Consider the following 72,089-nt stretch of genomic DNA (forward strand, 5'->3'; position numbering starts at 1 on the left):
TGAACCTGAATATACCACCTGGGTGTTAAGTTGGACTGTTTCATGCTTGTCTGGCGTATAGTAGGGGCTTAATAATTTTTTTTTCAAAATTGAATTCTGCACCTTCTCCTTGTCTCAGAATCATCCCCCTCACATTTAATAGTTGAGTTCAGGTAAGAAAAGTGATTTAAAACAACACAGGTCTGAGTGACATATCTGTGTGAATTTGGATTTGGGAAAACAGAATTCAACTATCTGAGAAATTATCTGGGAGAACTGCAGAGTTCAGATAAACATGGTTGGGAAAGCTGGCTACTTATCATAGAATAAGAAATTTATAGGACTTTTAAGAGACAAGTTCTTTGCCTGAAGGGAAGAAGATATTTTTTAAAGGTAGTATCTCATTCTGGACAACTTAGCTTTATTTCATATGGTGGAGCCCATTAGTAAAAGGGGAACTGAAACTAAGGGAACATTATTTCATTTTCTTCCTCAACATTTTGATTTGGAGCTGAAGATACATAGATGTGTTAGCAACCCCTCTCCAGTGTATGCCCCGAACACAGTCAGCTTATAAAAAGCTGAACATATATAGCTCCTGACTCTGTGAAGGGTCAGTAAAGATGCAGAACAATGTACAATGTTCTAACATGTACTCACATCCCCCTCTACAAAGTCAGCAGCAACATCTGAGGACATGAAGGACAAAAATGCTTTGATTCTTTTTCCCTCTTTTCATTTTCTTATTTACCATGTGATGCTTTCTCCTGATCTTGCTCATTGCCAAGTCTGTCCCTTAGGGAATACGAGATCTGGAGAATGATCAGCCAAACATTCCATAGGATGGACCACACCCCCTCTCCTATGGAGTAAAGAGAGTTAGTATGTCAGCTGGAAGTACAATGGACAAAATTTCTAGTTTTGACTGTAGTTTTAGATAAACAACTAGGTTGAGCAAGAGCAGACTGTTCCACTGATTCCCTTCCTCTGGGTAAGAAACTGGATTCATAAAGGTTGGTGAGTGTTAAAAGGGAATGAATTGTGTTTTTCTAGCCTTGTCCTGATAATGATCTGCACCTTCTTTAGATTTACACAGTCCTAATACATTAGTTCCCCGTTACTCCCGTGAGTGAGTCACCTGTGATTTGTTCTGGTTATATCAGGGTTTATCAGAATATATAGTTCTGCTTAATTGCGTTTTGGTAATATAACATTTTATTTAAATCAAGCATAAAAAAATTAATTAACATGAAAGATAACAATACCTTTCAAGTACACGCCCCTTAGAAGATCATTGCCCCTTTGGATCCCGAAGTGTCTATTTTTTTCCCCATAAGTATGTATTTCGATATTCCTTTCTAAAATTAAATTAAATAAACCTCTGTTGAATTGCCTTATCAGCTACTAGACAAGACAGAATGAAGGAAAGCAAAGGTAAATATCTATTTCATTTTAAACATGATATATCTACATATGAAATCAATAAATAAGGATCTGGTAGTGGGGAGACAAGTGAAAAGAGAGAGAAATTTAATTTGACTCTAATCATCCTACTGTTAATTGCTGATATTTATTTATGGTTTCCCAAAAGTCCAAGTGTGGTGTTAAACTACTTAATAGCAGCTTCTTGAGATACCCCATACGACACTTTAAAGTTTTGTAAAGTATTCAGCATATATTATCTTATCTGAGTCTCAATAACAACCCTGTGAAATGTGTATGACAGGTATTATTTAAAGATGAAAAAACTAGGACTCAGGGGTCCATAGTCCAACAGATAGCAAGTATCAGAGGCAAGGCTTTGACTCAAATATTTCTGACTAAGACTGGTACCCATTATACCATGATATTTCTTTCTGATACCTGCAACCCATTTTCATTCAAGTGAATAGGTCTAATTCCTTGAAGAAGTTCAATGTAATTCAATCCAGTTCAAGTCAACAAACTTTTATTAGATATTTACTACATGCTGAGTACCTAACATACTATCAGTACTATGCCTGGTGCTATCTTAGGCAATGGGTATTACACATTCAAAAAATAAAATTCAATGAATACCTTACATTTTATACTTGGCACTAGCATTTTATAAACTACTGAATCCAGCATTGGGCTCCATAATTGGAGAATCACACAGTAACAGATTGTCGGAGTTGGAATGGATTTCAGTAGTTACTACTTATATCCAAAAAGGAATTCCTTGAGAAGCTTGAGAATTGGTCTTCAAGTTCCTCCTTAAAGACCTACTGAGTCAGCCCTTTTAACTTTTGGATAACTTTTTTGTTTGGAAGGTTTTACTATCATCCAGGCCCAATCTGCCTTGTTGAGATTTCCAAGCATTGCTACTGGTTTTGCCCTCTGGGGCAAAATAGAACAAGTCTGACCCCTCTTCCATGTGACATCCTTTCAAATACTTGAAATATGTGAAGAAAGGAAAGGTTTTAGGGGAGAATTACAAAAATGAAATACTTGCTTAGGGGAAAAATAGCTTTGAGTTGGTCCTTGTTCAGCCTGAATAATCTGAGGGGTGATTAAATAAAAATTTTCAAATATTTGATAGGTTGTTTTTATAAAGGAATGATGACCACCTGTTCTGCAGGTCTGCTGAAGACAGACCACATTATACAGCATTAAGGTTTTAAGTGAGTTCTAAAGAAAGTTTTCAGGACAGTAAAGGAAACTTTCATGCCCACTCAAGGGAGATTAAGGGGGGCTATCCTGAGAATCTTCAAAAAGCATGATAGAGTTCAATATACCTAGACATCAATTCAATTCACAAGCATTTATCAAGCAATGGTTTGACACTGTGCCAGGCCCTGGGGATACAAAGACAAAATAAAACAAACAAAACAAAACAAAAAAAGAAACAGTTCCTCTTCTGAAGGAGCTTATATCCTACCAGCTAGTCACCATCAACAAATGAAAATATTCTCTAACTTATTTTGAGATTTTCATTAGTGAATTATAATTGAGGAGATCAAGAAGATGATGTATCTGTATGAGCTTCTCATGGTAGAAATTCTGTGGCACTAAATACATGGCATAGTTGATACAAATTCTTGTAACAGTATATTTTTTAGCCAATGAAATATAGAAGAATGTTATGAAAATGTCAGTTATTTTAAAGTCTGTGAAGCATTTGCATCAACATTTTTGTAGTCATAGAAGTGGTACTATAGAATGAATCTTGGAAGATTTTATAAATATGGCTTTTATTTTATTGAGTATTTGTACATTTAATTAGACCATCATCTGAAAGTAATAATGAAACCCCTGGAGACACACAATCATAATTCTCCATGTGATTTCCCTTTGGAAAGAGGACAGGCTCTTGGTTCCACATCTCATCCTTGTCATTTTAAGGAGATCATAGATTTTTAGCTGGAAAGTGGTGATCTAGTCTGATATTCATATTTTATAGATGAGGAAGTTGAGGCCCAAAATCATATAAGTAGTAAATGGAAGAGTCAGATTTCAAATCCGGATCTTTAGCCTCCAACTCTTTCTTCTTTACCATGCCACATTGATGAACATTTTAGGACTATTTTAATCTCCTGGATTCCACAGATATGGAGCTCATGAAATTCTTACTTGGATGGCTATCAGAGGAAGTAAGTTTGCAACAACTTTTTTTTTTCTGCAGTAAGTTTTTAATAAATAAATAACAAATGATTTACTCATTAAGCTTGTTCTCCTTTATCTCATCATTTTCAAAGAGAGGCAATAGAAAATATTGGCACTTGCATACTTTCAGTACTAGCAATAGATAGGAAAGATAGTCATCTAGGTGGTTTCTGCCATATAACATCTGTATGGAATATTCCATTATCCTTTAAAATTAAGTAGAAGGCTAGCATTCAACATTTGGGACTAGGACCAGGGAACTATGGCTAAAGGAAATTGATGTGGATATTCAAGCAGGACCTCCTAAAAGCTCAACAACTCAAGAATAGGGGAAGATATAAAGTATTTAGTAGACCAAAGCTATGATGAGAGACAAGCAAAAATTTAGAATCGTAGAATATTAGAAGGAAATTCTACAGGTTCCCTCACTCAATTTCCCTTTTCAATATATGAACCTCCACTACACCCTGGCTCCTATTTTGGCCTTTGTTTTATAGAACATTGGAACCAAAAGGGGCCTCAGAAATCACCTAGTCCAAGGTTTCTTAGCCTTTTTTTTGTGTTGTGAACCCCTTTGGCAATCAGATGAAGTCTATAGACCTTTTTTCAGAATAATGTTTTTAAATGCATAAAATAAATACATAAGATCACAAAGGAAAGCAATTATATTAAAATACAATATAAGTATATTAAAACTAAGTTCACTGTATATATGCATACATATGCATCCACAGAATTGTTTGCATGTTATCTCCCTTATTAGAATGTGAGCTCCTTGAGGAAAAGGACTGTGGTTTTGCATATATAAATATGTGTGTGTATACACACACACATATAAACATATATATATATAATAATTATTATTATTATTAGTCCTAAATCCAATGCCTCACACATAATAAGTGAATAATAAATGACCTTTATTCTAATCCTAATTCTGTTCATAACTTGCTCTCTGATCTTAGTCAAGTCACTGAATCTCTGTGCTAATTAAGGTTTCAGGATTTAGAACTAGAAGGGATTTCTAGTCCAATCTCTTAAACTTCCTCATCTGTAAAATGGGAATCTTTAAAACACAGCTGTAATGCTGAAAGGAATCTCAAAGGCCAATCCAGCCCCATCATTTCAAAGATGAGGAAACTGAGCTCCAGAGAGCAGGGGTTCATTGCTTGCATAAAGTCACATCAGAAATAAATGATAGAGCCAGGATTCAAAATGAGGTGTGTTGACTCCAAATTCAACTTCCAAATCCATTGTTCTTCTGCCTCTGGGAGTAACAGTAGTCTTACCCTAACAAGTAATAAGGCTGTTGTGCCCTTACTAAATGAAATAGTGGATGTGAAAGTAATGTGAAAAAAATAGAATTGTTGGAATATTAGATATAAAGCATCATCATCATTATTACTGCTATTATCTTCATCCATAACAAATTACTAACTCTTATCCCTCAAGGGTGGCTCCTTGGTGGTTGTCATTGATTCCAACTTTTGTTAGTATAGTCCCAAGGCTCTGAAAATTAGTTAAATCACAAGCATCAGTTGACTGAAAAATATATGTCTTCCTAATCAGTCTATGAGAAGTCTGTATCTACAATTATCTTTCTCTATATACTATACTGATGCTTCATGTGTGTGGGAGTGGGTGTGGAGGACAGGTGGCCCTGAGTTCTTGAGGCTTTACCAGTGGAGTATACATCCTAGCAGATCTACCTGTCAAGCTGGAAAATCTCTTTTATTTTGCAGACAGCATGGTCACATAGCTCATTAGTGACATAGCTGACGTTATAACCCACATCTCCCAACTCACAGCCAAATACTCATTGTACTGCCCTTGGCAGAGAAGCCTAGTTTTGTACAGTGGATTTGTCCTGAGGAAAGGTTAAGTGAATCCGAATTTTTCAGATTTTAAAGGCAATGTGTAGGATTTCATGTTATCAGTTTGTGAGTAGCAATATGCTTTTTTAAAAGACATCATGGGCTCAGATTCTTAAAATCTAGCCAAAAGAGGTCACAGATGTTCAGATTCCTTAAGACTCTGGCCAACATGGCAAATCTTTAATAAACCTTATCTTTGGTTGAAAAAAACAAAACAAAACAAAACAAAACAAGGCATCATGCCATCTATTTCTTATCACTAGACAGCCAAGCTTGGGGTAGGGGTGGGTGATGGGAGTGGCACTGAATAATAGACTTTAGGTAGGGCTCTTGAGAGGGTTGTTGTAGTTGTTGTTCAGTCATTTCAGTCATGCCCAACTTTTCTTGACCCCATTTGGGGTTTTCTTGGCAAAGATACTGTGGAATGGTTTGCCATTTCCTTTTCCAGTCCATTTTACAGGTGAAGAAACTGAGGCAAACAGGGTTAAGTGACTTGCCCAGGGTCACACAGCCAGTAAGTGAGGCATGATTTGAACTCATGAAGATGAGTCTTCCTGACTCCAGGCCTGGGACTTTACCCACTCAGCTACCTAGCTGCCTCTTAAGAGGGTAGTGAGTATACAAATCCCTTTCTATTTCACAATTTTGCCTAATCTGACAGAGGCTTTTGTCTTTTGTGTATCCCTAGGTGCCTAGTTTATCATGGATATTGATATAAATAAATTTTAGTCACAAATTAGAAATATACTATCAAAATACATTTTATTTGAAAAAGGGAAAGATAACAGAAAACTAGAGTTAGAATATTTGGGGGGGATTGTAACCACAGTGTAATTCATAGAAATATTGTGGCATAATGGAAAAAGTATTGGAAAATGAGTTGGGAAAACTTGGGTTTTACTTCCAGGAAGGACATTAACTCTAGCTCTGTGGGTTTGGATGAATCACAACCTCAGTGAATCTTGATTTTCTCAATTCACAATTGGGGAGTTGGGTTAAATACTTTTTAATCAACCTTCTGCTGTGGGTTTTGAGAATGAAAAATCTAGGTTTTTTTTTAAGTGATTCTGTTCCACATTCTAATGGGGTTCTGGAGATCTATTATCCATATCTCTATCTATCTATCTCTCCATCTCTCCATCTATCTCTCCATCTATCCATCTATCTATCTATCTATCTATCTATCTATCTATCTATCTATCTATCTATCTATCTATCTATCTATCTCTCCATCTATCCATCTATCTATCTATCTATCTATCTATCTATCTATCTATCTATCTATCTATCTATCTCTCCATCTATCCATCTATCTATCTATCTATCTATCTATCTATCTATCTATCTATCTATCTATCTATCTATCTATCTATCTCTCCATCTCTCCATCTATCTATCTATCTATCTATCTATCTATCTATCTATCTATCTATCTATCTATCTATCTATCTATCTATCTATCTATCTATTTATCTATCCATCCAAAGAGAGGAACGGATGGACAAACAGATTTACAGCTTGGCAAATCCATGGTATAAATTATGCACTACACTGGGAAACTTGAGAATAATACATGCTCTATAGCTCATATTGTGTCCATATTAGTCTTTCCTTTATGGTCAATGTAAAGTCAGATTAATTACTCTGCAAGTTGTACAAACCAGGGGAAAAGGACTTTCCAGCAGAAATAGCCCAGGAAAAGTAATCTGGCAAAAAGATCAACCAGGAATTTAGCTTCCACAAAATTGAACTGGTCTAGTTGAATTTGCAATCGAACTTGCAAAAACTCAAATTCTATTAAAAGCTGTTCAAAACTCCTCAACATATTGATAGAGTAGCTGCCTAATCCTATTAATAAAATGCTTTTCTTTGAGTCAGTCTTCTAACCTGTGGACATACCATTGTGATTTCTGCTTACTTTAATCCTGTTGGTGTTGACATGAATCCAGAATCAGTTTTCTCTATCCACCCCAGGCTTGGGATTTTGCATTTTCCCCAATACCGTGTTTTAGCATGCACTTATACCATGGATTTAAAAAATGTTAAAATATTGAGAAACAAAATCAGGATGTTTAGAAGTAGCCAAATCGCTCCTCTCTCCTCCCCCCACCTTGACTGTAATCTTAATTGTTTATAATTATATGTGGGTGATTCTCATTCGTCTTGGGCTGACCAAACGCCTACTGTAATCCTGTTGGCCAAAAAAAAAAAATGCTTCATTATTGACCACAATGTTTGGGAGGAATGAAGCTGACCCTTAAACTCCCCTCCAGTGTTTTTACAATTTCCTCTGGCTTTGTAGAAAAGCTTACACTTTTGGTAACTAATTTAATAAGGCATTCCAATTTGACCTTTCAGATAAAATGATTATGTTGATTTTTACATAGTTTCAACTCCCCTACCTAGAGTATTATTTAACTGTTCTTTGCTGCAAAAAACCTTTTGTTATAATAAGCCTTCATGATAATAAATCCCTAGCTAGTTTTTAAAACTGTGCCTATTGAGTTATTCGCTTAGTTTAAAACAAAACAAAACAAAAAATTCCCCAAACCAACAACTCTTTATTCTACAGCCAGTACAAAGGGCTCCAGTCATTCCCTAATATGATGAAAGTCAACACCTCGCATGCAGTTTAAGAAATACAGGCAGAATGTTTTCAGTTCTGATCTGGGAAGAGCTTCCCACACTCAATACTCCTCTTCTGCCTTGACACACCCACCACCCTCCTTTGAAACACATATTTCTCCCTACTTTGTAATACTTTTGTAATACTTTGTAATACTTCTCTCTTGGACACATTTAATTCTTAAATGGTATGTTTATCAAATTTCCAGGTGAAACTTGTAGCTTGGAGGGATAGCTAATACATTGGCTAACAGAATCTAGGTCCCCAAAAGTCTCAAAAGACTAAGGTAGCATTGAATCTAATGATATGAAATTTAGGAATAAGTGTGAAGTATGGAATATGTGTTTAAATCAGGCAACTTTACAAGTAAAAGATAGAGTAGACATGTGTAAAGAGTGGTTTGTCTGAAAAAGAGCTGGGGATTTTATTAGACTACAAGTGCAATATCAGGGGCAGCTAATTGGGTGCAGTGGATAGAGTGCTCAACTGGAGTCAGGAACTCATCTTCCTGAGTTCAAATCTGACCTTAGATACTTACTAGCTGTGTGACCCTTGGCATATCACTTTACCCAGTTTGCTTCAATTCCTTTATCTGTAAAATGATCTGGAGAAGGAAATGGGATCTCAAAGAGCCAGATGCAATTGAAATAACTGAACAACAACAGGAAAAGTGTTTTTCTGTTGTGTCCAACTCTTCATGACCCATTTTGGGGATTTCTTGGCAGAGATACTGGAGTGGTTTGCCAAGTCCTTCTCTAGTTCATTTTACAGATGAGGAAACTAAGGAAAGCAGGGTTAAGTGACTTGCCTAGGGTGACCCAGTTAATGTCTCTGAGGCTTAATTTAGACTCAAGAAAATGAGTCTTCCTGACTCCAGGCCTGGAGCTCTATCCACTATGCCACCTAATTGCCACATATACGTGTACTACTGTATTACTAATTATGTACATTACAAAATTTACACAAAACTGCCAGTGAGTGGTGTTTACTGTCCATAAAATTCTCAAAATGTTGGGCTGTTAAGGACATAGTGGATGACATAGCGGATAGGGTGTTGGTCTTTGAGTCAGGAAGACCTGTGTTCAAATATAGCTTTATACTTACTAGTTGTGTGACTCTGGACAAGCCATTTAACCTCTGTCTGCCTCAGTTCTTTCATGTGCAAAATGTAGATAATAACACCTAATCCCCCAGTGTTGTGAAAATAAAATGAGATGTTTGTAAAGCTCTTAGCAAACCTTAAAGTGCTATTTAGATCCTAGATATTAAAAATAGAAATTTTTAAAAGGATGAGATAGAGATGAAATACTGTTTGATTCTACAATCAATAGGGGGTTGATTGAGTAGGCCAGTGACAAGGTCAGACCAGTGCTTTAGGAAACTCAGTTGGGCAGCTATGTAAAGTATACACTAGAGAAAGGAGGAACTAGAAGCAGAGAGGCCGATTAGGTTATTATAATAATCAAATAAAGTGATCTTTACCTGAGCTAGGTCCTCTAATCCCCACTTGGGGGCCTACTACACTAGACAAATTCATCTATGGATGGGGATGGATTTTTAAAAATGATGTATGATACTTGCCAGGTATTTAATGTTACTAGACTACTTCTCCTAGGTAAGTAACATTGTTATTCAGATAGAGTGGCAGACTGTTAGTAAACCTGGGTCATGTGATTTTGATCACTAAGCCTCTTTGGCCCTCCATTTTTTCTGTCTGTGGAGTGAGAGGTTGGAGTTCTATGCTTCCTTCCAGTTTTGAACTTCTCTGTTTCTCCTTTTGAATAGGGGTGTCTGGGCCTACTGTTTGGCTTTACAAAAGCTAACACTGATACCCTATCTCTACAGCTTATTCGTTACTTAAATTGCATAGCACTTATTCTGTCAATATTTGTTACAATGCAATAGTGTAAGTATGTTTATGATACTTATCCAGGGGGTTCATTCTTGGTGATTACCTACAGGTGGTCATTTCTTGCTTGTTCACCTATCTTCTCACTGTGACTCATAACTCCTTTGTATGCCCAGAGTGTTAAACAGAAAGGCGGCAATGGAAATCTAAGTACCATTAGGAAGGAATATTGGCTTCCAAAAAATTCTGCTGTACCCTTAAGAGCCCCCCATTTTGAGAAAACTATAGAAAGCAAAAACCAATTCACTGGCCATTGATGAATGAGATCATATAGAGTACAGTCCAACTCTCCAAGTCCTTGGAATCAGGAAAGACCTAGGTTGGAATCCTGTCTCTGATACTTACTTTGTGACCTCATGTAAATTACTTAATCTCTATGGTCCTGTTTCCTCATTGGTAAAATAAGGAGTTTTGATTTGATGATCATCAATGTCCCTTCCAATTCTAAATCTATAATTCTATTATATACATAATATTATTACTGGATAATTTATATTGACAGCAAAACTAAAACTCTCATTTTAGTTCATTAGTTCCAAACATTAAATTCTATCCTTCCCTATCCCTTGGTGGAGGGGCTGATAAACACTGAAATAACCAAAAGACAGGGAACAAAATGGAGGAAGACTCAAGAGATCTAACTACATCAATTTCCTTACCTGCAAAATGGAGGAATTAAACTAGACAATCTTTTAGGACTCTTCCAACTCTAACACACTATGATTCTTTAATTTACAATCTGAATGATCAACCAGGGAATAAATAATCAAGAGTGTTTTCATCAGTTCATCATAGTAAAATAAATATTATAATAAGAATAAAGATCATAATGTATGTGATGGGATGTCAGAAAACTTGGCAGCACATCCTAAATAATTTTCATCTCTAGTAAAATGATTTGGAGGAAGTTAATACTAACAATTCAGTTCAATTCAGGAAATATTTACTAGGTGCCTGCTATATGCAAAAGTGCTCTGGTAGCAACTGTTTCCTTGGAACCACATTTTAAAAAATCAGTATATAATGAGTGAAAAGTTTTTACAGTAGGGAAAAAATACAACATGTGCTTTTAAACAATTAAAAATAATTTTATTGATAATTTCACTTTGTTTACCTAGCAAATAAGCACTCAGCAACTACAGTAGTTGCCACTTTAAGTGACCACAGAAAGAAAAACATATATTGTTTTATATATATATATATACATATATATATGTATATATATATATGTATATATATATATATATGTAGTTATTTTACATGGTTCTATACAACTTCATAAAGAAAATGTTTGTTTATTTTCAGTTAGCTAGAGTCCCCTTACTAAGCCATGGGTTGCATGCTTTCAGACACACGCAATCTGGCAATGTTCAGCGGGGTATAAGCCTCAAATTAAATAATACTGACATATTAGCAGGACATGACAAAGATTAGAAATATTTAAAATCTGTAAGCTACAATATAAATGCTACTCTTTGGGGCCACTACAATATTACATTGCTCTTGATGCTGGGGAATGAAGTTTTTTAACTTAAACATAATTTGGTCATTATTACATGGTTCAAGTAGCACCTTTCTGAGCTTGGCTTCAGTAATACCAAGAAACCATTGATTTTTTTCCCCAGGCTTTATTATTACTTTAAAAATATTAAACTAGCATTTTCAGAAATTATTGGATATGGTTACATTTTTAAAACAGTGCATATGCATTTTGTGTGTGCAATTTCCAGGTTTTGCAAAATTCTTGTGCAATGGAGTTTAAGTCACAGGGCATGAGAATGTAGCCATGCCCAAGGATGATTGACTTAGCAAGAAATTAGTGTAGAAAAGTGAAAATGGGTTACATAGCAGTGAAACACTACAACTGCAACTTGAATAGAAACAAACAAAAAAGACATAATGAAACTGACCAATAGCTAGTTTAGAATTCACTGTTGCCCCCTTTTAAGGCACTGAATGTATTTTTATGATAATAGGAGTTCAAGGCAGTGGCTGTGAAAGCCAATGGACAGGACCCATTGTATGATTTATAAATAGTATGCACATGGCATGTTAATTACCCACAAGGAGTTATTGTCATTTCTTCTTGGCCACAATGTCAGTTTTTGGTTTAGTTTATCATCAGCTTAGAAGCTGGCAGGAAACTACATTAGTAGTTTATTTCCTACATGTGGTCCTGGTTACCAAAAAAAAAAAAATTCGGTGATATTTTAGGAGTAAAAGGCAAAGCTCTTGGGTCCAATTTGTTCCTGCAGGAGCTCTGAGAATATTACAGTTTTTGCTATGCTGGAACTGAGTTAGAATCTTCTGTAACTGCATCCACAGGACAACGACAACTTCAAACTTTGAGTGGGAAGCTGTACTTTTCAGTTTTCCTCCCATCTCAACTAATTTCCTTACTTTTTCTTTCCTTCTCTCCTTTCCTCTTGCTCCTGTGGATTGTCTAAACTTGTTCATAACTAAGGCATTTTGCAGAGAAGATAAAAAATTTGAGGAAGATAAAAACAGTTGAAACTATAGTTTTTAGAAGTATTTTTATCTGTAGTGATGGTAAAGCATAATATCACTATATATATTTTTTTTTCTGACAGCTGAATTTTGAGGAAAACTGGGAAAATGTATGAAGATCACTAATTACCCCATGGGGAGAAAATTAAAAATTGACTGATTAGAGTTTCAAAGCCATTTTAGAATAATCTTAGTACTTTAATTATATGTCGTATACCTAGGAACTACTTAATTAGAGTATTCAGGGGACTGTGTGGAATACAGGGCCTTCTCACTTGCTATATTTATACTTCTCCAGGCAAACCCCCTTATGGTTGCTACTAGCATCTCTCTCGTTTAAGGGTATAAAGACTGGGACCTGCCCTTAATTAAGTAGTCAACATGTAGTTATACACCATCTAAATATTTACAGAAGCCCAAAGTAATAAAATGTAGCCTTAAACCACAGTTATAAAAGTGTGAGAATCTTCTAAAAACAATCATAATCATCCTGGCAAGAATCTTAGGTAGTTTTTTTTCTGTTTTCTTTAAAGAGAATACTAAGCATGTAAGAGTCTTCAAAGAACTCATTTCAAACAACAGTCCAAATCTTCCCTCTTTCTCTTTGCTACATTTGATTCCATCTGCTCTTTTTAAGGGTTTTGAATGTATTTTAGGCCCATCACTTAGATGGCATTTTCTAAGCCTCCCTTGGGATTATTCAAGTATGCTTTTAATCTTGAACAAAAGAAACCAGCTAAACTTACTTTCACATACTTTCACCTTCAGTATCTAGCAATAATGTGTCTACCCAGTAGTGTAACACTTGTGATAAAAAAAAAACACCCTTTTGCTTCTTTTAAGGATTTTTTTTAAAAGCCCTAATTGAATCACTTCATACATCTGCCCTACTTGGATAAGTCTGTTCTTTTGTATCCTACGTTGGATTCACATCAATTAGAAAACACCCTCTTCACTGAAAACTCTGCTTGAATTCATGCTGAATAGAAATGGCATATTAATCTACAGGAAGTTATTTAGAGCTACACTGAAGTGCTAACTTCAAAGATTTTAAGTGCTATGACAATGAGGTGCTCTTTCTTTTCTCCCTACTTTACTTCATGTACTGTAAACAACTAAGAATACCATGAAGAATTATTAGTGTTAAGAAAACAATCACTTTCTCACCAATTTTTTTTTGTGCAAACACAACACTATTACTCCAAATGACCCATTGTCTTAATCATAACAATTCTGTCCAAAATGAAGGAACTGCAGTTCAGTGACTCCCTTGTTCTTCTTTCATGATGAACTGTATTTATTACTGGAACGGAAGTTGTCATATCCATGATCATTTGCTTTGAACTTTAAGCAGGATTGCTTTTCCTCCAGGGACTGTTTTTCCTCAAAAGATTGGCACCAGCAACACAAGCATGACTGTCCAAAACAAAAATAAATTATTATCATACGCTCATGCTAGTCAAATGTCAGAAAATCTGTGGATACTGCAGGACTCGGATTTCTATCCATGACAGAAAATCCATGGACTGCTTGAATTTTTTTTTCATAGCCAAGAGTTTGTGGCAAACCTTGTAAAGGAATCACAGGGGAAATTCACCATGCCACTCCACCATCATTTTTTATTTTTTGGTTTTATCTCCAAAGTGTTATTTTTCCTCCAAACACATTTTAAATAAGTCTGTGGAAGGACAAGAAGGGCAGAGGTGGGAGGGAAGTGGTGACCACAATTTCTCTGAGTCTCAGTTTTCTCATAAGTAAAGAAAAGGGGGTTGATTACTGAGATCTGTTCCAATACTATCTTTTTATGATTATGCAAAGAAGACATGACCTCATAAACTGACTTTGACTTTATAAAAGTAGAATATTTCATAAAAAGGATGATGTAGATGTAAAGTACACAAGCAGTCATTCTATGTATGTAAAGGTGGGACTTTTCTTATCATTTATGTTGTTTTAGCCTAGAAACTCTTCATTTGGAGAATAAATAATAATAATGAATATCACAGACAAGGTAGGAGATTTATCTCTATCAAATTTCTTTTGGATGCCTTGCCTGAGGTTATTCAAATATTGTGAGTCTATTCAAGGGCAGTATGATTTAATTGAGCTGAAATATTTGCCCTAATCTAGCTAAAGTTCATCTAGTTGGCTAGGCCACATGATAGAAATCTGGAAATAATAGTTTTTGACACTTGTGTATCATTAAGATGTCCCAGAAGAAAAACTAGCTATTGTTATTATATAGTTGTGATTATATAGAAAGAACCAGGGCCTCAATAGAAACAGGACAATATGTAACTGCTTCCTAGTCCTGGTTTATTGGGTCCTAATTCCATTCTGCCAACTCTGTCAGAGTTACATATCCACATGTGAAATCCTTGTTGATGTTAATGGCACTTCTATATAGATAAAGACATTAGTTGGGTTGGAGGGAATAGAAGAGAGTATGATTATCTGATTTTGTAAATAAAAGCCCTGACTGTGTTTTCATAACAAAAACCAGTTCTAATCCAGTAAAGTTCAGAGTTATCTGTAAAAAAAAAAAGGATAAAAAAAAGAATAATGAATTTGGAAGACCTATCTTTTAGGTCAGGATAGATAGTCCCCTTACCTTAAAGCAGTTTTTGAATCTTTTGCTCACCAAATATAGAGCTATTGGATTAATACAGGAATTCAGAGAAGCCATGTTGATACCGATGTAGTCCAGGACCAACAGAAAGCTGCAAACATACCCCCAAAGCATGTTAGTGATAATGCATTACTAACCCACCTATTCAAGAAAGAGATGATAAATATTTTTAGGAAGAAAAGTTTTCTACAGAAACAGTGGTTTCACTTCCTATTGGCCTTTATTCTTCCTCACAGCTCTTATTTCTTACAATGCTTTCCTTTGAAAGTGCTATGACCTCTCTAAGCTAAACGGATTTATGGGAGGTGAAGGAGAATCAAACCTGGTAGATTTAATCTTGTCATTCTTTTAGTTTTATCAATCTCCTGTGTCCCTCCATTCTGGGCATTCCCTCCACTCTCTCTCCTCTCCTTTCAAGTGGAACAGAGGTTGAAAATTGGGATTTTATTTTTTAAGGCTCCTTCACTCAGTAAGGTAGGCAGAAAGGCACTCTCCCTTTCTACCAAAGCAACTCCTCAGCAAGAAGTGGTCTTATAGAGCATTTAATCATGCAGGCTCTTTCTATATAATAGCATTCTTACCTCAGAAGTTCACATCTATTGGGATCACTTTGATCATAGATAGTAAGCTTCAGAATCCTGCTGAGGTGGAGGGGAAGCCAGCACAAAGCAAACACCAGCACCAAGCAAAAGACTGTTTTGGCTACTTCACGTCTCTGAAAGAAAAGGAGAGCCAATCTTTAGATGGGGCCTAGTAGCAGCACCAGAAATGCTTTCCTAAAATAAAATAATTGAGATAAGATATATGCAAAATGAACAAACTCTGGAAGACATTCAGAATGAGGAACTTTAAATCAATCAATCACCTAATCCAAATTAGACTTAAAGGAATAGAATATCAGTTTGGAAACTCAATATTGGTTCTACCCAAGTCCTTTGAGGGTAGGAATTCTACACCTGGGCCCAGGTATTCCTAAGGATTCTGTTGATAGACGCAGGGATTCCAGGAACTTTGATGAGAAAAAGCAGATATCTATTTTCACTAACCTCTCACTGAAATTTAGCATTTGTTTTAATTATTTAAAAGCATTATTGAGTTAAAGGTTTATAACCTTTTTTAGAGTATAAAACACCCTTCAAGATCAGGAGTTCTTAGTCTGGAATCCACAGACTAGTTTTGGATAGATTTAATGGGTTCCATGAACTTGGATGGGAGAAAGAAAAACCACAGAGTTATTTTCACTAACATGTGGTTTCCTTTGTAATCTTATATATTTTAAGTATTTCAAAACATTATTCAGAGTAGCCCATGATACAAAAAAGATCAGGAATCTTTATGCTAGATTCAGTTTCTTTTCAGTCATGTCTGACTCTTTATGTTCCACTCCAAAGATACTGGAGTAGTTTGTTATTTTCTTCTCCAGCTCATTTTAAAGATGAGGAAACTGAGGCAAACAGGGTTGAGTGACTTGCCCAGAGTCACACAGCTAATAAATGTCTGAGGCTGGATTTGAGCTCAGGTCTTCCTGATTCCAAGCCCAGTGCTCTATCTATTGTGCCACTTAGCTGTCCTTGTATTAGCTCAAAACCTGAAGTTTATACTGCACAGATTCATAGATTATAAACACAAAAGCAAAAGTTCTCGGCATATGGAGTATAGGATTGAGCCACTAGCAATCAGCAGTATCACTTTTTTCCTTTGTCATATTTGCCTGCTTACAATATGAAAAGTAATTTAGATCAAAATAAGAATAAGAATTTTGCATCCAGCAGTCAGTTGTTTTTTTTTACTTTCTTACCTGCTTTAAGTGGTCGTTTAAAGCAATTTGCATACCGCTTTTCTTCCTCAACATTTCGCAGGTCATCAGAGTATAGAAAAATGCAGTGATGGCCAAAGGCAAGCAGAAATAAAAGCTAAACAGCCACCAATCCTTAACTGTCTTATAGAACTACAGGGAGAAAAGAAACAGCATTAGGAGAAATAGCAAGTCCTCTTTTTAAGAAATTCTGTTATACAAGCATTTGAAGTTATGGAATCAATAAATTCAAGCAGTGAGTTCTGAGACTATGTTTATCACACAAGATCCTGAGACTTACAGCTGGAAGGGACTTTGACATAATTTAGTCCAACCCTTTCCTTTTTCAGTTGAGGAAACAGACTCAGAGAGATGAAGGTACTTGCTTATGGTCATGCTGCGTCAAGTTTGGGGACTCGGTATCAGCAGAGATCTGAATTTGCATTCTATACTCATTGTGTAACCAAGGAAATCACTTAACCTCTCAGCCTCAGTTTCTTCATCTGTAAAATGGGGCCAATGATATTTGCTACACTTAGCTCACAGATTGTGGTAAGGGAAACACATTTAACCTCAATCAACTCTGCAATCTGTAAATTCAAGCCCCTCACAAAAAAGTCATTCTGTTTTATGACTTTTTCCTCTTGTCCCTTTCTTGAACTATGTTCAAGATTTTTTTTTCTTTAACTAATGCTGCACAAGCATGTGTAGGGGGAGAAAGGAAATAAAGTACCATTTTTTTCTCCATTTATCCATACTTTTACCCTCTGCCAAAGACTAATAATTTCTTTCCTTCAAAGAAATAACAAAAGGGGAATGGTATTATGTCATGATAGTCATTACACCTCATGTCATTACATGTCATTATATCATGACAGTCCCTCATTGAGGGTCAGATTATTACGGACTTGGCGACTGGCTTCTGGAGGTCAGAGTTGTATCTCCTACCAAAATGTTCTTTTAATAAAGAAAAAAAGGTAAATAATTCTATTCAAGTTTAACTTTTACTTTAGCTTTGCGGACAAAAAAAAAAAGAGAAGCTAGGCATATTACCATCCAGAAACCTTCATTATCAAAGCTAGGTTCAGTACTAAAATGTTCTCTTCATCTACTTTCTCAGAACCTGCTTTAATGTTGGGTACACACCATTTCCTTTTTGAAGCCATTTGTCTGAATAGACAAGCTAAGTTCAAACTTAAATTTCAGTTTCATGAGCTTTAGAAGTGGTCAGAGATATGACCAATGCTCTGTTAGTCCCTGGAATTCTCTTGAAAAATCGATTTATGGTCTAAGGACTTGGCTTCCAACCTTCTTACTATCTCTGTAATTTGGGTAAAGCCTTTGTGTACCATGGTTTCCCTTTCTGTAACATGAATTTGGATTCATTAATCTCTACTATCTTGTCCAGCTCTAAATTCTATGAATTATGGGTGTGCTGGGCCACTGGGTGACACATTTTGCTGCAATTCTGAGTTCCAGAGGACCTAGGCTTTTTTGGATCTTAATTCCAATTCAAGCCACAATCTGTTATGAAATAGTAATCTTCCATTGCAAATAAGCGGGTCAGGGAAGAGAGATTGGGAAACAAAATAGCTAAACATCGATGGAAGAAGAACAGTTTTATAAGGCGGGCAACAGTTTATTTACCTGCATAAAGGAAGTTTTCTGAGTAGGATGAAGCAAGCAGATTCGAAGGTACTTTCCTTTGTAGTCCATAGCAATCATATCAAAACCAATAGCTTCAGGGATAGCCAGAACAACCGAAACAACCCAAATTAAAACAATTTCCACTGCAGTCCATTTCGGCACTCCGATTCCTTTAATTCGGCTCCAGGAAGCAACAGCTCGATACCTTAGGATCAACACATGGAACACATTAAAGCTAAAAGAGTCTGATCATATTCAGCAATACAGTCTTTTAAACCTCTATCTCCATTTCAGCCAGTAATTGAGCATTTACAGCACTGTTAGCTTAGATATAAGATCTCACCTGTCAATACTTAGAGCGCATAAGCTGAGTACTGTGATGCCCACAGAGGCCTTCTGAATGAAAGGGACCAGCTTGCACATTTCAACTCCAAAGGGCCAGTCTTCTGCAAGCAGCTGCATTGAGAAAACATAAAGCTAGGTTATGTATAATTTTATAGGGTGTCTTTTGAACTGAATTTGCTTCAATATGTAGCAAAGACTCTTTTCTCAATGTATTTATATGCAAGTGGACATCAGAAACCCAGGTACTTATTTAGTCTTCTCATGGAATAGCCTTTGAAAATCACTGCTGCTCAATATATGGAAAACTGGGAGTGTGGAGAGAAGAATGAAAATTCAGCTTGGTTCCCACTTTGGGGAATTAGTTATGAATATACTCAGTTCGTTTTCAAGATCTATACAATTGAGTATACCTTCTTAAAAGTGGCAAAAATTGACACTGTGCTCACAAGTAATGAAGGTTAAGACAAAGTGATTAAGATAAATATGTGTCAAAATCTCTGTGTGCGTGTGTGGTGTGTGTGTGTGTACATATATAGGGGCAGCTACATGGTTCAACAGATAGAGCCCTGGGCCTGGAGTCAGGAAGACCAGAGTTGAAATCCTGCCTCAGACACTAGCTGTATGATCCTAGGCAAGTTACTTCGTCTCTGTTTGCCTTAATTCACTGGAGAAGGAAGTGACAAACCACTCCAGTATCTTTGCCAAGAAAACACAGGGGACAGTATGGACCACACTATCCATAGGGTCATGAAGGGTCAGACACAACTGAATGACTAAATAACAAAAACAAGCAGAGAAAGAGAAAGATGGAGGGAGGGAAGGAGAGAGAAAGAGAGAGAGGGAGACAGAGAGAGAATGGGAGAAAGGTGGAGAGAGAGAGAGAGGGAGACAGAGAGAGAATGGGAGAAAGGTGGAGAGAGAGAGAGGGAGACAGAGAGAGAATGGGAGAAAGGTGGAGAGAGAGAGAGGGAGGTCGTTGGAATAACAGGAAACCAGGAAAACCTGAATTCAAGCCTGACTTCTCATACATTTGTCCGTAGGCAAGCAATTTTACTTCTTAGTGACCCTAAACTGTAAGTTGTACTAAGCAGGTACTAATGTGTACTGACAGATAACAGGTTTCCTTGCTGACAGTTAGATACCTAAGGGCACATATATTTTTGTTCTAAATATCATCATCATCATCATCATCATCATCATCTCCTTTTCCTCCTCTTCCTCCTTCTCTTTCTCCTTCTTTTCCTTCTTCTCTTTCTGCTCCTCCTCCTCCTCCTCCTTCTTCTCTCTCCCTCCCTGCCATTTTCCTCACTCTCTTTCTTCCTCTTTCTTTCTTTGTTTCTGTGTCTTTCTCCCTTTCCCTTCCACCTCTCAATTACGAGGAAAAGGAAAATTTAAAATACATGGATTTATCATTTTGGAGGCAAACAACAGTTTTCTTTGGGACAATTGGGTATCAGACACTGGTAATTAATCATTTGAGGTGAACATCTGGATAAAATATTCATGGAGTTTTGAATACAAAGGGAAATATACCCAGACTTGGATTTTTTTTAAAGGTTTTTGTAAATAGCTACTCCTTTACCCTCACTGAAGAAAGAAAGGAAAGAAAGAAAATTTTCTTTGGAAATGCTGTGCTTAGGTTTTACTGACTTTTCACCAATGTACCATTTTCTTTTGTGGTTGTTTTAATTTAATTTAAGCTTTTTTTTTTTTCAATTTACAAAAATCTACCTCCCCCCACACATGGAAGAAGCTAGAAAAAGAGAAACCTTGTAACAAATATGCATAGTTAAATAAAATAAATTTCCATAAACCATGCACCAAATTCCCTGAATTTTTCAAGTTGGGTAAATGACACTTTGTTCAATACTTAGCCCAATGCTAGTAAATGAGGCATTTTTAATAATAGTTAAGTGACAATAATTGAGTTAGTTTCACTTCTGGGAAAGGAAGGAAAAAAAAGAAGGAAGCATTTATTACTTACTTATTAGGTGCCAGGTACTATACTAAGGTGCTTTACAAATATGATCTCATTTGATCCTTACCACAAGTTGGGAGGTAGGTGATATTACTCCCATTTTAGAGTTGAGGAAACTGAGGCAGACAGAGGTTAAATAACTTGCCTGGAATCATGAACCTAGTAAGTATTTTAGGCTGGATTTAAACTGGGGTATCTGTAACTCTAGTCCCAGCACTCAATCCACCATCTACCTGCCCTGTTGTACATCTAGGCTGGATGGAACTGGTTTGTTGCTATTAAAATTTGATGTGAGGCAAATACAAGTTCCTTTTCATCTGCTTGTTAAGAGACAACTTAATCAAATATCCCGTGTTTTACTTAGAGGAAATAAAGTTCAAATCACTAGTACAGGATCTGTTAGACCCAATATATCTTAACCCCCCTTCCCCCCCAAAAAATAAGCTCCTTCAGGATGTGGATTGTTTGCTTTGTTCATTTCTATTTCCAGCACCTAGCACAATGCCTTGAACTTTTTCTTTTCTGGAGATATACGGTAGCTAGGGTAGTACAGAGGATAGAGTACTGGCCCTGGAATTAGGGCAGCCTGAGTTCAAATCTGGCCTTAGATACGTATTAACTGTGTGAGCCTGGGCAAATCACTTAACCCTGTTTGCTTCAGTTTCCTCACCTGTAAAATGAACTGGAGAAGGAAAATGGCAAACCATTCCAATGTCTTTGCCAAGAAAATCCCAAATGGGATCATGAAGACTCAGACACAGCTGAACATGAACAAGGAAAAATAAGGTAAAGAAACTCCTTGTATCAATTAATGCAGGTTAGCAATTGTTCTGCAATTTAGAATCTTCGTGAATCATCTGGGGACACTGAGAGCTTTGGTGACTTGCCCTAGGTCAAACAGCTAACGTGGGGACGGGATTTGAACGTGGGCCACTCTGAACCTAAGGTTAGCTTTCTCCACAGGCCCACTCAACTTGTACTACACATATGTTTGACGCCTTTATTGAATTAAATTGGAGTGCACCTGATAAAGATAGGCTCTTCCTTGAAGAAGCAGATACTGTCTTTTACAAAGTTCTCTAACAGAAAAGGTAGGATTAGAGCAAGCTTTAGAAACAAACAAGCTTGTGTCTAGAGGATGCTGAAATCTCCAGATGAAAGTTAGTGGGGTGTGTGTGTGTGTGTGTGTGTGTGTGTGTGTGTGTGTGTGTTTATTCAGTTAATCATCTGAACATTTATCTACAGGACACCAAAACTTTTATTCCCTCTCAAAACAATCTCCAACAAATATGAATGTTGTGGTGATGGGTGTGTGAATACGCCCACTAGAGGATTCAGATCTAAGAGAGATACTGGGTGGGAACAATCCAGTCTCATGAAAAAGGGCCCATTAGCTGAACTGAGATCTTATTTCAAGGTTGAACTGGGCTGGGTTGGTATTCTTTCAGGGATGCTATTTTCTTTGGCTCAGCGAGAAGCTGGATTATTGCTCTTTGTACCAGCTGGAGGTCTGCACCACAACCTCTGACCTGAAGCTATCTTAGTGAAACTGTAAAAGCAAACTGAAAATTTTAACAAACTAACTACAACTCAACTTAGTAACAATAGGTAACCCACATTACAATTCTCTAGTATTCTCTACCTATGGGAAAAGGCCTAAAACCTTTCTAGCTGGTAAACTCTGATCCTGCTCAATTTCAACAGCATCCTCACATCAAAGTTCAAAGGCCCTTCTTGTACTCACTCACTTTACCTTCAAAATTACATATCAAGTAATGCTAGAAGATAAGAATTGAGTGAATACTGCTATACTGTTTTGTTGCTGTTCAGCTGTTTTCAGTCATGTCTGACTCTTTTTGACCCCATTTGGGATTTTCTTGTCAAAGATACTGGATGGTTTGTCATTTCCTCCAGCTCATTTTACAGATGAGGAAATTGATGCAAATAAGGTTAGGTGACTTACCCAGGGTCACACAGCTAGTAGGTGTCTGAAGCAAGATTTGAATTCAGGTACTCCTGACTCCAATGCCAGTGGTCTATCCACTGTACCACCTACCTGCCCCCATCCATTTAGGATGAATTTATTTAATTATGCTGAGACACAGCAAGGCCTAGTTGATAGAAAGCTTGCCTCAGAGCTAGAAAGCCTGGGTTCAAGTCCCTAGACCCTAGGAAAATCACAATCTTTCAGGGTTCCAGGCAACTTCTAAGAATATGAGTTTGGGAGAAGATGTTGACCTTCATTTGTACTGAGAGTCTCTTTACTTGGGAATTCCCTAAATCACAGATCTAGTACATATCTTTATTCCTACCCATCAGTGACAGTCTTGACTTTGATAGGCAGCTCTTTGAACTCCCTGAAAAATTCAATCCATACTTTTGCTTTACGTTGGCTTTGGACTACCTTTGCCAAATCTGGCAGCATAAGATATAACCAATACTCTCTTCAAGTCCTCATGTCTCTCTCTCTCTCTCTTTTTTAATTTTTGGTGAGGCAATTGAGGTCCAGTGACTTGCCCAGGGTCACACAGCTAGTAAGTTTCAGGTATCTGAGGCCAGATTTGAACCCAGGTCCTCCTGACTCCAAGACTGGAACTCTATCCACTGAGCCACCTAGCTGCTCCCCTCACATCTCTTGTTCTAAAGGGCTGGGGCAGCAGAAGCTTTGGGCTATCTCAGTGCTAAGAACAGAGTTAAGAGGCAGATGCCTCCCAAACTGAGCCAAACATCCTTGCAGGGAAAAGCACTGGATGATCTAGGAAGACATCACACATACAACCTAGGAGAGTTCTCTAAAATTTCACAGGAAATGGCATTAACCCCCGAGGTTATATTGGTGTCCAGAACCAACTTCTTTTACTTTCCATTGACCAAAATGTGGTGGTTCCTAGGACCTGGTGACCTTTCCTAGCTATATTCTGAGGACTCAAGGTAGGTGAGCAATACTTCCCACCACTCCCACTCCCCACTTTTATTTTCAAAAGATTCTGGGGCAGCTAGGTGGCACAGTAGATAGAGCACCGGCCCTGGAGTCAGAAGGACCTGAGTTCAAATCTGGCCTCAGACACATAACACTTACTAGCTGTGTGACCCTGGACAAGTTACAACCCCAACTGCCTCACCCCCCCCCAAAAAAAAAGGTCCTGAAAATATTCCATTCCCTTTTTTTTTCAACCCCAGGAACAGACCACTCTTTTTTCCTTATTTCCCAGGTGGGTGAATGATAGCTATTCTCGCTGCTCATTTCTCTCTTACTGTACACTGGCAACCAACAATTAGAATCAAAAGTCTCCTTGTAGAACTTTCTTTAGAACTTTCTGAAGCATTCAGCTAACCTTAAACTTGTGTTAGTGTAGTGTGGGGAAAAATTAGTTTAAACACACAAATAACAAAATAATAATAGCTCACATTTATATAACCCTTTTAAGGTTTATTTAAAAAAAACTTTTTTGAGAACAATCCTGTGAAGTAGGTAATGTAAGTAGGAATACTGTCCCCATTTTGAAGATGAAGAAACTGAGACTCAGAGTAATTAAACAACTTGCCCATGTTGATAAGTTAGTAAGTATTAGAGCTGAGATTTGAACTCAGATCACCTGATTACATGTTTTATACTTTCCAGAAAAGGTTCATACAATCACAGGTTCAGAGTTGGAAGGGATCTTTGTGGTCATCTGGTTTATTTCTCATTTAATAGATGAGGAACGTGAGGCACAGAGAAGCTAAGTGTCTTGGCACACAGGCATTAAGGATTTATTCCCCAGGTCCTCTGATTCCCAACCCAGAATTCTTTCCACTGCAAAACAATGCCTCTTGACTACCTGAAGATTTTCCAAATGGTGTTAAGCACTAGTACATTTCTATGTCTAGTCATGTGAAGCAAATCTGTGGATTCTCTCCAAAGCTGAGATTGAATAGATATTAGAACTAGGATCCTTCACTGATACCATCCATATATTGACACTTCTGATTTCAACCTAATGAGCACTTTAGCCAATAGCTTTTGTACTTATATGGTCTAGAAATGAGGCAACAGTTATTGACGGAACTTGACATGTCCTATGCTCATGTTGATAGAACACCATATGCCTGTTTTTCCCTAAGGTTGTCGTTTCTTAACACTTTTTTTTAATATGCTAAGCTCCCCAAATAAGAGCAAATAAATAGCAACAAATTAGGCATGTTCTATTAATTTGTAGTTGCTAAGTCTTTATAGCTTTGAGATTGGAAATGCTGCAGTTCTGCTCCAGGCAGGAAGAATGCCCACATAATTTTTTTAAAGTCCTGCATGATATTATTAAAACTATTAATTTTTAAATAATACTTAACATAAATATTGTATAAGTTTCTATTCTTCTTCAAAGGATGCTGCTGCACGAGCCCAACAATGACTTGCAGGCTGAGGATTTTACTTGAGCTACTGTTTTCTTTTTTTTTCTTTTTTTCCACCTCCTTTCTTTTCTCCCCTTTCTCTTTTTAATTAAAAAACACATTCACAGAGAAATTAAGTAGGAGGAAAACACCATTAACAGATTGTTAATGTCGAAAGGAGTCAAGCCCCATAAAGTCAGGAAATGCCAAAGTTAACAAGCTTTCACTAATGAATGTCACTGTTTTCATGGCCTATACATACTACTTTCCCTTCCTGTTTTTCTTATTCAGCATATACAGTGACATGGGGCCATTTGTGGTTTTCAAAACATTCCATCAAATGTACACTATGTGCCACCATTAACAAGATAGTCTACAGGCAGACATCTCAAATGCTATCATTTCCACTCATTACCAATCTTTTGCTTCTCTTATTCCCTTTGAGTCAGTTTTTATAATGATTTGAGGATAGCAAAGATCCAGCTTTCGGTGTTTTATGAAATACAGACACCCTTGAAAATGACACACATACTTAGTGACTCTGAACAGAGGGGTGGGGCTCTGAGATAGAGTTTTATAAGGGTTTAGACCTTCCAGGAAGATTGGAAGAGGTGAAACTCATAGCTATTAATTATCAGTTCTCTCCCACTGGCCTACACTCTCCCCTAACCTAAAACCTGTCAGAGAAACTGCTGATGTACTCCAGAACCTACTATTTCACCACTATCTAATGGAATTCCACAGGGAATGTTAATTGCTTGAGGGATTCTGTCCAGGGTGAAGATGGATATACTGAGTATGAGGAGGAGAATATTGTTAAGAGGTGATTTGTTAAGTAGAAGTTTGCTCTTATAAGCATATGGATGAAGATATATTTATAAGTGAATCATAAACATTTATTGAGGTTGCAGAGTGTTTAATGTTGTTGATGAGGTATGAACCCTACTTTTAAAATAGCTAGTATTGTTTAAATATATTGATAGACAAAGGTGGGGAGAATGAAAATGTTGCCTTTCACTAGTTTTTGGAAAGGGTATTTCCTTGCTTTTTTTTTTAATCTTGGATTCCTGCAGGAGATAAATAATTTTACTGAATTTTTGCCATTTTTCTAAATAGTACACATTCATTCTAGCACATTAGTATTCCATTTATTTCTTTTAAAATCATATCAACAGCTATTGGAAATGAGTAAGCTTCAAATCAAATGGAGCAAAATTTTTTCTGAACCTTATCAAAGCTATGAATGCCTGGAAAAGGAAGTGGAATGGTGTTATAACGAGATAATAGGTAGGCGGCTTTTCCCCTCAACTGGTAATAATGCTATGTCAGGAGATCTGGAAGGTTCCCAGTTCATTTGGTGGACTTCCTTGGAGAACTTACAAGAAGATATAGAATAAGTGCTCAGACTAGAAGTCCAGAGACCCTGAACCACCACATAATTGATCCCAGAATATGTTTCCTCCCATCAGTTGTTCAATGAGAAAACTCCAGGGCTTGGTCAATTTGTGGGCATCTTGACATCTGCATTGCCAGTGAATGTGCGTTCACCATCCCATGCCATTACATACCTTGCTCAAAGAATGATAATCCAATCGAGATTGCCACCAATATTACCATTATTGCTAGCGAGAGTATGATAATCTATTGTTTTATGATTCCACTCACAAATCCTCTAAATGTCTGTGCCAAAATTCTCTTCTTTGGCCACTAATCCTTAATAGTGACTATAAAATGATTATTTTTAGATGAATTTTAACTTCACTTTTAATTTACATACTTATTTTTAAGGTAAAATTTAACTTAATTATAATTATTGATTTTGTCAGTGAGAACTCCCTCCACTTACATAACAACCTATCTGGGAGTCTACATGAGGAGTTGTTAAACTTTTTGTGTGTGTCATGGACCCTCATGGGCAGTCTGGCAAAGTCTATGGATCCCTTCTGAGAATAATTATTTCAAATGAATAAAATAAAATATATAGGATTTCTTTGTAATACTATGAATTCTCTTGAAATACAGTTATCAAAATATTAAAATATTAAAATCACAAACCCCAGATTAAGAAGGCTTGATGTAAAGAACCTCCAAGAGGTTAAGTAATTTGCTCGTGGGTCATTTGAGAAGGAAACAGCAAACCACTTTAGTATCTTTGCCAAGAAAACCCCAAATGGGATCACAAGAGTCAGATATGACTGAAAAAAGACTGAACACACAGCTCATACTATAACTGTCAGAGGTTCCCCCTTAACTAGACGTAGAAAATAAAAATCGGCCCATACCATACTTTCTCAAAACAGCCATCATAATGCTGTTTATGCTTACGAAATAGAGGGAACAATGATATTCTCCTTACCATATATATATATATATATATATATATATATGTATATATATATATATACATATATATATATATATATATATATATCATAATATGACCTTCCATTGTTCATATTGGAAAGAAGGCACCATGTATCTTATTTAAATACCTCAAGGATTATTGGTTTAATTGCATGGGTACTTCCTCTATAAATTCTCTAGATTTCTATGAGTTTCTGTGGTTCAATCTAGTGGCCTCTTAATCACATAATTAAGCTAATCTTCAGAGGAGAGACTAAAGAGCTCTTCCCTGACTCCATATTCAGTTTCATAGTATTTTTAAAATTCCAACAATGTCTATGGCACAAGATTATGACAACAGCCTCTTATCCAAACTGCCTCCCCTAACAAGAACCATGGGTGGATTTGTCCGCTAAGACACCTGCACAGTTAAATCCTAGTACTTTACTAAAGGCATTTTCAAACTTTTGAAAGCCAAAGAGTCTTCATATAAATGATGATGATAATGGAAAGGACAAAAGGCAGAAATTTTATCAAGCTGGTGTAAAGTACAATGTTTGCTTTCTCACCCAGTCCTTGACTGTGCTTGGAAACATATACTGCACTAAAATGGATGAAGATGAAAATGTCATTTCAAGACAGAAAAAGAAAAAGGTAACTGGGCTCTAGTCTATGTATATGAATGATGTAACCCTCTTTCCTGCCCTCCTTTCCCCCATGGAAGCTCCTAGAAGGTAAGGATTGTTTGTTTTTTTAATCCTTGTCCTCCTAGCAGATAGTACAGTGTTTTGACATAGTAGGTGATTAATAAATAATTATTTAATTGAATTAAATGAGTTGTTATGTGTATAAATGTTAGTGTACGTAACTGAGGAGGAGGGATTGCTCTAACATAGTAACAACATTAACATATTGCCCTAGATTTCTTTATTACATTAATAAAATGATACTGAATAGAAATAAAGGTCCTAAGTGAGTGGGATATGGATAGGAAAGCTAAATTGTCTTTTTTTTTCTTTTTTGGGAGAACCAGTGGTGATCCAGAGCATTATGGCATGCTGTTGGGAAGACAGGCTTTGGTGGGGGTAGGAGGCCGAAGACAATGTTCAAGGGGCACTTGTCCACGGCAAAATGACCCAGTGTTGAAGGTTATGTCATTTCCTAAAAGATATTTTCAAATTGAAATGGCTAAATTAAACTTTTACATGGTGAGGGAGGTCATAAAAACAGTATATCAGCAATATGTTCACTAAGAAAAGCATGTGTAGCCATGGAAGCAATACTCTAACTGGAATTGGAAAACCTAGGTTTGCAATCTTGAATCTGCATCTCTAGTTCTATGTGACCTACATAATTCCCTCTGCCTCTTTGGCTTCAGTGTCCTCAGCTATAGATCAAATGGGTTTGACTAGATCAGGTGTTCTTAGCTCTGGGTTTGTTAACATGTGTGTGTGTGTGTGTGTGTGTGTGTGTGTGTGTGTGTGCACGCGCATGCATGCACAAACTTTTTATATTAACTTTTATACCTAGAATATAATAAATATATGACAATATATAATAAAAGTTTATATTAAAAGTTGATACAGCTAAATAAAAGTGTATATGTAGTTATATATAATTATACATACATATATACATACATACATATATCTTGATTTTACTTTGATTGGCATCCTTTCTAATCCTAAGTATTCTATTGTTTGCATTTAAAAACGTTCTGACATGTTATTCATAGGCTTCATCAGATTGTAAAAGTGTTCCATGGTAGGAAAAACATTAAAAACTTGACTAAAAGGTCTCTAAGCCTCTTTATACCTCTAAAACTCAGTAGATATCAGCTGATAAACTGATAGTATCCTACACTCTCTCAAGCCTATTACCCACATCTTGACTATTTTGCTACCTCCACAGGTGTGTTCACAGGTGAAAAGAAAGAAACAGTGACTCAGATCCACATATTATGAGAAAGCAGAATTACAAAACCAGAGAGTTCTTCAGTTAAAGTATCTTTATCGTATACAACGTTCTTGTAAATACAACTGGCCTCTTTTCAGTATTTCAAAGCTAGGAAAGAGAATGTTTCACATTATAAATTACTTCTTGAATCTTATTTCAACCCACGTTTGATCCTGTCAGCACCACTTAAAAACACTTAATCATTTATTCATTTGTGACATGTTCTTCTAAATAAAATTAACTATAGCATAACGAGCACACACACATGACCATATATGGTCATTTATTTGTCTTTTGGAAAAGTGAGATGCCTGGATCAGAGACACAATAAAAACTGAGTTACCCAGTCCTGCATATACCAGCTTTGAAAATGTTACTCAATCTTGTTTGGATAACTCAGAGTAAGTAGGGAAAGGAACGTTTAAAAGACTGAAATCACTTAATTTGACAGATAAGAAATCTCATATATGGCTTAAAAGTTGGATCACACTTAGGGACTTTAAACTCTTTGATTTAGCGTAATCTACAAATTCTTTCTCTTCTCTACTCATGACAAATATCTCTAATTTTATTTTCCCAAAATAACTATGTTTCTTACTTTGGTCGCTTTTATCCTTTATTATTCTCAAAAATATGTTACTGAGCAAACTTCCTGAGTGTGAAAAACCTTCATGGGAAATGTATGAATTTGGGCTTTCCAGCCTTCATCTCTACTATCTAAACACTTACTGTCCACCTGTAGGTCTCAACTGGCAACAGCCCTATTCTTCTGTCTCTTTCCAAAAACACTTTCTCCAAAGGAATGGTATCACTGGAGCTTACTCTAGCCACAGAATAAAAGTCAGCTATACTATAGCCTGTTGAAATGGGATATAGACATTATAGTATCTTAGAGTTAGGAAACCTGGGTTCTCTACTGTTGAATAGCTGTGGTACCTTAGGCAAGTAATTTTATCTCTCTGGGCTTCATCAGTTTTATCATATGTAAAATAAGAAAGTTAGACTATATTAACCTCTAAGGTCCCTTCTAGAATTAATCTCTCTCTCATCTAGAGAAATGACCTCAAAGGTCCATTCCAGTTCTTTGTTACTATGTTAAGCTGTCTATGGCAGCACCCAGCCCATTTTCCTTCCTTCCCTTCTTGTGGGAGGAACTAGTTAAATAGTGTAAAGATAAACTTCTCCTGAGGAAGTAAGAGAAAGGAAATGGATAAATAGAGATACTATTCAGTAAAACTTAGGAGACAAATGTATGAAAAAAGAAGACAGAAATGGAGAAACTTGAGAGTGGGGGAATGGAAAAGTGATTGGGGAAGGCTAATAATAAACACAACATCTGTGGTATAGCTAACTTATCTGTACGATGAAAAGTACAGTTTTCATTTCTGCATGAAAGGGGATGCTCTAAGACGAAGGAAACCTAATAAAGACTGGCAAAATGTAGAAAAGAAAATGAGAGGAAGACAAAAGCAACAGTGAAGAATAGAATGAGAGAGGCAATATAGCATATAACACACACACACACACACACACACACACACAGACACACACACACACACACACACACATCATTTACCTCCTCCCAACTCCCAAGATTTTCAGGCAAGTCATCATCACCTCACACTGATAACTGATCTTCCCAGTAACAAACTAAGATATTTTAACATTGAACAGTAGAGATAATTTTTTAAATTTTTTTTCCTTTTTCTTTCTTTTCTTTTCTTTCTTTCTTTCTTTCTTTCTTTCTTTCTTTCTTTCTTTCTTTCTTTCTTTCTGTCTGTCTGTCTGTCTTTCTGTCTGTCTTTCTTTCTTTCTTTCTTTCTTTCTTTCTTTCTTTCTTTCTTTCTTTCTTTCTGTCTTTCTTTCTTTCTTTCTTTCTTTTTTACAAAAAGATGATTTTGATGGTTTTCTGTGCAGTAGGGCTTGGTGTCATAGAAAGGCATTTCAAAATCATATATAGTTAAATGTGGATATAATCAAGCAATTCCTTATCTTGACATGCCAATGTTTACTAGTTAAGCTGTAAAAGGAGGACATACTTCCCAGATGCTACCTTCTGTTCTGTAACCTAGACCGTTGCCTCTAGTTAGGCTCTAGAAGTCAAATTTATATTTTCCTGAAGTTGAGTGTGTGTGCCTTACTGCATCTCTGAAAACTGTGGACCTTATGCAGACCCATGAATTGAGAATTAGAAGTGTCATATAATAAAGTGACCATGTGATACTGTCTTGCTGTATAGTTCTGAACAAGTTATTCTTGGATTTGAAGAAATAAATACCAATGGAAATATGTGCCATTCTCCTACCAATATGTCTTGGGGCAATTGTAATGCACTTTATTCAGGCCTTATTTGTAGCAGATTATTTGTAGTCTCTAATTAACTCCCAGTATGTTGCAGAGGATAGAGAATTTGCCTCAGAATCAAGAAGTCTTGCTTCTGATACACACGGGCTTTGTGACCACAGTGGAGAAGTCACTAAATCTCTCCTGGCCCAACACAATTCTTCCAGAGTATAGGCTGCGGCACAGTTGCCAAACTTTATTTATAGAGGGAATTCCCTCATCAGAAAGTTCCCTTGACCCATTAAGTAAATCAAAGGTCTCAATAAAATAATAATAAATAATAATTCCCAGTAACCAAAAGCTAGCCCATTGTATCCTCACTACTCTTAACTTGATCTTAGTCTTGGGTTCTCGTAACTCTTAATAACAACTTTCTTAAAACGATTAAAGATGGAATTGTCACTGCCACTCAAAAATTGCTTGCTTTTGCAGCTTCCTACATTAATTTGATACAGTTCAAGTTCCAATGATAAACAGCAAAAAAGAAGCTTCTTTCCCCACTCCTAAATTCTAGTATCTAGGAATGGGAGTAAACTTCATTTGACTAGTTCAAAAGCTAAAAATTTAGAAGTTTAAAAGTTAAACCTTTAACATTTAACCTTTGAAGTAGTAAATTAACTAGATCCTCTTTACTCAATTCACAAATATTTGACTACCTACCATATTAAAGGCAGTAATTACCTGGTTAAAAGGTGAAGAGCTGAAGATCAGTAATTCTGCCACTTTGTTGGGACATCAGGACCCTTCACTTCCCTGACAGTGCCCTAACAACACCCATTTCTGCAAATAATCCTGAATATCATCTTTGACCCTTCACCCTTATCAGAGTGCTTTACCATTTTTGTGTTTATTAAGGAGTTAATTTCTATCCATCTTACTTCAGATGTCAGACAAGTTACTTATTAGAATGTCCTCTACCATAGGTCAAAAGGAGTTTGTAGGAGTTGTTTACCTCTCTTCATTGTCCATTTTAATGCAGTGCAGGAAAAGAAAAGTTGAGTAAGATCTATGGGTCCCACCCCCTCCCCCAACTCATTTTAGTCAAGAGACAACATCTCTCTGTTCCATACTGTTAATACTGCTGCCTCCAATTGCAAGACTTAGTAGAAAAGCATCATAGACTCTGAAAGTATCTGCCTGTTAATAGAACCTTGACATTAGCAACAATATCACTTATAACCCTGGATGGGAACCAACCAATATGTAGATATGTTGGCCAAGTTCTTCTTCAGGTGAGTGCATTGAGGAAAGTTACAAGTGACTTTGGAAAAAGAGATTTGTGATTTATATCAAATAGAGGAATAGACAGAAAGGGTATTGCATTTGAGTTCAAAAGACTCTGGGTTTGAGTTCCTGGAAAGCTATTGACTAGCTGTACGACACTAGACAAGTCATTTAACCTCTGTATGCCTTAATTTCCCCATCTATAACACAGGAATAATAATTTGCATCCTACAGATGCACTCAGGTTATTGTGAGGATGGAATGAAATAAAATTTTAAAAGAATTGCAAGTCTTACATAAATGTAAGCTATTTCTTTTTTCTGTTCCTGATGTATTAATCATACTACCTGTTTTTTAGTGCTTTCCTTTATAAAGCACTTTCTCTACTGGAAAGTTCTGTGGGTTAGGTAATGTTGATTTCTTCACCACAGATGTGGACCACAAACTATATTCCTCATGTGTTGCTGTGGCTGGAAAACATCAATTATCTCAAGGGTAACCTTCTTCTGAGGACCCTCATAGACCTTAGCTAGGCTGGTCCTCAGCCAACAAACATCCCTTCTGTCAACAGGTCTGCATTCTAAGCCTTTTCAGATAAATAAATACTAACAGACCTCGTGATTCATTTGTATAGCCTTTAAGAGCCCAGAATCCCCTCCACTTTTGGTACCCTTCCTGACCCATGCTACGATGAGGCTGGTGTGGAACCTCAGTGGTGGTAGGGAAATTAGTAAGTGTAATTTTCATTTTACAAATGAGGAAACTGAGGCTTAGGTCAAGTTACTTGCTGAGGATAATAGTATAGCTTACAAAGAATACAAGCTCCTTGAGGACAAGGACTAGTTCATTTTTGTCTTTGTATCCCCAGCACCTAGCCCAATATCTGGCATGTAATAAATATTTCTTGATTAAATGCTTATTGACTCAGACCCAAGTCTGATCTATGGATCCCACCCCCTCCCCCAATTCATTTCAGTCAAGAGACAACCTCTCTCTGTTCTAAACGGTTAGTACTGCTGCCTCCAGTTGCAAGACTTAGTAGAAAACCATCATAGACTCTGGAAGTAATCTACCTGTTAATAGAACCTTGACATTAGCAACAATATCACTTCTAATTTCGGTACTCTCTCCACTATTTCCTCTCCTAAATGGGATTTGGAATTGAGGGCAGAGAATAACATTGTTACCCACTGACTATAGCAAAACCAACTGAAATGTTAGGGCAGTTGGAATGGTTTAAAATCTTCTTTTTTCTCTTTTATATGAATATTCAAAGTGTTTCTATAGTTGCAATCTTGATTCTGTATCAGTGGAACACCTGGGAGGGGGGACAGGACTCTGAGTGAGCACAGGGATTTTATCTGGAGAAGGTATAATTTGTCCTTGATGTTACACAGGTGATCTAGAGTATAGGCTGACTGTATTTGGAACTGTCCTGAAGTCCAACTCTTAAGGATACAGCCTAAACACAGCACATACTTAGTCCCCATAATGGATTACCAGCCAGACTCTGAACAATCTCTGTGTGAGGTCCTCATTCAGCCCATCTCTTAGAGGATCAGGAACTCTGGCTTCCAGCCAGACTTGGGGAATTTTGAGGCTTTTCAACTTCAGTGACCTAACTTAACAGGTGTCTAGTTTTAGATACTGAGCAATGTACTAGTCTCACATTAAGGATAGCCTGAGGCTAGAATCCAGAAAAATAATTAAATTACAAAGTGAAAAAGCAATTCTAATTTAGTGCTTAGGCCTACTTTCAGTGAATCGCATAACCCTGAGTGCTTTTTCCTTTACAGTTATTAGTCCTAAAATGTGAACCAAAAACTTCCCTTTGCATAAAAAGTATTACATTCATATAATGTGAAATATGACCAATCTAATTTGAAGTGTGGCTCCTGAAACATTTGTGTGTGTGTGTGTGTGTGTGTGTGTGTGTGTGTGTGTGTGTGTGTGTGTAAAACTCTCCATCATTCAGGACAAGTGTCAGAGAATTGCCTGGGGCACTGACTGTAAATGATTTGCCCATAATCACAAGCTAGTATATATGAGAGACAGGACATGCAACCAGGTCTTCCTGATTTCAAGGCTAGCCCCCCCCCCCTCCACTATGCTTATTTATTACATTTATATATATGTGTATATATATATACTCCAAAACAGAGCTATGTGGGTCAGTGCAGTTCATTGTTGGCTATCCTAAGAACTGATTCAAAATACTTTTAGACTGCATAGTTGTCTGCATAGTATGCTCCCCAACTCCCAGCCCTGTGTTCTTCACATAGTAGGTACTCAATAATTGCTTGCTAAAATCAACTTAGGTGGAGGCCTAAGTGCCAAAGGGAGATACGACTCTGTAGAGGGGTTCCAGTATTCTTCAATAGGAATGCCTTACTTACTGCCTCCATATTCCCACCTCCCAATGTGTAGAGGTTTTCAGAACCCACTGGTCTTTCCAAATCAATAAGACTCAGTTTGCTGGGTTGGATCACCCCTCTCAGTAGCTCAATAAAAGCTTTCACTTGAATGTGGCTTCATCCATGTGCGGCTGTCTCAATCCTAATCCACAACTTTGAGCCAGTTGGTTCTAAGACCCTGTAAATATGGAGACTGGGTAAGAAAGTTCCAGGGTCTTTTGGGATCCGCTTATTAACAAATACAGCAACACCTATGTCTTCACTACCAAGGGACTTCTGGGATTCTACTCCTTTTGTTTCCTAGGGTTAACACTTGGCAAAACCTTGAGGTAGATGAAGTCCCAAAAGGTTGTCTTTTGCTGCTACCCCAGTCAGTGCCCTTCTCTGTTAGACTGCCCTTCTTCAGCCAATCCTGTGCTTCATTCTGCAGGCTTGCAGTGTCCTCTAAAGTGCTCAATTTTATAACTTTCAGAGGGGTCACATTTTAAAAACCAAAATTCTTAGGAAACTCAGGGATACAAAATCAGAGCTGGGAAGGAGAAAGAGTTGGGGAACGGAAACTAAAAATTATTTGATCCTTCTTTCTCTTCTCCCAACCTCCAACTACTTTTCCTGCCCCAGCCCCTACCCCAAACCCAGCCATAAACTTCCGTACAGTTGTTCAGAATCACTTTGGTCAAGATGCCATTTACCTTGTAGACATTAATGGGGATGTCAGTGATGATATGGAGGAGGTCGCCCAAGGCTAGGCTAGCGATGAGGATGTTGGGACCATTCCTCATGCACTTGTTCTTGTAGATGATTCTTAACAAGGTGGAATTCCCGATGATGCCAAGCACGAACACCAGGCAGGACACCACGGTGTTTATGTATTTGAAAGTCTCCTTGATCTCTGTCTGGCCCGAGCACATGGTGGGAGAGAGGCCGCGAGACCGCCCCTGCGGTACCGATGGAAGAGACTGGCTAGCATTGGCTGCTTTGGGCCAGGCGGCTCTGGCAGTGGGGGTCATCGCCTCCCCTGCCTCCAGCGGTGACAGGGTGTCCCGGGCGGATAGAAGCTCGTTCTCCTCCCCCCAGACCCCCAAAGTGCAGCAGACGAGAAAAAGTAGCAACAGGGGGATACTGCAGGGGCTGCGATGAGGCGGCATGATGCTGCTCTGTCTGAAATCCCAGGGGACTGCTCTCTGGCTTGGAGTCGGAAGCCTGGAAAGGGAAGGTGGGGAATAGGGATTGGAGAGAGGGATAGTAGAGAGGGAGAGAACACTAGATCAGCTGCCTAATAGTCACTCCTGCCAACAGCCCCGTCGCCCCTTTCCTCCTACCCTAGAGCTGGGTGCTGAGGCTACTTCTGTCTGTGCAACTGGGGAAACTCGGGAATTCCCGCGCACAAGAAGTTCTGCGTAATTCCATCCCAGAGAGAAAGAAGGAGAGCGGGGGAAGGGAGAGGAAGGGTGGTGGTGGAGTGTTGCATTTTCTGTCCCTACAAAGGGGTTCACCCCTAGCTGTGGGTATGGGCGTCATGAAGTGTCTAGGGGTGGGGGAGGGCAGAGAAAGGAAGAAGGGGTGCCGAGGCAAACTCAGCCCCGTTACTCTCACGCCTTCAGAACTCCAGGCTATCAGCTTTGGAGAAGGAGAGGTTTAAGCAGCAGGAGGGCATAAAGAACCCGTCACATACTGGCATGCACCAGCTTCTCCCTGTTTCTCAGGGCTGACAACCAGGCAAACAAGCAAACAAGCATTTATTAAGTGTCTACTGTGTGCTAATCTTTGTGCCAGGAGTACAGTGATTGCTCATGTCTTCTCACCGGGGATAAGGGAAGGGAGAGAAGATGTGAAGTTCACGACTTTGCTAGAGCAAAGATTCACGGGTCGCATCGAGTATACTGTGGAGGCTTCCCAACTCAAGGGAAACAGCTTCAGTTCGGGTTTTGTTTTTTTTTCCCCGCAGTCAAACTAGGAATATTTTCTACTGTTAACTCACCAGACCCCTTCTCCTTTATATAGCCTCAAACAAATGAAAACAATAACTAAAACATTCCCCGAGCACACACGTTAATTTGTCACATCTATATTTTAAAAATTCTTTTTATTTTATTTTATTTTTTTAACTACAAAGACTAAACGGGTTGCACTAAGGCAGAATACCATAGGTCGTACTACTTCGATGTTACTTTTAAAAACCAAAGCAAGCTATTTACCTTGCAGCTCGTCCAGGAACAAAATAGTGGGTTCTCGTTTCAGCGGGCGGGGGCTGGTGCTTATGCCTGTGGATGGATGATGATCCCAGCTCTGAAAAGCACATTCTGCTCTCAGCTCGGCTCCTGGCGGCACATGGGGTTAAGCACGCCCCTCTGGAGTTGCAGGCGGGTCTGGCTCTGACGAAATGACTCAAATGATGCCAGAAAGGCAGCATCCACAATTTACTCGGATCCGTGCTCGCCATCCACAAGTACTTTTATTCATTCGTATCTTTCCCATCAATCACTGCTGAACTCCTCCCGCTTCTTCCTACCGAGCCGAAATCTTTTCCCCTCTGGCTGGTGCTGGCTCTCACTGCTGCCTGGATAGCATCAGCACAAAGTTTCCCTGATTTCACAGGCAGGTTAGAGGGTCGCCCTGCATGAGTCTGCTAGCCAAAGACGATTTTAAAGTGACTCATTATACTTTAATACAATTACGGTCAGTCTGTGATTGTGTCTGATTTTTCTCTTATTTTCTTAAGTTAAGGAGATGTGATTTTTCTTTATTTCTAAAATAATTGCTGCTGCATCTAATTCCCATACTTCTAACATTGGTTGTTTCTTTTCTTTCCGATTAAATGTTCCATGGTATCTAGACTTGGAGAATCATCACCAGTCACATTTTTAGGCAGCTAGTGTACACCATTTTGGTTTTCCAGATATGCTTTGGCCCCTAAACTGAAAGAATTAAAATCCATTTTTCTTGTGTCTTCTGACCCTCCCCAAGGGAGCTAAAAGCCCTCTGTTATTTTCCTCAACAGAAGCTTCTCAATGCTACCCCATCCCTCTTCCGGTCTAATTCTATAATGCAGTATTGTGCTGGGGCCACTCTGGTCCTCAGGGATTACATACTTCAGTGATGAGTGACATGATTGCTCTACAGAATTATTTGTCATTTGTTAGAGCTGCTATATAAATTTAGGATACTATTCATTTAATTGGCATAACAATAATTTAAATTCTTTATGCCTTCATCTAAATGAAAGACAGCTGGAGCTTTGGCAAGAGAACAAGCCTTGAAATTAGGAAGATCTGAGTTCAAATCCCGTCACTGGAACATACTGGTTTGTGCAACTCTGGGCAAGTCACTTAACCTCTGGATGCTCGAGGCAACTCTCCAATACTAATAAAAGCTGCTGAAAAGGTACTGAACTGCTTTGGTACAGGGAATTTCCTCATCTCCAAGTTCCTTCATCAATAAAATCAGAGGTTCAGTCCCTATAGTTGAATATTGTTTTTTATGATACAGTAAAATTATAGTAATTGAATCCTTCTGACATTTTTGTGCAAAGAATGGATAAAGCAGGAGAAAGAGAAATGTTGTATAACATGTGATCTCAGCATTGTTACATTTTTCCCCCACAATTAAAAATAATTTTGTTGATTTCTTTTGTTATATCATAGTTATTTCTGGGGAAGAAAAAAAATACCATTCTTCCCCACCAGTGGCAATGTGTACATCATTCTGTCCGGGTAATCCCATCTCTCTTCAATGAAGAAGGGGGTTTTTTCAATCTCTGTTCTGCAGGAATTTCATTTTTTTTTGGTTTCTCAATATTTGTTAAATTTACATTATTTAATCATTATCTTGGTCCTACTTATCTAACTTTACATTGATTCCTATATATACACCAGGATTTTAGAGTCAGAAGAACACTTGGAGGCTTCAAGTATAAAACATATGCCAAACAAATTCCCATTTTCCTCTTTAAATGATCACCCAGCCTCTTCTTTGAGAGCTCTAGAAAGGGAAAAACAATTGTCACCTGCTAAGAAAGCCCTTTCCATGTTTTCTGAATTCTTCATGTTTATCATTTCTTACTGAACAATAATATTTCATTATGTTCACATACCATAGTTGTTGTTTTTTCTTTTAGTCATTCCCCAATTTGTGGGAATCTACTTTGTTTCCAACTCTTCATTACCACAGAGAGTGGTACCCATGACTACGCTGTTGTCTACTGGATCTTTATTGCTTCTTGGGAAGAGCCTTAGAGAATCTGACCAGGAGTGGGTTCACTGGGTCAAGGGATATGGCACTTTAGGCATTTTTCTTGCACATTTTCCAACTGATATTCTGACTGGCTGCGCCAATTCACATCTCTACTGATAGTGATTTAGTATACCTGTCTTCCAGTAGCAACTCCAGCACTCACTTCTTTATTTTTGTCATTTTCACAATTTGTAGGGTGTCAAATCAAATAATAAAGTTGCCTATATTTGCGGTTGTCTTACTTTGTGTGCTATTTGCATTTGTAGTTATTTTACATGGCATTTTCATGTTACTTTAACATTCATTTAGTTTCCCATAAGTTTATTCAATCATAAAATGTTAGAGTTGGAGGATACATTAATATAATTTGGTCCAACTCCCACATTTTACAGAAAACCAAATTTAGGTTTGTAAAAGTTAAGCAACTTACCAAGGATCATACAGCTACTTAGTGGTAAAGTTTGTGCTAGATAGAAACCAGTCTCAATGCCAAGTACTGGAATCTTTCCATTATACTGTTCAGCCTCAGAAAAGAAGCAGAGAACACTTATATTTGTTAAGTACCGTGAGTTACATTTAAAAGATATTTCTCTGGAAAGGTAGTATATAAGACAGACAAAAGGGATTAGGGGGTAAGTAAAAAAATTTATATGTGCAAATCTTTGTGTGTGTGTGTGTGTGTGTGTGTGTGTACACATACTTATTTATACATGTCCATATACCTTCTCAAAAATAAACATCTTGCATTGTTAAATGTGCTAGATACTGAGGACTATGAGTTCTAGTTCTAATTACAGTTACATTGGACAAATTACTTAACCTCTGTGTACCTCAACTTCTTCTACAGAATGATCATTCTTCACCTATTTCATCAAGGTATTGTATGTCCCAACTAATAGATGGCAAGTATAAATGCTGTATAATTAAGTGATAATATACATACTGTCAGTAGATAGAGCACTATGTCGGGAGTCAAGAAGACTTGAGTTTAAATCTAGTCTTAGACACTTACTACTAACTAGGTGACCCTGGTAAAGTCAAGTAACCTCTCTTTGCCTCAGTTTCCTCAGGTGTAAAATGAGAATAGTAACAATAACACTTACCCCCCCAAGGTTGTTGTGAAGATCAAATGAGGTAGCGATTGTAAAGTGCTTAGCACAGTACCTGGCATATAGTAAGTCCTATATAAATAAATGTTAGCTATTGTTGTCATTGTTGTTATTATTATGATTATTTCCAAAAGTGTGTTTCTCTCAGTTGGCTCAGGGCTATTTAGATGCTTTCCTGTTTCACAAACATGATTATCTCTGACTTAATAGAAACAGTCCCCATTCACGGAATGCTTTTCAAATTCCTTTTTCACAACAATTCTGTGAAGTACCGTATTCATTGCATAATTGTCACAGATTTTATGCCAAAAGTTTTTGGCCAAAAAGTGGGGTGTGACCATTATGTAAAGCTTTAAAAATCTTGCTGGTATTATTTAAAAATAATTTATTACTAAACTGTATCACTGGCAGAGGAACTGTACTGTTTACCTAGTATAGGAAGATGCAAGTCTTCCATATCATGTGACTTATTCATGGCAGCTTTTCCTGCCCACTGGCTCCCTTTGTGCGTACTGCTCTTCCTTGGGTTGAGTGATGATACCATTAGTACTGTAGCTCTCTAAACAAGCCATGCAAGTCAGCTTTTGGAAATATACTGACATTGCATGTGGACTGAGAATTCTAGGCTAGAGGCTCACAATGCAGGAGAGATAAATGCATATCCATATGCCACTGGTGAATACATTGCTGCTCTGTTTACCTTTTAAACAGCTTGATGAACAGAATTGTACCATGCAATGATTATGCAATGAAAGGTTATAAACCAATTTTTTGGACTGAAAAGAAAAACACAACAGAATGCAATGATTATGCAGTGAAATACAGTAGATATAATTCTAATTTTACAGATGAGGAAATGGATGCTCGGAGACGTTGTGACCTGCGCACATGACTTTTCAAATGTCTAGTAAGTGGCAGAGCTAAGACTTCAATCTATATCTTCTACATTCCAGGCTTATGTTCCTTCCTATATTGCTTCTGACTTTGTGCCTGTACTGCTCTCATCTGGAATACCTTCCTCTTGGGGCACAGTAGAATGAGCATTAAACACAGATCCTAAGCCATGAGTTCAAATCCTTCCTATGCCACTTATTACCTTTGTGATCCAAAATCTTATTTAATCTTCATAGCAACCTTGTGAATTAGGCTCTATAGCAGAGAACTCCTTCCTTTCTTCTCTCCCCCCCCCAATTGAGGTCCATGGATAGATTTCAGGGAGGTTTATAAATTTGGATGGGAAAACAACAACCACAACATCTACTACTACTACTACTACTACTACTACTACTACTACTACTACTACTACTACTACTGCTATTGCTACTGCTACTGCTACTGCTACTGCTACTGCTACTACTACTACTACTACATCTTTATTTTCACTAGCCTTTGGTTTCCTTTGTAATCTTATATATTTCATTTTGTGCATTTAAAAACATTCTGTGGAGTCCATAGCATTCTCCCAACTTCCAAAGGGCTCCATGATGTCAGAAAGATTAAGAATCTCTTTGATCAAATTATCATGGTCATAGTAATAGATTGAATGATCAGAACATTGATCACTTAAATTCTTATATCCCTTGCCTCTCCTTTATTGACCATATTGATTTTTTTCTTCTGTAAATTCTCAAAGCACTTTTTTGGTACAATATAACTTAGTACTTCATTACAAAAATAGAGTTAGGCACCATGTATTCACTCATTCAGTAAAAGTTCATTTGAGCATGGAAGGTATTGTACTAACCCCTATGAGGAATATAAAAATGTATAAAAAGATTCCTACCCTTAAGCAACTTATACTCTAACAGAAAATAGCACATACACAAATTATTATAATATAAGGCATTGTGTGATGAATGCATTAAGAGAGGTTCAGTCTGAGTGCTTATAAAGTTTCAAAAGAAGGAGAACTAACTTCTGGCTGAGATAGAGTTAAAACTCAATTAAATTAAATAAATTAATAATAAAATATAGAAATGATAATAAATAATAAAATAATAAATTAAATAAAATTTATTGGCATGGTGAGGAGGGTGCTCTGGGAGAAGGGAATGTCATGAGAAAAGAGGATTGCTTTTTATTTTTTTGGAAACATTCAGAATCATTTGGAGTCAAGTCTAGTGAATAAAGTGAGAACAATCAATCCATGAAATAAAGTATGCTGGTAAAAAATTAGGAATAGTGATAAAATTCTAAGGGACAGGTAGGCATCACAGTGGATAGAGCACTTCTTCCTGAGTTCAAATCTGGTCTCAGACACTTACTAGTTTACCCTGGTAAAGTCACTTAACCTCATTTGCCTCTGTCTCCTCATTGGTAAAATGATCTAAAGAAGGAAATGGCAAACCACTTCAGAATCTTTGCCAAGAAAACCCCAAATGGGGTTTATAAAGAGTGAGACATGACTGAAAAATGACTGAACAACAACCACAAAAATTCTAAAATGATTGTGTCTCATACAGCTTTCATTTCATTGATAAGAATTGTAATTTTGATGCAAAGGACATTGAAAAAATATTGTGTGTTCCATTTAAATAAGATATATAATGGCACTGAGAATGACTTGTGTAGGAAGAGTGGTACCAAACTCATTATCAAGGATGTATGTGACTAGAAAATTAAGTGAATTGGTCATAATAGATACCTAATAGGTAATATTTATATAGTAATTTAAAGTTTACAAAACATTTTATAACTATTATATTATTAGATCATCATAACCTTGTGAGGAAGGGGTTATTAGCCTTATTCTACAAATGAGTAAAGTGAAGCTATATAGTTAAATGATTTGCCTGGCATCACATAGCTAGTATCTGAGGTGAGATTCAAACTCAGGTCTTCCTTTCTTCAAAATGATAATGATAGTTCACATTTATATAGCAATTTTCATGTGCCAGAGCAGCCAAGTAGTGCATTATCCAAGTGGTGGATAATGGCAAAGCATTCCATATCTTTGTCTTGAAAATCCCAAATGGAGTCATGAATGGTTGGGCACAACTGAAAAATAACTGAATAACAACAACAATATGTTAGATACTACATGAAGCACTTTACAAATGTTATCTCATTTAATTTTCACAACAACCCTGGGAGGCAGTTGCTATTATTATTATTTCCATTTTACAGATGAAGAAATACATAGGAAAAGAGAGGTTAAATGACTTTTCCAGGGTCATGTAACTTTTAAATGTCTGAAACTGAGCTTGAATTCAGGTCTTCCTAACTCCACTCCCTGCACTCTATCCACTTCACTACAGAAGAGAGGTCCAGAACATTGGATAAAGTTTCAATGGAAAAAAAAAACCAACACAGGAAATATTGCACAGAGTAAACAGAAGGGAATGAGTTTTCATCTGCATTGGTGTAAAGAGTATGCACATTGAAGGTATCGTACATCTATCAAAATGTATAAAAATGTCACCTGCAACACACAGTAAATATGATGGATAAATATTTGCTAATTAATTCATTGAAAACTATTAAAAAGTTTCTGATTTTAATGTTTGTTGAAGTATTGTGATGAAAAGCCATATTTTTTCATAAAGTAAATACACCACCTTTTTGAAAGTCAAATAACATTTTAATTAATTGAATCACAAAGGATCTGAGAGGTGGCATAGAGTGGAGAGAGGACCAGAAGGCCTTGAAGTAAGGAAAAACTGAGTTCAAGGCATGTCTCTGATGTATTTTGGTGCTATGACCATGGGCAAGTTAATGAAACTGTCGGTGCCTCAAATAATTTCCAAAAACTAAATTAGAGAAGCTGCTGATCTCCATGGATGGAAGCATTTTCCATACAAAATATTCCCACACTCATAAAATCACAGGTCCAGAACAACAACAAACAACGACAACAACAATAGGAACAAGCCTGTTGGAGGGGCCAGGGAGCTTAGAACCTCTTGTGGCCTAAGCTTTGCTAAATTATTTTTGTTGTAGTTGTTCATTTCAGTGGTGTCTGATTCTTCACAACCCCTTATGGGGTTTTCTTGACAAAGATACTGGAGTAGTTTGCCATTTCCTTCTCTAGTTCATTTTACAGATGAGGAGACTGAGGCAAGCGGGATTAAGTGACTTGCCCAAGGTCACACAGCTGGTAAGCGTCTGAAGCTGGATCTGAATTCAGGTCTTCCTGACTCTGGGCCCTGGGCTCCATCCACTGTGCTTTAATGGGATTCAATTCCACATTATTTGTTAAGCTCCTACTACATGCAAGACAATTATTTCATGGAATATTAGGGTGAGTAAAATATAATTTTTGCCTCAAGGAATTCATAATTTAGTTAATAGGAGTATACAAATTAAGCTCTAATAATGGAGGTTATAAAATAACTATAGTATATAATAGAATATATTAAGTACCACAGGACAGGGAAGAACAAAATGCTGTGGGAAGTGAGAGAAAGATTACATTAGTCAGGAAGGGGAATGAATGAATGAAATATAAAAGCATTTATTAAATACTTACTGTGTGCTCCAGGAAAGTTTCATAGAGGAAACATTGGAGTGGGATTTAAAGAATGAAAATACGAGGTTGATACAGTGACCACAGGCAGAGAAAACAGCATGAAGAAAAGGTAGGTGGGAATTATTTTCTCTTTTTGGTTAACTAGCAAAATGATATTTTAGCTGCCTGTGATAATGAAGCCAAACTCTATATTAACTAAGTTAAAATTTAGAGATGAAAATTATTTTGGATATGTTCTTTAGTTTCTCTTACTGACATGTGCTAGCTAAAAATTTTCCAGGTGTGAAAGTACTGGACAAAATTTACTGAGAAAAAAAAATCATGGAAAAAAATGTCATTTAATGGAACTTAGCCAGAGGAAAATATTTCTAAAGTTATAATCTTTGTAACTAAAGTATGTGCTTTCCAAAGCTACAGTATGACAAGTCCTGAAAATTTATGGTTTTGATTTTAGTTATTTTAATCTACCTTCCTTCCCGTTTCACACTAATCCTTTCACAAGACCCTCTAGGTTTCCATTTCATAAGTTTTGCATTTATGAAGTATCCCCTTTTCCCTTCTTTTTTACATTTTTTTTTGTTTTTTAGAATGTTTTTATTTTATTGATTTCTAAATTACATGTAAAAACAATTTTTAACCCACTTTTCATAATCTTTGTGTTTTAATTTCCCTCTGTCCATGTTCCCCTCCCCCTCCCTGAGAAGGCAAGCACTTTGCTATAGATTATACACGTACAGCCATGCAAACTATTTCTATATTAGCCGTGTTGCAAAATAGAACCCAGATCAAAAAAAAAAAAAGAAAAATAAAGAAAGTTTAAAAAAGTGTGCTTTATTTGCATTCAGACTCTATTAGTCCTTTCTCTGAAAGTGGATAATGTTTTTCATCCTAAGTCCTTTAGAATAGTCTTATATTGTATTGCTGAGAACAGTTAAGTCATTTACAGTTGATCATTGTACAATATTGCTGTTATTGTGTACAATAATTTCCTGACTCTGCTCACTTCACTTTGCATCAGTTCATATGAGTCTTCCCAGGTTTTTCTGTAGCCATACTGCTTGTAATTTCTTATAGAACTATAGTATCCCATCATAATCATATACCACAACTTGTCCAGCCATTCCACAATTGATGGGCAACCTTTCCATTTCCAATTCTTTGCCACCACAAAAAGAACCACTATAAATCTTTTGTACATGTTGTCTTTTTCATTTTCTTTGATCTCTTTGGAAGACAGACCTAGTAGTGGTATTGATAGATTAAACAGTATGCACAATTTGCACATAGTTCCAAATTGCTTTCCAAAATGGTTGAGTCAGTTCACAATTCTACCAAGAATGCATTAGTGACCCAATTTCTCCACAGCCCCTCCAATATTTGTTATTTTCCTTCTCTGTAATTCTGAGTCCAATAATCTTTGCATTTCAACATTCCTTGCTTATTCTCTATTTTTCTTTTTAGTTTGGGAAAGGCATATACTTTCTCAGATTACAAAGGATCTGTAGTGCTCTATAATTAACTGAACCTTTGGAACTCCTATTACATATTGATATCAATATTATAAAACATGAACAGTTTCAAGGACTTTTATAAACTGAGGAAGACTGAAGGAGCAGGACCAGAACAATTTACAGAATAAACAACTTTGAAAACTGTAAGACCTATGATCAATATGATCAATTCATGATCCCAAAGGACCAATGATGAAACATAATTCATTGCAGAGATGGGACAGATTAATGTGTAGATTTATGTGTTTTTTATATAATCACTGAGGGAATTGTTTTTCCACTTGACTATGCATATTTGTTGCAATAAATTTTTTTTTCTAATGGCATTAGGGTAGGGGAGAGAAAAATGCTTTTGGTTAACTTTTTAAAATAGAGAGATGGGAGGGCTGCTGCAGACTTAAAATGTGTTATCCAGTTTCGGATGAAGTTACTGTATTATTAGTTTTACAGATCGTATTTTTTTTTTTACAAGTGGGGATAATCTATGAATATATGTAATATAAAAGCAAGATGTCAATAAAACTACTAAAAAGAATTTAAATGGGTACATATGTGAATCAAGTTCTTTTTGGAATTTGTAAGAAAGTTTCTCTTTCTCTTTATTAAAGTTCTCATCCAGAATAGGGCATCTCAAATAACTCGCATTTAACGCAATTAAAGCTTTTGTTTATATATATATACATATATATGTGTATATATATATATATATACATACATGTATATATATACATATATATGTATATATATATATATATATATTTGCTGATTAATCTTATTTTTTGCCATTGGGTTACTATATAGACTAACAAGTTATGGTCAATAAACAGAGTATGTTAGAGGGAGGCATTCTTTGGAATAAATCATTTAAGATTAAAACTCAATTCAATTATCACTTGATGACACCAAGTGCTAAAACTCTTTATGACTAATCTTTGCAGAAGTGTAAAGCCTGAGGACTTAGTGCAACTCATTGAAATAGAAATGGATTTGGTAGTTTTTTAAGGAATGGGATTTGGAAATAATTATTTTCTCCATGTGGAGAAAATTGAAAAAATAATTAAGTTGACATTTTCCTCATTCTGTTTGAGAACAATTTAGCTACATTATGTTTCAGTCCACTTTAAGACCACTCACTACTAGAGTGTGAATCCATTTTTTTACTTCCATTTTGATTATTATGAATATGTCTTCTTGCCTGTAAAATTTTTTATTGTCTTCTTGGTACAGTATAGACATGATTCCCTTAAAACTTCGTACAAGAACTTCCTGTACAACAGTATTAACCCACTGAAAAGCCTACTCAAGGACAGTTGTGCTATATACTATATTAGCAAATACGTTAAGTTTGGAGTCAGAATATTTATGTTTAATTCTAGCTGTGCTACTTATTTACCTATCTGACCTTGGGAAATATCTTTTATTTGGTCTCAGTTTCCTCATTCTTACCTTCCTTCCCTGGCTGAGGCTTTCTAGAAGCCATCCAGATTGCTTAACTGTTCACAGGGCTTGGATGGAATGGGAATCAACTTTGTTCCTATCGGAGAGATGGAGGACTGCCAAGCCTTACCATATATCCTGCCTCAATAGACATATTCTGTAAACCCCTAGTACTGTCATTGGCCCTGCTGATACAGCCTAAGAATACTTGGGTCTTGCCATCTACCCTGTTACTGAGCCTTAGGACTTCGGGGCTTTTTCATCTTCCCTGAAACTGAATTTTCTTTTATATGTTCTGTCCCCCAATTAAAGTATGATATTTTTGAGAGCAGGGACTCTCCCTTTTCCTATTTGTATCCCTAGTGCTTAACATAATGTTTTTGGTTTTTTGTTCAGTAACTTCTTAGTCATATCCAACTCTTCATGATCCCATTTAAAGTTTTTTTGGCAAAGACAATGGAGTGGTTTGTCATTTCCTTTTCCAGCTCATTTTATAGATGAGGAAACTGAGGCAAACAAGGTTAGGTGACTTGCTCAGGGTCACACAGTGGCAAGTGTCTGAGGCCATATTTGACCTCAGTAAGATGAGTCTTCATGACTCCAGGCCCAGAGCTCTGTCCAGTGCATGTTTGGCACATAGTGAATGCTTAATAAATGCTTCATTATCATCAATAATAATTTATATATATATATATACATATATATATAGCATTTTATTGTATTTACTAAATTATTTATATTAACAATTCACTAGTATTAATATGAAATAGTACTTGGAGACTTGCAAGGTACTTTTTATCTATTATATCATTTTCCCTCACAACAACATTGGAAGGTAGGTGCTATTATTAAACCCATTTTTACAGATGAGGAAACTGAGTAAAGCAATTAAGTGACTAGCCCAGGATCATATAACCACTAAGTATCTGAGGCTGAGGACTCCAGGTCCAGTGTTCTACCTGCAGCAACACCTAGCAGCCTCATTCATTAAGAGACATAGTGAGGAGGATGATGGAGGTAGTAATACTTTCATCATGGAGGTATTAGATGGAGATAATAGTACTACTATCTTTTGTTCTAGTTACACTGAAGCTAGAGTGTTGTACGTGATTCAACATTAAATTTTTGGAAGGTGATTGGACGACATCTAGAGGAGTGGTGAGTATCCTTATGTGCATGTCATGAGAATTGGCCCAAAGAGTTAGAGTCATTTAGCCTAGAGAAGAAAGGACTTGGGGAGGAGGGTGGAAAGGTATGAGATAATAGCTGTCCTCAAGTATTTGAAGGGTTGTAATATGGGGGGAGGATTAGACTTGCTCTGGTTGGCCCCAGAGGGCAAATATAAGAATAATGGGTGGATTTTCAAAAGAGGCAAATTTAGGTCAATCTTATCCCACTTATGCACTCACTTGCCAAATCTTGTTTCTACATCTAACACACAACCTCTACTCTTACTCAGGCTCTTATCACCCTCCATCTAAGCTGTCTACAAAAGAGCCTTTGAATTTTTCTCCTTGCTCCCAGTGTCCTCCCTCTTTAACCCCTCCTCCTTATAGCCACTAAAGTGATTTTCCTGTGGCTCAGATATGGCCATATTCAATAAATTCCAGTGATTCCATATTGACTCTAGATTAAAACATTATTTTATCTTTATACCAGCCTTTTCAAATTTGTAAGTTTTACAATGTACTAATTTATACTATATACTAATACTAATTAATACAGTAGTATAAGCATAAAATTTATAAATAAGTAATTATATACATTTTAGTAGTTCATGCTTAATTATTTTTGATAGGTTTGCATGATCAAAATCTATTGGAGATTACTTACCTAGAGTGATCTGAAAAGAGGAATAGATGTAGAAGGAAAGAGAAGTAGGAAGCCTGGATAATCTTATCTGTAAGTAATTGAGATGTCACTACTTCCATGATATAGAATGCTAAGATTCAGGGCCTAAAGAGACTTTAGGAATTATTTATTTCAAACTTTTCATTGTAAATATGAAGAAACTGAGGCCTAGACAGTTGAAATGAATCAGAATTCAAACCTAACTTTTTTGGACTCCAAATCCAATTTTCTTTAGTTCCTCTGTTCAAAATGACTCTTTACTTAAATGAGAAAAGATAATTTTGGAGAAGAAAGTAAGCACAGAATATTAATGAAAAAGGAGACTTCCACAGCAGGGTTCAGAAGCAACTGGATTTATTTTAGCCTGTGCAGCTTTTCTTAATTTTCTGCTTATAACTGACCCTTGCTTTTGTTTGGAAATATTTTAAATTAAAACTTCCTGACACCTTAGGGGGGAAAAGTTTCTCATCATATGAGACTCAGCTGCTGGAGCCTGGAACCATGAAACCAAAATACAACAGGAAACATTGATTTTCCTGGAAGTTCACTTACTGTGACTGTAGATGGACAACTTGGCATCTTCCGATCCAAACTTAATGAAATAGTTTTTAAGGGATAATGTGTTCATCATCGAGGTGATACTTGCCCATGGTATGTGTGGATCAAAGAGTCTTCTCAAAACCATGGTCAATTATCTGAAGAAACTTCTTGTAAGCCCCATTTTCTTTGGACTTACTGGAAATCAACCCTTGTCTTTCAGGCCTCTAGTAGAGAGCAGTTAGCACTAGCCAGGGGAACAAGGATTCCAAGATGTCTTTCATTAAGCTGTGGATGGACTCTATAGAGAAAATTACTTAGGTAATTCCACAGGAAATGCAATACTTGAAGTGTGCTAGATACTTTGAAGCAGACTCTTTCAGCAAAAAACAGTCTTGGAACATCTTAGGTAAACCTGAATTTCATATATTTTCCTCTTATGCTTCAGTTCAGTTTGATTCAATATGGCAGCATTTCTAAAGCACCTACTATGTGTCAGCTTCAGTGCTAGGCATTGTAGCTACAAAACATTAAGCAAAACTATTTCCAACTGACATAGCAATGTGATAATGTATGTAGATCCTGCACCCACTGGGCCTCTCACCTTTCTAGTGAAAAGAAGGAGATGTATTCATTATTTCAATGCTTTTGCTACTAGATTTTACTACTTCCTGATCTTCACATATGATTTAAGATGCCTATAAACAAAAAATGTAGAACTGAGAAATACAGTTTGGTTAAAAAAACCCAAATTATAGATAATTTTCAAGTGCATATTTTAAGCCCAAACTATTGAGACAAATTTGACCCTCAGCTTGACTTTGAGTATATTACATATGTATAATTTTAGACAATTTCTTAGTGACCTGAGTTTCTAATGATGCCTATATGCGATCAAAGAATATTTTATCTACTGATAATCCAGGGCAATTATATTAAATGCAAATAGAAAGGGAGATTGGGAGCTGGAGGGGGAGTGGCATTAAATCCTACATAAGGATCCCCGCAGGCCATGTATTGATTTAGAAAACTACATAATAACACCATCAATGTCTTATTGTATTTTTATTAATTTTGTTAAATATTTCTGAGTCATGTTTTAATCTCGTTTGGGTTTCATTAGAGTGCTGTATGTTTGACACCTCTAAATGAAAGGAACAAATATTAACTCATGAAGATACTACTGATATTAAATTAATGTTTATGTATATTAGAGAGGCAGCGTGACATAATGGATTGAAAGACAGTCTTAGTGTCAGGAAAACTTAGATGGAAGTCCTCTCTGACTGACACATACCGGCTGCACGATTATGTTGTCTAGTCATGTCTGACTCCTCATGACCCCATACGGGGCTTTCTTGGTAAAGATACTGGAATGATTTGCTTTTTCCTTCTCCAGCTCATTTTACAGATGAGGAAACTGAGGAAAGCAAGGTTAAGTGACTTGCCCAGGGTCACACAGCTAGCAAGTATCTGAGGATAGATTTTTAACTCAGGAAGATGAGTGTTCCTGCCTCCAGGCCCAGCAATCTAGTCACTGCACCACCTTGCTGTCCACGTGTGATTATGAACAATTCACAAAAAATATACATTTGAGTTGCAAATCTGCATTGTTGGAGAATGTTTCCATACTGGAAATTCCTCCCTGAATAAAAGCATAGTACCTGATCACAATTTTATGTGTACATATGCATATCTATGTAGTATAATATATATTAATTATTCCATAGTTTTTAGCATACACATTATGTACACATTAGCATACACATTAGGTCTCCTTATCTAAGAGATATCAATCTTGGGCTATTATGAATTCTCCATTAAATTTTATTTGATTTCATTTGAATTTGGGAATGGTGGATGAAAATTTACAATCTGTAGCAGGAACTGTTTTCGTATACAGATTTTTATTTTTGGAGACTTGATCTTTTGGTGGCCACAATCCATTACAATGAGTTAGCTGTATAAAAATATTTTACTAATCATGTTCACGCAGGATTTTTTCTAGCATTGTTAACAGATATTATATATTATTTTTTTTCCACCATGGTGTTTTTAGCTTTAACTTAGTCAGGAAACATGATGTTTTAAGGAGTTTTGTTGTCATGATGAAATCCTTACCCTGAAAATGTTTACCATCCATTTGTCTATTTAAAATTAGACTATGAACACAACTTATTTAAATAATTCCATCTGAAATATGCAAATACAAATGGATTCACTTTAAAAACAAAATTGGCCCTGTTTACTTTGGGATTCCAGACTTATAAAGGCTTCTTGGAAGCCAGGGGTAGATTATTTATGTCTAAGTTTGTATTTTTCCCCTTTCTCTCTAAGGAAAAGCTGATTTTGTTCTAGGGATGAGAAGAGTAAGTAGAATATGAGCAGACTGTTATTGTATTTCTTTAAATCATTTAAAGAGAGTCACTTAAAAGGGTATAAATGATGCTAAGCCTGAATTTCAACTCCATATTCTATGATTCAGTTTTGAAATTACAAAATGTTTCTTAGGGTCTAGGAATGCAATTGGATTTAGGGTCAAATGGTGAAGAAATGTTTGGTTTGTTACTAGGGTCTGTTATTTGAAGAGCTACATGGGATTCATTATGTATCATCTTCAAAATTTAAGATGGTAGTAGTATAGTGATGATGATGAAGTGATCAATGAGTCATATCCTCAATGACTTCTAAGCTCTTCCAAGCCATCATGCTTATAAAAATGGGATACCCAGAGAGGCTGACAATGATATGATTCATACAAAGGCCCAGACAAAATGGCAGTCAGTTGAGATGATTCACTCACCCCCTTTATAGCACAAGAAAATAAAAACCCAATATTTCAGAATCTCTTTCACCTATAATGGTAAAATAAAGGATCAAAGTATTTAAATCTTGAAAATACCTTAAAGACCACTGAGTCCATCCTGAGAGAGAGTTACTTGCCCATGGTTGTACAGGTAGAAAATACCAGTGAGTTAGAGTTGGCATTTGAACCCAGTTATTCAGACTCCAAATCTTTTCCCAATATGCCATGATGCTTGGGGTTAATAGATGTATAAAATATTTTACTTCCGACCAATGTATTTGCTTCCAAAGTGGATCTCTAATCTCATTGATAATAATAGCTAATAGTTATATGGCATATGGAACAAAGTACTTACTATACATCATCCCATAGTTAAAGCCTATAGGCAGGTAGGTGGTGGAGTAAATACAGCACTGGTGTTGGAATAAAGAAGACCTAAGTTTAAATTCAGCCTCAGATACTTCCTAGCTATGTGTCCCCAAACAAGTCATTTAATCTCTTTCTGCTTCAGTTTCCTCGACTGTAAAATGGGAAACATGATAGTGCTTACTTCATAGGGTTGTTGAAAGGATCATGTGAGATACTGGTAAACCGTCACACAGTGGGTGCTTAAGAAATGCTTACTCCAATTCAAAGCAGTTAAATTTTAAAATCTTTGTGGATGTTTAGAAGTGGTAAATTGGCTTTCTTTTGGTTTTATAACATTGTCACAGAGTAATTTTTTTCCTCCTCCATGGGACTTGTTTCACTGAAGAGGCTTCAGAACAGATTTTCCTTTTTGTGTTCTGCCATAATCCTGAAGTTTTGCTTTGGCTATGGTATATCTCACTTTTTTTCTGGATTCACAGTAATTTGTTTCACAGTTGATATTTTCAAGTTTCTGAAGTTGTCAACCAAATTAGCTTCAAAGTAGGTTAAATTCTATGATCCTTAAATGGTAAACAATGTACTCACTGTATATGCTATGTTTTCTCTATGTATTCTTATGATCACCAAGATCAACTGTTAGCCAGCCTCCTGAAAATGATCTTTATTTTTGAGGACCTTAGGCTAGAGAGAAGACATTTTATGCAAAGAACCACATCTCCTAAGCCTGCAATTTCAAGAATACAGTGAAAGACTTCTATTAAGCAGGCCTAGTATACATGGGAGAATTAGCAACTTCAATGGCAGAACTTTGACTTCAAAAGAATAAATAAACCCATGTTAAGATGGGAAGAAAAAAAACACTGAAAATATGGGGAAAAGAAACCAAGGGAAATAAATGCTGTGGTTACTGTCTTACTTACTATGCCTTATTAGGTGTTTCATCAAATTCTTTCTTTATTTTATTACTTTCATGTTCAAAAGAGTTGTTCAGTTTCTTTCTAGATTAGATGGCAACCCATCAAATTCACTCTGTCTTGTATTTCAAACCCTTTCTAAATTAGGTAATACAATATTATGCAAGGAAAAAATATTTTGTATGTAACAATAGCAGCACCACACTAGGACTATTTTCACTTGGGGAAAAAAAAGCACTTTTGGAGGAATAAAGCATGGTGAGGGGTGAATTGTGGATGCTATTGACTTAGGAAAGGGGTCAGCTTTGCCACTTGACCCCACTGTGATTGCAAGAGGAGTTCTTAGGCAATGGAAATCTGAAGGAAGTGTTTTGGAAGCAGCACAGATAGATGGAGTTAAGGTAGTTAACTCTGGGTGGGCTTCACCTGAGGAGGAAGCATGCCATCCCATATTGGCACATTTGGGCAAAGCTACATTAGCCCTATGTTAGTTAAAGATTTGTCTTTTATAGAGTAGTACTGTTTTTGTTTATTTATGTTGATTGTCAAGTTGAACTTGACCAAGAGGGACTGCATGCATCTGAATGAGGAACAAAGAATTTGAAGGATGAGGACCTGCATGTGAATTCAGTTCTATTTAAGAGCTCTGGAATTCTTGGCAAGTCACTTTACTCAGTTGGCCTCAGTTTCCTCATCTACACAATTGAGTATTGTTGACTAGAAAAGCTCTCTAAGATCCCTCTGAATCCTGTTTTTTATATATTTCTGGATAGGATTTGGGTAATGACTTGGTAATGTCCATTGTCTGGGTAACAACCTGGCTGGGTTTGTAGATTTTTTTTGGCCATGGAAACTTTCAAAGACCACCTGCTAAGTTATAGAAGGGTTGTGATTTGTCCCAGTGGAGGGCATACCTTTTCTGATGACACCCCAGAATCCTGAAGTATTGAAGAGATAAAAGCTGACATTTAAACAACACTCTGAGGTTGATGAAGTATGTAAGAAGGATGCAGCCGGGGTTTTTGTTGGCAGCATTTTTGTGGCAACATAGACCCACATGCTTTGTTAATTCTAGCAAGTCCTCAAAATATATTTATATTCATGAAATGTGCTTTCAATAAGTTGGTTTCAGACAGATAAATACATATATAAATAACTGGTCTGTAATGGTAATTTGTTCAACTTACTTCCCAAACCACAGCTGTTTTGTCATTTGGGAGCTCAGGCACAACAAGCTATCAAGTGTGATTTGATTCATTTTTTGTTTGGAAGATTATAGTATTGTTTTGGCTCAAAGACGTGGTGCAAAAGCTCCTACAAGCCAATCAAGCAATCAACAAATATTTATTAAGTTTCTTCTAGGAGCCAGGCACTGTGCTAGGTGCTGGGGATATAAATACAAAATAAATAAATAAATAAAACAATCTCTAGTCTCAAGGAAATTTCTTCACCAGTGAAGACGTGAAAGCAAAATAAGGTCAATCAAGAGAAATTTATTAAGAACCTACTATGTGCCAGATACTGCTAAGTGCTGGGAATACAAATGTAATATCCTCAAGTTTACAATCTGATAGGGGATGACAACAACAACAATAACAACACACACACACACACACACACACACACACACGAAACAGAATAAGGGTAGTCGTGGAAAACAAAGGTACCCAGAATGGGAGCATGATGGACAAATCCAAAGGATTGCAGCCAAGGGGGAAAAGAAGAGATGGATGTCTGGATGTCCTTCTTAAATGGAAGTTTGGGGAGGATCTCTTCACTCTGTTCTCCAGAGGGGCATTGGATACTAATCAAATGTGAAGAAGTCATAAAAAAATGTCATAATGAAGCTGTTTCAGCATTTTGCCATTTGTGATCACCATTTTTTAGTCCATGTTAGAAGTGACTTAAAACAACCCACATTTATTGATGTATGCATAAGTTACCGAAGTCAGACTTTTCAATATGTTTGAGGCAGTAACTGCGTATATCAACGGCATGCGTTATTTTAGTTTCTTTCAGGAAATAAAGCTACACTGCTGAATTTTGTGGTTAGTATCAGTGGTGTGTGCAGCACTGTTTTATGGTGGTCTCATACCTCCTTTCAAACTTAAAATAGGAAGAGCAAAACTCCAAATATGCATTATATATGTACCTATATTTAGTAGCAAAGAAATGAAGTTTGTAAAAGTGAAGAAGCCAAAGAAAATCAGGTATTTAGTCTCTAGATGCTGTTTTTTTTTTTGAGGGGTTGGAGTGGGGAATAATAACAAGTCAACATCTGAATAGTTGCTACTCCATGTCATAAATGTGCTATTGACCAAAATAAATAATTCTTTCTTGCTTTCTGAAAAGTAGAGTCGGATTCTTTATCCATGAAATATGCAAAATCTCTACACATTTGAGAAAGAAAACATATTTGTGATTTCAAATGTTCACTACTGTATTGACTTAGAAGGATAAAAGTTGGTTTTAAGTTGTGTGTTAGAGTTTGTTATAGACCATTCCCTAACATTTTTACTCTCTTGACTGAAAAAAATCTCTCGTTTGTACCTTCATGAGCAACAACCCTAGGAAAAATCTACAATTTTATGACTAAAAATATTGGACAATTTTCATGAAAGACCACCTGCCGACAAAGACAGTACCAACTAACTTAATTAGTAAAGAATAGGTAATAGATCTATTGGGGAATTGGATAGAGTGCCAGGCCTGGAGTAAGGATGATCTGAATTAAAATCTGACCTCAGACATTTCCTAACTCTGTGACCCTGGGCAGGTCACTTAACCCTGTTTGCCTCAGTTTCCTCATCTTTAAAATGAGCTGGAGAAGGAAATGGCAAACCACTCCATTATCTTTGCCAAGAAAAGCCCAAATGGGGTCACAAAGAGTTGAGCATTACTGAGCAACAGCAATGGACCTATGATGTCAGTGGTATTGAGGACAACCGGGCATAGAAATTCCCTTTACCATGAGATCTGCCTAGAGTATTGAGAGTTCAAGTGGCTTTTCCAGGGTTATACAGGCAAAGAACAATGAGTGATGATCTCTATCGAGGAGAATCTTATGCAAATGTTCAGGCTTGATTCCCCGGTTACAAACATAAGAGGCAGGAATTAAACATAGGTTACCTTTCTCCAGGGCCAGTTTTCGATGTACTAAACCACACTGATGCATTACAAATAATTAACATTGAAACAAACAAAAACTACTACCCTGTTGTTAAATCAAAGGATGTCTTATCCCTTACCCTTTCCCCTGGAAGGGTTGAAGAATGGGCCTGCAGTGAACTGTGTGTGTATTGCTGAAAGACCTGCCTTGCTCTATTTGGAAAGCCTTACTACCAAAACATTCTACTCCGCAGTTGCATTTTTTGGTCCCAGTAACTCTTAAAGTCTGTCTTCCTCCTTCTTTATTGGCTAAACAAATGTCCATACCTCTTAAATAACAAAACATAGCATCAAACTCAGTGCCTGGAAAATTAGTAGGTGCTCAGTAAAATGCTTGTTGATAAACTGGTAAATTTTTTTTATTACAAAATCGTGGAATTTCAGAGTTTGATTTATGTGCAAGTTAGTGCAACACACTCTTAAAAAAATAAGACTCCTCTCTACAGTATACTTAACAAGTGGTCATTCTCCTGCAATGAGAAGGAACCCACTACAATCCATTTCATTTTGCCTGTAATGCTTTTATTTGCTTCTTTGCAGATTCCTAGTTTCTACTCATTGGAGCTGAGTAAACAGGTCTAATTTCTCTTCTTCCCTCAAGTATTCAAAAGTGGTAACCATGTCCTTAGTTGTCTCTAGAATAAAAAAATCCCTGGTTTCACTTAATTTCATACAGCATGAACCCAAATTTCACCATATTGACTTATCTCCTTCTCTTCAGTTTATCAATGTCTTTCCTAAAATACAATGTGCAGAACTCAACATAATATTTCATATATTGCCTAGGCATCTGGATATACCATAGGTCATTCGGTTATTCAATGAACATGCATTTATTAAGTGCCAGCTAAATATCAGGCACAGTGCTAAGCTTCCCAAACTTGTATGCCCAGAAGAGAACTCTTCTTTCCCCTCAAATACAGCCCTCTTTTGAACTACCAACTTCTGTCAAGGATGCCATCATATTTTTCATACAGCTTCTTGCTCAGGTCCATATCTTCAGAGCCATCCTTGACTCATCACTCACCAATTCTTCTCCATATCTAATCTTTTGCCAGGCTTTGTTGATTTTACTTCCATAACATCTTCCCCAATCATTCACTTTTCTCGACTTACATGGCCATTAGTTTAGACCCTCATTACATCTCTCTTGTTTTATTGTAATAGCCACCTAATTGGTCTCCCTGCCCGAAACCTTTCCCCTATCCAACCAATTTTCCATGTAGTTGTCAAGCTAACATTCTGTGCCAAAGCTCCAGTGGTTCCCACTTGTTTGTTTATTCATTCATTCATTCATTCATTCATTCATTCATTCATTCTCTCATTTGTTTATTAGGATATAATGTAACCTTCTCTGGCTTTTTAAACTCTTCATAATTTGGCTCTAATCCACTATTCCAGCTTTATTGCACTTAAGTTCCTCTTTTCTTCCCTGCCCCCAAATCTGCAGTGCAGCCAGACTGGCCTTGCTGCTCCTCACCCACCTCCTTGCCTAACTCAAACTCTCTAACTCATCTCTAACTCTTGGAATCCCCAGTTTCCTTCCATACAGATCCCAATGCCTCACCTTCTGCATGTAGCTATTCCTTATCTCTCTTGTTGTTAATGCCTTCCTTCATTTTGTATATTTATCATATGTTTTTATGTTGTCTAGTTCATCTCTGGAGGACTGGTTTGCCTTAGTCTTTATTTTGGCAGTGAATAACATGGCTTCTGAACATAGTAGCCGCTTCATAATTGCTTATTGTTGGACTGGTTAATTGATGTGATTTCACCAGGGTAAAGGGGAATAAGTCTATTCCTGGAAGTTATATTTCTCTTAATGCGAAAGATTAATGTCTTTTTCACACACACACACACACACACACACACACACACACACACTCACACACACACATGAACGACCCATTTTTTTTTTTGTTCCCAAGGGAAAGGACCTCAGTAGTGGCCATTAAGCCCACATCTAGTTTTTCTACGGCCATTCCTAAGGTACAGGAAATTGAAGTGATCACTCTGGGCTCCACACCTGGGAGAGTGGGGGTGTCCAAGATTCAACTGGCTGGAGTTTTAGAGCATATGAAGGCATAAGAAAAACAGGTATAGTCCTCAGGACAAAAAGTCTGGCAACACCTTTCCCTTAACCACTGTTCACATGCTTCTTGATGACAATTCTCCCTCTTATTTTACCATTAAAGGCTGCCCTGCTGCTAATTAAAACCAGATTTTTATCTCCATAAAAATATCATGAGAGGCCACACAATGTGATCTGCCCAAGCCTACCTCCTCTCCCCACCACCACCCCTCCCTACCTCATGGTGCTATGAATAAACAAAGACAAAAGGGCAGTGCTACATCGACTTTGCTTTCAAAAACAAAAAAACCCAAAGTGATTCTGACTCTGATTCACTAGAGTAAATGTCATACTTTTAAAAAATATTTTTCCACCAAAACTGTCATGAAAATTCCTGGGACATGAAAGCAACATTTATTAGAAGATATAAGGAAAACACCTTTGCTTAGTAACTTTAGTTTCTTTGTGAACTTTTTCAGACTCCATGATATTTGAAAGAGGAAAGCCACCTATTTCAATTCAATTCAATTCAACAAAGATTTATTAAGCATATATTACATGCAAAGCACTGTGCCCTGTTTTGGGGACACAAAGATATTATACATACATACATAATATATACATATATGTATATGTGTACATACACACAAATACACAAACATTATTCTTAAAGAGCTTATTCTGTAATGGAAGGAAAGGACCTATGTAAATAGCTCTGACGCAAAGGGGATGGATGATGATAAGTGAGGAGAGGCTGGGGCAAAGTACTATGAGAAATTTGCAGATATGGGTTCATTATCTACACAGAAAACAAAGGGTCATTTGGGCAGCTCCTTCACTGAATAATTGAATTAGCTTGGTCACTTGGCCAGTGAGGAAGTTTACCTGATACAGGGGGTGGGGAGGGGTGGAGATATCCTCCTTGCCTTCTAAGTCTACTCTTTCTGCTCCCTTAAGATAACTTCCATTGTGACAAACTGGTTTTATTGTTTGGGGATAAGCACCTACAAAGCCTTATTTGTTATTCAGGAAATGCTTTTCTTGCTGTCCTTATTGATTTAATCCTGAAAAGGCCCTCAGAAAGGATTTTTCAAGCCTTCATATACCAGGTGCATTGTATTCACCAAGTGTTTTGGTGAGAGGCACCCTGACCTTTCAGGTACGGCTCTACTCAGTTTTCTTGTCCCTTCTTCACTATGCATACTTTCTGGGAGGTGCAGCTGATGTCAGTCAGTCAGTAAACATTTATAAAGTGCTTACTATGTGCCAGGCACAGTACAAAGTTCCAGGGATAAAAGAAAGGCAAAAGACAGTCTTTGCTTTTAAGAAGCTCACAGCCCACTGGGAGAGGCATTATGAAAACAACTATGTGGGAAAAAAAAAGACAGGATAAACTGAAGATAATCAATACAGGAAAGGCACCAGCACTAAGAGAAATCAGGAAAGTTTTTTTCCAATGCACTCAGAACCAGAAAGAAGACAAATTTTTCCCAAATTCTGTGCCTGCCAAAGTAGTTTTTCCTCACACTCTCTTCTTAGACACCAGCTAAACTTTAACTTTTTAATTACGCAAACCCAGAGTTCAGTTCAAATTACTCCAAGATTAAAATGAATGAATAAATCAAGAGGCATAACTACTTCTGGAGAAGCGCCAATCATAATGAGTCAGTTATGACTAACTAACGGATACAGCACATTAAAGAAGCAAACTTTGATGTTGGTCCAAATATTAAAACTTGCAATGTCAGTGTTCCCTGGAAGTAGATTTTGTGTGTTTTAATAATGCTGATGGCATATGTGATCTCGAATGCTCAAATAGTGAATTTTTATCGATATACTTACTAATGTAAAAATGCAGAAGATATCCTCCTTAGGATTTTAGGGAACTCATATGAAAGTTTAAAAATGGCTATGGATTATATTAAAGTTTGTAATTCAGTTCCTGGATAAGCTTCTCTGGGCTTGGCCCTGTTCTTGCCTTCCTGCCTGGATAGTGGGAGAAAGCCAATTATTAAAAAAACAAAATAAAACAAAAAACCAAAACCTTACAGACCTATGTGGTGGCTGCATACTGCATCACTATGTCACCCAACATATTGTATTCGGGTAATACTGAGCCAAGAAAGGACTGCTTTAGCCAGTCACTTTCCCTTATACCTAGGTAGACTCCTACATGAGAGAGAGGATTATGGATTGACTCTGAGCTATCAACAAAGGATCAAATGCAATATTATTTGTAAGGTACTTAGTATAGTGCCTGTCACATAGTAGGTGCTTAATAAAAAAAAGCTGGCTCCCTTCCTCCTTCCCTATCTTGTCCCCAGGAAGATGTAAATCTAGAAGCCATTAAGGCCTAGAGAGGAATTTAGTTGGCACTTAATAAGTGTATGTTCATTGAATAACCAAATGACCTATGGTATATCCGGATGCCTAGGCAATATATGAAATATTATGTTGAGTTCTGCATATTATATTTTAGGAAAGACATTGATAAACTGAAGAGGAGGAGATAAGTCAATATGATGAAATTTGGGTTCATGCTGTATGAAATTAAGTGAAACTAGGGATTTTTTTATTCTATGGAGATTTAGGTTTAAATTTGCTATGCTTTTAACTTGTGTGATATGTTAACTGTTCAGAGATGCAGAAAGTGCTGAGTGGCATTCTACAGTGAAAAGAATACCGAATTTTTACCATATTAGAAATTAAAACTTTTGTTTTTAATATTTATTTAGCAATTTATATTGTAATAATAATAATAATAATAAATCATTATAGGTTAACAAATAATTTTAATGAAACAATTACATATTCCAAAGATATGGTGAGGAAAACAGCATTATTTTTCACATTTTTGCAAAACTCTTTAATATCTGGCTTAATAGGAGGCAGTTGGATTCTCATATATGCCTTTGCATTCAATCAGTTATAATGTATTGTTTTAGTTGAAGTATATGATGAAAGTCTGACGTTACACTGTTGGCAAAAGGGGAATATTTTAACAGTCTTTTTTTCGATTAATTGTGTATGTCCTTTGATTCCAGACCAAAACTTGACAGGTGATAGTTTATTAAAGGTTGGTTGCAATGTAGACTCTGAGACCAAATCAATGAACTTTTCATACTTTTGTCACATTAAAATCCACTGGTCTATAAAGCACTTTGAATGGATGTTTTACCTATGTGTGATTTTGTAAAAACATTCATTGGTCGTTTGGAAAATACTGGTTCACTGAGTAATGCATACCTTACAAATGCTGATATATTTTGTTATGCAATATAAAAAAAATCACATTTTTTCATATTACCACCAGTCACATAAGAAAAGTTTTAGATATTGGGAAGCTACTGGTTCCCCAGTGGGAGATTTTACTTTTGCTTGAAAGTTCAAATTTTAGCATTGGCAACAAATACTGTCCATTGTTTTTTCTTGAACTGACACACTCCCTTCATTCATTGTTTGAGAAAATGTCTGCCAAATACCCCAGACTGAATAACCATAGTTTGCCCCATTGGCCATTCTTTTAAGTACAAATGGTCTTCCAGAGGAAAAAATGGCTAGTTTAGCTCACACAAATGTACTCAATCATACAAGTACTTTGCCTTGAGACAACCATTGACCTTTGGTTTGCAATAGTAGTGCTTTGTGCATACATCACATTTTGTCTAAAGAGGGACATACTCATAAAGATGATAATAGTTATTGTTTCATCAAAGACATTCTTAGGTGAAATTGGCATTTTGGTTTATTTTACGAGGAGTGTGTGATGATAAGGAATCTAACTCCTAGTACAGTTTAGTGCCACTGTCTTGATTTATGCTGAGGAACCACTAATTTTACTCGTTATTGCTCTTATACCATCAGTAAAAAAATGTTTACCCAGTTGTTCCTGGAAAAACCGTGAGATTCAAAAACATTATTCAGTACTTGGAATATTTCGGTTCCATTTTTGTTTGTTGCTGAGCATTTACGTAAAAGACTTTCCATGAGTAGTTGTGTGCTGATACCAAAAAATACAAGCAAAAAAAGCAAAGCTAGCCACACCTGTAAATTAGTCAGTTTGTAAGGTAATAACTAGGTGGTGAATGGATAGAGCATCAGGCCTAGAATCTGGAAGCCCTGAGTCCAAATCTGGCCTCAGACACTAGCTGTGGGAGCCTGGGCAAGTAATTATTTCCCGTTTGCCTCATTTTCTTCATCTGTAAAATGGACTGGACAAGGAAAAGGCAAAGCATTCCAGTATCTTTACCAAGAAAACCCCATATGGGGTCATAAAGAGACAGACACAATTGAACACCAACACTAGGCAAAAGTACCATTTTGTAGATGAAATATTAACTCAGGCTTCATGTCTGCAGCTAAGTTTTTAATCTGATGAGTTAACTGTGTTGTTAGAAAATGGTGCTGCTGTGATTTCTTTTACTGACTTTTCATCCTGTAGTTTTTTTTTTTGTTTGTTTGTTTTGTTTTTTTGGCTAGGCAATAGGGTGAAGTGACTTCCCCAGGGTCACACAGCTGGTAAGTGTTACATGTCTGAGGCTGGATTTGAACTCAGGTCTTGCTGACTCCAGGGCCAGTGCTCTATCCACTGTACCACCTAGCTGCTCCCATCCAGCAGTTTTTCAACATCCGCTGTGCAAGGTTTTACTTGACTGGCAACTATCGTGTACACTTCACCAGTCAATGCAACTTACTCTGAAATAACTTACTCTGAAAGTTGCTTCAGTGTCTTCTAAATTTCTAGTATAAAAAAAGCTGTTACAAACAATTTTCAGCTTTTAAAGAGCTCGTAATATCTACTTTAAAAATACTCACTTCCTTTTTCTTTAAATTTAATCATTGATCTCAAATGATGCCACCATTGGCACTGTAATACAATTGTTCTGCTGCATAAGATAATCGGGTAAAATTCTTATTTACTATTTCACCCCATTTCATAGGAGCAAATTTCTCTCTTCCACGAATGATAGAACTTTCTTAAATGTCAGTTTCATCTTTTTTCAGCATCTTCAGATGTAGACAGTGCAGCTGTGGATTGGGAAAGCACATTTTCTAGTGTTCCTTGTATAGCCGGTGAACCATCCTTAAAAATAAGAAAGCATACGTTTTCTTTTCTTTTAGAATAAAATATTACTAAATTCCTAAATAGGTTTTAGACAAAGTTGAGAAACGTAGAAAAGCTTTAAAAATGATAAAATATAATTGCAAAATAAAACAACAAAGTATACTTATTTCTTGTTTTTCCATACAGGCACAAGAAAAACTTTGGCATTTCAAAATAACAACTTATAAAATAATAATGAAGTTGCAGAGATTATAATGGGTATAACTGAAGATAGCTAGTAAAAACACAAGAGAAGTGCTGAGGACAGAGTTAATCTCTAAAGATCCACACATTTTTACCCTAAACCTTTTTGTTGCTGTTCAGTCATTTCAGTTATGTCTGACTCTTCATGATCCCATTTGGGGTTTTCTTTGCGATGATACTAGAATAGTTTGCCCTTTCCTTTGCCCGCTCATTTTACAGATGAGGAAATTGACTAAGGCAAACAGAAATAAGTGACCTGCCCAGGGTCCTATAGCTACTAAGTGTCTGAGGCCAGATTTGAACTCCTGACTTCAGGCCTGGCACTTTATCCACTGTGCCACCTAGCTGCCCTAAATCTACTGCTTCAGAAAATTCTAGAAAATACAAAAAACACACAAATACATTTTATTAGCCCTCTGAGCAATTACATCATCACAGGTCATCCCAGTCTCTGAAAAATACACACTAATAGAGAAAAGGGCAGATAGCATCTTAGTATTATTACGATAATAATTTTGATGTTGTAGACCCCCTCAAAGGGTCTGTGCACCATGTTTTGAGAATTGCTGGATTAGATGATCTTTAAGGTAACTTCCTGTTCTAAATATATGATACTTTGAGTCCTAATATCTTCCAGCACTGTATCCTATGATGGTAGAATATTTATAGAAAATGCAAAATGGATAATGAGATAGGGAAGTGAACCAAGGCCATATTAAAAAAAAATGCAGAGGAATTGTGTGATGTAAGCTGTCATCACTTTGAAAGACAGAAGCAACATCCTGATGACTTAGGGAAACCTTACCACTGCAGTAACAGAAACAGCAGCTGTTCTGAGTACAACAGTTCAGATTTTGTGTGTGTGTGTGTGTGTATGTGTGTGTGTGTGTGTTTTAATGGTTACTAGGTTACTGCCATAGCTGTTTTCTGAAAATAGAAAACTTTGTCAGGGTACATAAGCTTTATGCTTCACGTATCTGGTAAATTTGAATTGTACTCTTAGGGGTGATGTTAAAGATGATTGCCAAAACAAACAAACCAAAAACAAAAAGTCCTAAGTTATGTAGAGAATCATTGGATCATAGCTTTGAGCTGAAAATGTCTTGATTTGACAGATGAGAAATCAAGAAGTAAAGTTCAGAAAGGTACTTTATCCCCAACATGAGAAGAATCAAAAATGCGGCCTATGGACCACATGAGGCCTATAACACATCTGAGTGCAGCAGGATGAGATTAAAATAGAATTCCTATCTGATTTTAATATGATGATGTATTAATTTTAAAAAGAAATACATAAGCCTGTGGTTTTCTAAATCAATATGTGGCCCTCAGGGAACCTGATATATGGTTTACTGCCTTCCACGTCTATTTGAATTTGACACCACTGCCTTCCATCTTAGGTCTTTAAAGTTTTAGATGTGTTAGAATGAATTACATGACTTTCACTTTTTCTTCTTGATGGTAGTTTGAGGGAACTTGCTAATTACCTTTATTAATATGTAACCAGTAAAAATGATGATGATAGCTGATGAGATAGTTGTGTGGTGCTTGATAGTAATAATTACAGCAATCAACGGTGAATTAGAATCCTTGTAGTATAGCTGGGAAAGGAGGTAAGCTTTTGGTTAATGAGATGGAGGGATAACAGATGGAGATCTATCCATGAAATATTAAAAGAACCAAAGAAAGATCTACATATTTAGTAAGTGCTCTGTGGAGGATTTGTGGGAGAATATAAACAAATGTAATGTGTACTATCTAGGGCAGCTAAGTGGCACCATAGTGTTGAGAGTGCCTGGAGTCAGAAAGATTCCTCTTCCTGAGTTCAAATCTAGCCTTAGACACTTACTAGCTGTGTAAGATGGTTATTTGTGAAAACATCATATCTTCTCCTGGGCTTTTAGCCCATTAAGGACAGAAACTAGTCTCAATTATGATGTCCCTAATACCTAACCAAAGTTTCTATTATTAAGAGGTGCTCAATGAACATTGGGTCAGTCAATGAATAGCATGAGTATAGATTACCAAATTAGGAATGCACCCTCCCTTCTGGAAGGATTATTAAGATCTAATTTAGAACATGAGAGATCTGGTGATATAGTGAATAGAGAACTAGTCTGAGAGTCAGGAAGAGCTGGGTTCAAGTCCTGCTTCTGACTTTTTGATCTGGGGCAAGCCATTTAGTTTCTGAGTGCTCCCAGACAACTCTCTGAGACAGTAAATTGAAGAATTGGGAGAGGAAGTTTCCCATAGCAATGAAGTCATAGATATAAACCTCACCTCCCAAAAAAGAAAAAAAGAGAACTTAATAATTTGCTATGGATACTTGTTGCCCCATAGTGGAATCTGACAACTTTACAGGCTGACCTGTTTATTGCACTCTGTGTATTAGTCTGTGTCTATAATTAATAGTGACTTTTGAGTCAGAAAAAAAACTATCTGATTTTACTTTAAAAAAGAAAATCTCAGAATGATCTCACTAAAAATTGAACCCATTTGCCTATCCTTCATGCTTTCTGTGAATTAAGCTGGTGCTAAGTAATTAAAAGTCATCCCTTTTCATTTCTACTGGCACACAAATCCTGACCTGCCCCCTTTCTACCCGCAACACCAATAACCACAAAAGTAAGAATCATAATCTAAATAATAAGCATCTTCCCTCTTAGAGACATGTTGTAGCTGGGTGAAAATGAGGTTCAGATGTACCAAACTTCAATAACACACCTGTTTATTTGAAAAAGCAGCTTTTTTTTTTTTTGCAAAGGCACCAGATGTAAAGATCTAGGATTAGACAGAATAAAGAATTAGGGTATAACCCTTGTGTGTTTTAATATCCTTAGTTACTTTTTCAAAAGAGGGGTGGGGGTGGGGTGGAAGAGATGGAAGGAAATGATGCATTTGGCATGTTTGCAAAGCTGTATGTGTCATCACTTTCAGTGGATTAGAAACTCAAAACAATTATAGTTATCAACACATAGGGAAGGATTTATATTTAATATAATTTCCTCTGGAAAGCTCTAATTTTTCCAACTAGAATTTATCTCATTGCTCAGTTTTTTGTTCTGCCTTGATTTATCACCAAGTTCATAGAGAACTAGACATTCTCCAATCTTACCCCTGAAAAAAATCCCCTCCAAATGCTTTCATTTCTTTCATCTACTCATCAATTGCTGAGTCTGACCCTAGAGAGATGATAAATCTATGGCATATGTCTGAGGTTAAGTCTCAAAAAACTGATGTGCAAAGTACAATTACAGGAATTCAAACGAGTGTGTAACAGGGTTTTTATTTCCCCAGAGATACTACTGTGGAAGTCAAGGGAAATACACTGACGTGGTTAGTGATGTATTTATAACAGTTACTTCTCCCACCCTCAGCCTCATTGTTTGAAAGGCCGTTGTTATTTCCATAAAGATCACAGAAGGCAGTTTTCAGGCAGTTTTCATTTTTACCAGCGATTTATTTCCATGCTTTCAGGGGTGGAGAGTTACTTTTTAAAATTTTATTAAAATAAGCATTTCTTGAGTAATATCTCAAACAAATCTGAGGACTTAGGATGTTGTTTAAGATTGTTGTTAGATTACTTGAATATAAGTGCATCACCACCACTTTCTATGTGTATTTCATCTGAGTTTTCACCATTACTCATAACTGAGAATGGGCCAAATTGAAATACCATTGAACAGTGAGATTTCAATTCAATTTAGAAAAAAAAATGCATTCAATGCCTTCTTCATTTCATACTGTGTGAGAAACAGTGTGTCCTAATAGGTAGAAAAAGAGCTAGTGTCAGAATGAGGAAGACAAGGGTTCAAATCCTGTCCCTTGATCTATCCTGTATGTGTGACCCTGGGCAAGTTATGAAACTTCTCAGTGCTCTAGCAACTCTCTAAGAGAGTCAGTTACAGAGAAGAGGACCACTTGCATTGGTCAAGGGAACTTCCTTAGCCAGGAGGCTAAGGTCCAGTCCCTAACCTTAGGTTCAAGGCCCCATGCTAGGCACAGGGGATAGAAAGATGACAAAATGGCCCTCAGTTTCTGCCCTCAAAATTCTTATCATTTAATAAGGGAGAACAGGATCGTGACATATATGATTCAAGTGCAAATATGCTGAAAGAAACAGAAAAGATACAGACAAAGTGCTCTAAGGAAATTTGAAGAGGAAAAGAGATCATTTTTAGATGAGGAACTAGGGAAGGCTTTATGGAGGAAGGTGCACCTGAGCTGGGCCCTACAGGAGGAAAGAGGTTTGTCAATAAATAAGAGTATACATAAAAAACAATGGCTTATGCAAACATACAGGGGAAAAAGAGGCTAAATGAAATTGGGGAACACCTGCTGGTCCAGGATGGCTGAAATACTTCATGTGTAAAAGGGACTTTATGAAACAGGTATGGAGAAGTAGGGCAAGGCCAGATTTGGAGTGCCTTACATGACAGGTTAAGTAATTTGTATTTTACTCTCTAAGCAATGGGAGGCAATGAGGGTTCTTAAGCAGGGGAATGGCATGGTCAGACCTTTGCCTTAGAAAGATTTTTTTGGCAGTTATGTGAATGATTCATCAAAAAGAGAAATGACCAGAACTTAGGGGACCAGTTAGGAGGTGATAGCAATATTCTAAATGGGAGATGATAAGGTCTAGAACTTCAGTGATGGTAGGGAAAGGAGAGGTGGTTTTTTGCAGAGGTGGATTCTATAGGCTTATGCAACTAATAGGATATGTTGAGAGTCTGACTCAGAGACTTGTGCCTCTGATTGGTAAGCCTTCATATAACTAGCCTGATCCAGACCTACCACATTGCATCTTCATACCAAGATCCTGTGCTCCAGCCTTCAAATCTAACCGAAGATTCCAACTCCTGCCCTGTTCTTCTCATTGATCATTGTTCTGACCCTGACCATGGTCCCCTGGCTATTTCTAGGCCATGCCATCTAAAACTCACTTTCTCTTCCCTCCCTCTACCACATTTTCTATCTCTAGTTCTGGGAACAATCAAATCATTACTATTATTCCTAGAAAGGACTGATAATCAATTGCTTTATGAGCTTCTTCATCATGTCTGACTTCTTTGACCAAAATACTCCTTCCTGGCATCACTCACTTATTTGTATTGTCTTCTTGTCTTCACCTGTTAGAAAATAACTTCCTTGAGGGTCAGTACTTTATTGCTTTTTGCATTTGTGTCCTCTCTGCTGATCAAAAGGCCTAGCACATAGCAAGCACTTAATAAATGTTTTCATTCAAAGTGAAGAGTGAAAGATGTGTTGTTCCTCACACATGACACTCTATCTCTTAACTCTCTACCTTTTCAGTGACTGTCCTCTGTACCTAGAATTCTTTCCCTTCCCTCCAATTCCTGAGGTTATAAGCTTGAGTAAATGGGAAGATAGTGGTACCATTAATATAAACAGAGAAGCAGATTTATGGTGGAAGATGACGAATTCAGTTTTGAAAATGTTGAGTTTGGGGTGCTTTGAGACATCCAAGAGGAGGTAATCATCTGGCATTTGTTGGAGTAGATCTGGATTTTAGGGAAGATGTTGGTACAGGCTAACTAGCTAGCTAGATAAAGTATTTATTAAGTGTTTACTGTGTAGCAGGCACTGTAATAAACATTGGGAATACAAATACAAGTAATGCATACCTCCTTTCAATTTACATTTTAATGAGGAAGGGTAGTTGGAGGGGCAGCACACTATGGAGATGGCTAGGAAGCGGTGTGGGGAATTGGTTCCAAGCAAGATAATATGAAAGCTAACATATTAGAGTCCAGCATCCCCAGAGCAGAGTCCAAGATTCCATCAAGTGGTAGGGAAATAAGAATGATGACCCAACTGTAGGCAGCATGGTAGGGGGATGATTGGTTATATAGATTTGAGAGTCATATCTATAGAAATTTGCCTCTCTCTTCCTACTAGGGTGATAATTGAAGCTATAGAGATGAATGGAGTCCCCAAGGAAGAGAATAAAGTAAGAAAAGAGATCCAGGGACAAAGCCTTGGGGGATATCCACAGTTAGTATACATAGGGGAGAGAAAGAAGATGAATGAACAAATGTGACAGAATAGTGAACCAGGGAGGACAGCATTGGATAAAATGACCAAACTCAGAGTAAAGAGCACCGAGTTTCCCCTACCCAAGTGTATCCATCAGAGATTAGAAATTAGAAGGGAAATTGGTGCTCACAGGATTTCTTGATGGGAATTCAAATCAGAGTTCCTTAGCTAGAAGTATTTTTTCATTCATTATTCCGATCAATTCAATTCAATTCAACAAATACTTATTAAGGACTACGCATGTTTGAAGTGCTCTGGTAGGGCATGGAGAAGCAAAGACCAAAGCCAAAATGGCCCCTTACCTTCAAGGAGCTTAACAACACTTTCTGAGTATATTTAAGGAATTTTTATCTTACGTTCTTGATTCTTGGACTATTATGTTTATATGCATATTGATCTCATCCAATCCACTGACTTTACAAGGGAGGAAAGAGAGGTCTATGGAAGCTAAGTAACTCAACCCAAGTCACACAAGTAGGGTCAAACATGAGATGTCAACATAGGTTTTCTGACTCCAGCTCAAGTGTTCTTTCCATCGTATCACACTACCTCCTGTTCAAAGGCAGGCTTGCATTGACTTCTCTGCTCTGACTGTGGAAAAAGTGACAGGTCATTCTCTTTCATTTCCAAAGGTTGGTGAAAAGAAAAAAGTGGCAGCGGAAAATAAAATGAAAGCTGTTCTTTC

At 36.9% G+C, this 72,089-nt stretch overlaps 1 protein-coding gene across 1 annotated transcript; it reads right to left on the reverse strand.

Annotated features, from left to right (window-relative positions):
• Positions 1–11,079: 11,079 nt before the first annotated feature.
• Positions 11,080–38,100, reverse strand: EDNRB (endothelin receptor type B). Its single transcript, XM_020973263.2, has 8 exons — positions 37,764–38,100; positions 36,258–36,768; positions 18,935–19,047; positions 18,592–18,796; positions 16,948–17,097; positions 15,731–15,864; positions 15,132–15,240; positions 11,080–13,936 (listed from the first exon to the last, which is right to left on the reverse strand). The coding sequence occupies exons 1-8, from the start codon at positions 38,006–38,008 to the stop codon at positions 13,802–13,804; spliced, it is 1,602 nt and encodes a 533-aa protein (XP_020828922.1). The 5' UTR covers positions 38,009–38,100; the 3' UTR covers positions 11,080–13,801.
• Positions 38,101–72,089: the final 33,989 nt, after the last annotated feature.

This window comes from Phascolarctos cinereus, unplaced genomic scaffold, assembly GCF_003287225.1.
Source record: "Phascolarctos cinereus isolate Bilbo 61053 unplaced genomic scaffold, phaCin_HiC Scaffold_7;HRSCAF=346, whole genome shotgun sequence".
Classification (NCBI taxonomy): domain Eukaryota; kingdom Metazoa; phylum Chordata; class Mammalia; order Diprotodontia; family Phascolarctidae; genus Phascolarctos; species Phascolarctos cinereus.

Bases quoted from the DNA above. Each gene is read 5' to 3' on its own strand.
- EDNRB (XM_020973263.2), bottom strand. From the start codon at position 38,008: ATGGCGAGCACGGATCCGAGTAAATTGTGGATGCTGCCTTTCTGGCAT. The intron at 15,865-16,947 runs GTAAGAAAGTAA...CTTTTCTTTCAG, and splicing joins TAAACGACCACTTAAAGCAG to AGACGTGAAGTAGCCAAAAC. The intron at 15,241-15,730 runs GTAAGAATGCTA...GTATGTTTGCAG, and splicing joins AATAGATGTGAACTTCTGAG to CTTTCTGTTGGTCCTGGACT.